The 71281-nt window shown below is 49.9% G+C and overlaps 1 protein-coding gene and 1 long non-coding RNA gene across 2 annotated transcripts; one reads left to right on the forward strand and one right to left on the reverse strand.

Annotated features, from left to right (window-relative positions):
• Positions 1-1800: 1800 nt before the first annotated feature.
• Positions 1801-37563, reverse strand: SLC7A5 (solute carrier family 7 member 5). Its single transcript, XM_090260032.1, has 10 exons — positions 36997-37563; positions 22133-22258; positions 10220-10325; positions 9495-9539; positions 8885-9008; positions 7767-7870; positions 7234-7330; positions 5626-5775; positions 3386-3563; positions 1801-2194 (listed from the first exon to the last, which is right to left on the reverse strand). Exons 1-10 carry the CDS (start codon positions 37532-37534, stop codon positions 2139-2141), a joined length of 1524 nt encoding a protein of 507 aa, XP_090116158.1. The 5' UTR covers positions 37535-37563; the 3' UTR covers positions 1801-2138.
• Positions 23549-25635, forward strand: LOC149994387 (uncharacterized). Its single transcript, XR_016507764.1, has 2 exons — positions 23549-23766; positions 24895-25635. It is a non-coding gene; the product is annotated as an uncharacterized LOC149994387 (long non-coding RNA).
• Positions 37564-71281: the final 33718 nt, after the last annotated feature.

The raw sequence follows: 71281 nt of genomic DNA on the forward strand, positions 1-71281 counted from the left end.
TGAGAAAATTGAGGCCCAGGGCGGGGGTTCTGCCTAACACAGAAAGTCTGCAGTCAGGTCTTTTGACTTCTTGCGTCAGATGTTGAGCTCCACCCCAGATAAGTGAAACATGGCCCCTAGATGAGACTTGCATAGAGGTCTGTCCTTGCGTCATAAGTCATAGGATGGCACAGGTCTCCTGGCCAACTCTACCCTCTTCTAGCAGGGGGGCAGTGGGTGGGGGAGAGAGGCAGCTGGCTGACTCCTTTTCAGCCTGAAGGCCTAACCTAGCCTGGGTCCCCAAAGCTACTGGTCAGGTTCTTCTAGGTCACTGGGCTGTGTGGGGTTCCTGAAGCCCAGGTGGGCAGCAGCTGGCTAGACGGGTCATTTGAAGCTTACATGGCTGAGCAATGAGGCCTGATGCCTGATGCCCTCCTCCTGGGGAAAGGTAAGTGGTCAGAGGCCAAGGCAGAGCCCCCAGCGCTTAAGACGGGGGCCCCAGAGGAGGACGACCTGAACTTAGCTGACGTTGCTCCTCAAGATGGCTTCCTGGACATAGTGACAGCTCAGGAAACCAGCTGGTGGCTGGACGTGTTGACCAGGCTCAGCTGCCTCCCTCGGGGAAAACACTATAAGAACCACAAGGAAAAAAGCCTGCCAGCACAGCCTCTGGAGAGGAGGGAGGCGTGCTGTGTCGGGAATCAGACTCCTGGAGAGTCACGGTGCCCTCGAGTTGGAGCAGCGAGGAAGGCTTGGCTCTGTCTTCTGCTGATTGGAGTAGAGTCTGGGACAGGCCATGCCAGTGGTGGGAGGGGACGATGGCACCTTGGCCAGCAGCTGGAAGCCAGCCCCAGACAGCCTGTTGGGGATGCCATCCAGCCACTGAAGCTAATTCTGGGGACCCTGGGAGAGGCTGTCTTGTGGGACCTGGAGAAGCCCATTAAGGGTCTCAGCGTCTGCCCTCTTTATGGCATTTGTTGCTAGATTCCAAGCCTAGGGCTTTGTCTGAGAGAACTGGACACAGAACAGATCGGGAGGGTGCACTGCCTGTAGGCCAGGCCTGTGAGCTGCCCACTGCCCGCCCACAGGAGATGCCCAAGTCTTCCTGCCTTTGTGCCTTTGCTCAGGCTGCCATGCAGGGCAGGAAGCAGAGTCAGGAGGCCCACGGCATCCTGAATGACCAGGCTCTAGCTCAGTTACCAGCCCTGCTCAGCACGCACATCCCGGTGGGAGCTCAGGATCAAACAGACAGACGCCCACGACCTCAACCGGGAGTGCCAGCAGCCCCGAACAGCAGACGCAGGGCCTGGCTCTTTCTGTGGAGCTGGGGCCGGCGTCAGCTCCAGCCCAGGTCCTCTGTTCCCCTACACAACTCTCCAAAGGCGGCCATTTCACTGAGATCGTCTTTCCTTTCTGGGGCTGAGAGAGAGATGGATCTACCTTGGGTCTTTAAGGCAGAAACATAAGCCCAGGGTTAGTTTTCCCAATGTTGCTACATCTACTAATGGGAGGGGGGGAAAAAAGGGAAGTCAAACACACACGTCTGTCAGTGCAAGTCTGCTGCCCCTGCGGCGAGGCCAGGTCTCGACAGCTCCTTGGCAGCTGCACTGTGCAGCTCACAGCAGTAGTGTTCGGCTCTCAGAGTCCCTCTCCCGTGAGACTGTGCCTGAGGCTGCCACTGGGGTCACCCCCATGGACAGCAGCTGGTCCCTGAGGCACATTATCCTGCTGGCAGTGTTAAGGGACAAAAGATTCCCCTACCTGCCCTTCCCCATTTCTTTAAAAAACAATCATCCTTGTGGTATCCACTTGACCCAAAAATTGAGTTAAAAAAATAATTCAAATAAACAAAGATGGGAAGGGACAAGGGCCCAACATGGCAAAAAGTCCACGATTGGTCGGAAGGCCCAGCCTCTTCTTAGTTCCACATTCGTGCCTTGCACTCTTGAAGAGCTATTGATAAAAGTTCGTCATCTGGGATAAATGTGTACCAGTTTTCACAGTGGCCCCGGCACCTGACCTGGTGGAGGGATGATGCGGGGCGCTCAGCTGAGCTGCCTGGATGATGGGCCGGGTCGCTCTTTAGGTGGGTGAGTTGTTTTATAATGATCTTTGTGCCCACAAACCGGCCCTGCTCTGCACATCCCGGCTCTTCTCCTCTATGTCTCCTGGGGAACCACTTGCATGAGCTTCTGGCAAAGCACTGTCGTGGAAACTGCAGGGGAGGGGAGAGCATAGTTACTTGAGTGTCAGGCGACCGTGTGCCTGACGGTCCAGGGGACACCAGTGATTGCTGTGGGCCATAGTTCACCCACACTCACGACACCATGACTTCCAAGGTTGCAAGAGAAGCCAGAAACCTAGAATGTATGTGAAACCTCCCGATCTGAAAATGTGTACGTACACTGGGCCCAGTTGCCTCCCTCCCGGTGGGCACCAGCCCACACTCCAGATTAGAGCAGAGAAATGCTGTGCCTCTTCCACTGACTCTGTAAGTCACCCTGGGGTGTGCGGCCAAGGAACTTGGCAACAGACTGAACACGGGTCCTGCCCCTCACTCAGTTTCAGAATCCTGGGATCATGGAAGCAATAAAGGGATAATAAGTCCCGATGCTGGGGGACTGTTTGATGGGCCCATCCCATTTGCCCACACCTGGGACACTGCCTGCCAGACACCCATGACCAAAAGCAAGGTCTGCCCACTGCTGGGTGACAGACACAAGTCTGTAGTCCTGCAGAGGGGGTGAAGCAGATAGATGTGTGCCAGGGGCCCAGATGAATACTCTGAGGAGTGATTTGGGGACAGAGAGCCCTGCTTTAGGGCCTGGGTATGTTCTGCAAGATGATTAATAGGGAACCTAGTTTGTCTGGAGACAAAGGTCTGCGGAAATGACCGACAGAGTCTTAGCTACCAGGCAGGTACCAATCAGAATTTCAAAACAGCCGTCCTAAGGATTTTATAAACCACCCAGGACATGGAGATTAGAGTGCAGGCTTGCTGACATCAATGACTTTTCCAGGAGCTGGTCACTAAGGCTCCTAAACCTGGCTTGTCAACTGACCCTGTGACCTCAGTGCAGAGATCCTGTTTTCTCCTTCTCTGCCTTTCTAGGTCAGCCTTTAGTTCAAGCTGGCGACAGGCAGTAGGATTTCGTTACTTGGCAAAAGCAACCTGGTTTTCTGTAATCCCTAGTTCTGAGATTAGCTGGTGCCAAGCCGAGCATCTTATCCCTGAAATACGTGGACCAGACGTCACCTCTAGACATGCCAAGTGCCTGAACCCTTGGTCAGTGCTGTGAGCTCTCCTGCGCTCTCCTCCACTCCCCCTCCATGCCCCACCCCTCTGTGGGATTAGATGAGACAGCAGACAGCCTGCTCTGGGGCAGGACACTGAGGAGATACTCACAAATGGCCTGGAGGAGCCATGTGGGCTTGTTTTTCCACCAGACCCCAAGGAAGTAGACAGGCAGGCCACTGAGGATGATGGCAAAGCCAATGCCACATTCCTTGGGGGTCTTCCAGAAGGAGACAGCAATCAGGAACAGGCAGGCCAGGATGAAGAACACAGGGAGTGCCAGGTTCACCTGGGGACAGAGGGTGGAGCCATGAGCAGTTAGCATCTATCACTCACTTCACACACCTGTCATCACAGCCCTGTCCATCCCACTGAAAGTGCTGCATCCCCACCACCCTCCTGACCTTGGTGGAGCCATCTTTCCACTCGGGCCAACGTAGCCTCTCCCATAGGACCCCCAGAGCACACCCTGTGCCCCCAGCTCCAAGCCCATTCTTCCCATTTGGTCCAAGAATGGCTCTGACTTCCCAGGGCCGTCCCTCGTGCCTGTCTCCCTCTTCCAGCATTTACCAGGGGCTGGCCTATGCCAATCTTCTCTCAGCTGGCCTCCTGAGAGGCTGGGGTCTCTGAAGAACTGAAACCTTCCCTTGTTCTCCGTTTACTCAGCACAAGGCGCCAGGCAGTAATTACCCAAAGCACAGACAGTGCCGACAGTGAACGCAAATAACCAGATTGAGTCCTCAAAGCTTCCCAAGGTCAAAAGAGGTCAACCCTACTGGTTCCCACATCACAGGGCAGAAACCCTAGCCCAGTACCCACCTACAGTCACCTAAGGTGTGGGCACTTCCGGAAAGACCTCTGCCAGACACTAATAAGTGAGGGGCGTCCACCTTCTCAGAGAGCCTTTGTGGGCAGGCAGTCTCCAGTCTGCACAGCCATGGCAGACAGGCCCAGCCATGGAGTTCACAGCAGACCAGCCACAGAGGTGCCCTTAGCCCAGCCCAGCCCAGCCCAGCCCGGCTCCACAGAACCATGTGCTACTTCTGCATCTGGGTGGGCTTGTCTACACAGACTTGGCCATCTGTCTACACACTGGCAAGAGGCCCCAGGAGATGAAGAACGATCGAGAGTCCAACCTGGTCAGCCCACCCTGTATGCCCCTCCCCAGCCCAGGTTAACAGTGAAACAAAGCCCACCGTGTGTGCCTCGGATAATATGAGGACAGAGTCCGCCACAGGCACGGGCTGACAAGGGGCCAACCCCCACCACACACCCAGGTGACACAGAGAGAGAACTAAGGTGGCCCTGGTATCCCAGGAGAACCTCTCCAAGGCAGGGAACTGGGCTCTGTTGGCCTCTGTGGCACTGCTGGGCGGGGGAGACCGGGATGAGGTCTGTGGACAGGTGTCAACGTGATGGCCAAATGCCACTGGGGACTAGACAAGGGACAAGGGCTGCCAGCCAATGGCCACCATGAGTTTCTCCCTCTAACTCCTCCGACATGAGTCACTGCCGATGTGCTCACTGAACTTCTCCAGCAGGAGCATGGACTTCACCAGTCCCTCCCTCTGGAGAAACGAGATCATCCTTGGGCAGCTGTCCCCAAGTACTAGGTTAATGAGAGGAGCTGCATTCGCCGTAGGCCAGCCTCAGCGGCACCTGAGCTTTCTCCTGGGCAGACTGAGGCTGGGGCAGGTGCAGCGGTCAACCCAATGCCAACACTATCCCATGAGGCCGAGCCAGTGTCGGCTGTGTCCATGCCTGAAGGGCTCAGATGTCACCTCCTCCCTCCCTCCCTCCTACGGTCTTCCCCTCTCATCCTAGGCAGCACCCCCTGACCACACATGACCACCCCCTCTCTGCCCACATGCTGTCCCAGTCAGCTGCTCACGGGCCAGTTAGACCCCTCTCCCTGCCCGCCCACCAGGCAGTGCAGGTGTCTTATCTATTGTTCTCCCTTCATTATAACATAAGCTCTAGGAGGACATGGATTTAGGGGGAGTCTCTTTTGTCCTTTACAAGCCCCAGCACCTGGTATCACCCTCTCGGCAGGCACTCAAAAGGTTCCCAATAAACAGTCATTGCCTGAGGGGATTACCCTCCACGTTTGAGTTTAGAAGCACGTTCACACGTTTATCTTGGTGGACGCTCACCAGAACCCTCAACGGGAGGATGGTGGCTGCCCGGGCACACGCCAGAAGGAGTGGAACCAAGAAGATGCATAGAGCAGGCTCCTAACACAGGGCCCCAAGGACACTTGGACCCTGGTTTCATCAGCGCATGACCCACTGAGCCCCCAACCAGCCCTGGGTGTGCACCAGGCCTGGGGGCCCTGATGGCCGGGCCCTCACCTTGATGGGCCGCTCCAGCTCTGGCTTCTTGTAGCGGAGCCACAGCATCCCGATGATAGCTAGGGCCACACAGAGCCAGTTGAAGAAGCTGAAGAAGTTGATGACAGAGAAGATGTCGCTGGAAAAGGCGTAGAGCAAGGTCATGATGCACTGCAAGAGGAGAGACAGGGAAGTGTAAGCCCTCCCAGGGCCTGGGCCAGAGCTGGGGACAGGATGGCCCCAGACAGCAGAGGCCACCCTGATGCTGGGATATGTCCCGGGGGGGAGGGGAGGACTGATGGCACTTGCCCACTCCTGCTTTAAAGGAAGACCTAGTGTGAGCAACATGCGAGTTCTCAGGAAGCAAAGGCCCCACTGCGAGTGGGAAGGGAACAAATGTCTAAACCTGACACTCACTGCAGCATTACTTGTAAGAGCAACAACTGGGAACGAACCTGAGTACCCATCACAGGCTCACTGAAGTCAGCCACAGACACCCGGGCCACTGGATACCACACAGGCGTTTCTAAACTGAGCTTGTGCTCTGCATGGTTTTAAACATGTCCCAGGACCATCTGGTACCTCTCCCTTCAAGAGGTGGGGCCCGGCCCTCTCTCCTTGAGTTGGGCTATACTTACTGACTCACTGCTCACAAACAGACCAAGCCAGAAAAGACAAGCGTGACTCCCAAGGCTAGGTCATAAAAACATGATAGCTTTCTCCTTGCTATTCCTCTTGGCTCCCTTGCCCTGGGTGGCAGCCAGCTACCCTGTCGTGGGGACACTCACACAGCCCAGCAGATGAGCCCACGTCCTGAGCAACTGAGGCCTCCTGCCAGTAGCCATGTGAGCGGCCATCCTGGACGTGGCTCCTCCAGCCCTGGCAGAGCCTTCAGATGGGACAGCAGCCCCAAACACCATCTTGCGGCCACCTCACAAAGGACCCTGACCCAGCACTACCCAGCCAAGCTGCCCTCAATTCCTGACTCACAGAAACCGAGAGGTCATGAATGCTTTCTGCTTAGGCCACTAAGGTTTGGGTGACTGGTTACAAAGCAATAGAGAACTAATAAAACCGTGTGTACCGGTGAGGAGGGACATAAGGCAAGCTGAAGAAAAGTGCACACAGTGTGACCTCACCAAAAACACAAACGCTGTGCACGTGTGTCGCACGTCTGTTAACACGCCCCGAGCTCCGGAGGGACACAGAGCACATGGAGCCGCCTACAAACCGTGGTTCCCTCAGGGAACGGGGCTTCTGCCTCCAGCATACTGGACTGTTTGAAGTTGTTTTTTTTATAACTACTGTGTATTATTTTTGGAATTGAAATCATAGAAAAAACAATCCAGCGCCTTTTGTTGTTCAGTGGAGCACGCAGCGAAGGGCATAATACAAGGAAACACTCTGTTAACTTATCTGCATCTTAGTCTCTGCCTTGGTCTGCTGTCTGGGTGACCCCAAGCAAAGCTGGGAGGGCGCCATGCAGATGCACCCTGCAGCCTCACCCCTTCCCCTGCCCCTGCTGAGGAGCCCTCAAGGCTGATCCCCAAGGGACACCCTGGTCTTGCACTCTAATCTGCTTGCGATCCTCTCAGAGAACAAGGGCATTGGACGGCGCTCCGGGCTCACCGTGAACAGGAGGGAGGGCATGGGCGTCAGGAGCTGCGGGTGGATCATGGAGAGTACAGAGGGCAGGTGGCCCTCCCTGGACCCCACAAAGAACAGCCTGTGGACAGAAAAACTGGTGGTCAGTCCCGTCCCCGAATAACCCAGGCAGGGTGGGGAGTAGGGGCTGTCCGTGCCACAGGGCTGGGCTCCCTGACCGACTCAGCTGGGAGTGGGGAAAGCTCGGGGCCTTGCTCCCCTGCAGTCCTCCTTCCTCCGGGTAGGGCATGTAATGGACCCATGGAAGAGTCTAGAAGGACACAGCAGTTGTGTCATCTCTGGGCCGGGGAGAGTCCCTGGATCCTTATCTGTATTACGTGAACGTTTGGACAGCTACATATCACTCAACATAACAAAACCCCCCACAACTTTCACATCTCCCGTTAAGAAGCAGCGTGCAGCACTGCCCCCACCCCCCAGAGCTCAGCCTCCCTCGAGGTCCTGCCCTGCTCCCACAGAGCCCGGGTGTGGAAGGTGGTGGTCCTGGGGGCGCTCACCTGGAAGATGTGAAGAGGGACCCATTGACAGAGCCAAAGCAGGACAGGCCCACAAAGACAGGGATGATCCAGGACATGACGCCCAGGTGATGGTTCCCAAAGTCCTAGACAGACACCAAGCATGAGTGAGCCCGTGCCCACAATGCCCAGCATGCAGCCCGGCTACCCGACCTGCACAGCACGCTGCCCTGGTGGCCCCACCGGGCCCAGCCCCGGCCCACTGTCCTCTGCTCCTCGTGAGGCTCTGCACCAGGTGACTGCTCAGGGGCCGGACTGGGGGTCTGCCCCAGGGACAGAGGGTTCTTTAGAACGGCACTGGTGCTGGACCCCTCACCGCCACATGCTGGCACCCCCTTCGGGCCCTCCCCACCCCGACATCACACCAGGCTGACCAGGCGCCTGGTCCTTCTCCCCATCTACGTGTCTGTTCCACACAGAAGCACGGCTCTGTCTCAGGCTCGGTCCCCATCTCCCAACCCAGAGCAGGGCTCAGGGGAATGGGGGGGTGCCAACCCTCACCTGCCGAAGTGGCTGCTGAGGACCCTATGGGAAGGGAGCCTACAGGATCCTTGCAGGGCATTCAAAAACTCACTGGTTCTACTTAGGGCCCCGCTGTGCTGGCTTTGGGAGGCTGTCCAGGCACTAAACTGCTGCCACTGTGGGGCCTAGGGATGCTGCGCTCCCTCTTCTGAACCCTGTGGCCAGAGCGCCCAGCAGAGGTGACTCAGGATATAGTGGGCAGTGTTGGGAGATGGCCACCCAGCCTTTTATCCCTGTACTCTGGGTGGCAGACCCCACTCATGGGGACTGGCCCATCCAAATCACCATAATGGACCCACCCATCCGTACTTGACTTTAAAATGACTGACGTCAGGATCACTGCAGACGTCCTGATTTAAAACTGGCCTAGGGTGCAGCCTGGGCGCGAGCAGCCAGGGCTGAGAACCAGTGCACTACACTTGCTGGCCGACTTGGCAGACAACAGCTCAAACCCTCCGTGCAGGAGCGCAGTTTGCAGATGAGGGGCCCGGTCTGCTCCACGTCACAGGCTCAGAGGCGGCAGGGCCGGCCCTGGGTCTCTCAGCAACCTGGGCTGACACTGGCAGGTGGCATCTTACCACGGCCACAGCCTCTGATGTCAGCATCTGCTCGGAGGACAGCGTGGTGAAGTAGGCCAGGTTGGTCAGCACGTACACCAGGGTGACGATGGGAAGGGAGATGATGATGGCCAGGGGCAGGTTTCTAAAGGGAATGAGAGGGCATATCACCCGAATGCAGCCCCTGAGGGAACCAACCCCCATGGCTAACACACAGGGGCCGGGGCCTGAGCCTGAGCCTGAGCCTCCCTGTGCCGGAAAGTGCTGAGCAGAGGGACTGGTACCAGCACCCGTCTCTGGCACTGGTCACCAGGGGCTGGGCAGCTATATGAACCTGGGCTAGGGACTCAACCTCGCCAGCCTTAGCTTCCCTTCTGTGGAATGAGCGTTCCTGTTTATTCTGGGGGGAACTTTTGTTGAAGGCCACAGAGCCACTGTGTGGCAGGTTTGAGGTCAGAAACCGGCACTCCTGCACCCCAGCATGATCCAAACGCAAAGGCCCCTCCTGAAAGGTCCTGCACTGCTTTCGTCTGAGACCAGCCGGGCCCACGGTGGGTTCTGAGGCAGCACTGGCTTCTCCCTTCTCTCACATTAAAATAGTAGAGAGAAATGTCTCCATTCACAAACATACCTGTAGGGGTTGATCATCTCCTCTGTGACAAAATTCAGGTAATTCCTAGAATTTAGAGAGCACAGTTTAATCATACATCCCCCCCACTGTCATTAGGGGAAAAGAACACAGAGTCTATGGGGAGCCCCTGCTGGCTGCTCTGGGCCAGCGGAGAGGAGATCTCCTCACCCACCACCAGGGGCCCCTCTCAGTGAGCAGCTGGGGCAGGAGCACAGTCCTGCTCCCTTGGGAAAAGCATGACCCCACCCACCTCCACCCCCACCCCACAGGCTTGACCCCTCAGCTGGCGCTGTCCTCTCTCTGACATGTCTTCCAGCACCTTCGCCACCCACCCACCTGCCACATGGCAGCCATTCTCATGCCTGGCTTGAGAGCAGTGCCGCAGCTGGGGACCCAGGAAGACAGAAAGTGTCGGGGAAAGCTGGTGAGGAAGAAACTAAGAACCAGCAGGCCCAGCCTTTTGAACTCAAATGCTTCACACCCCCTAAGCAAAGGTTTATCCACAGGGCCGCCTATAGGGGTCACAACCATGGAGAAAGGTGCCCAGGGCTGCCACAGGGTCCTCTCTGTGTTTTTTGGGGACACCTGGGACTCGAGCAGCTCTGAGAGGCTTTCCTGCCACTCTAAAACTGCCCACGTGGGGCTGAGAGATTCGGATTTCTGGGTACCTCAGGGCCTGCCCCGTGTGTTCCAAGGCCCAGGGACCCAGCCATTCTTGGACTTACCATCCACCATAGGCAAAGAGGCCACTATACAACGCCAACACGATGTTTCCCACGTCCAGGTTGGTGCCTTCAAATGAGAATTTGGGATCCAGATTGGACACATCACCTGCAAAGGGCAAATAGACAGAAAGAAATGTTGGGTTAGAGAGTGCTGCACAGAGGCCATGCAATAAGTTCCAGAATGTTCCTGGAGCAAAATATAGTAACAGACAAAAATACTGGGGTGAAATCTTTCACTGTTAACAAATTAAATGCACCTACGAAGCCAATAATGCACACATTCCTGACCTACCCTGGGGCCTGGAGCTCAGGCAAAGTGAGCATGATCCTGCCATAACCTGGAGGAATGTGCCCTTCAGGGGGCCCCTAGGCCATCTGAGAGGGGGATGGTAGCTCTGCAGACCCTTGATCATTCCAAGTGCCAACAGCCCAGGTCACCTCAGAGCATAGTCCCCACAGACCCCATGACAAAAGCCGTGGGTCAGGGGACCCAAACCAGGCTTCTTGCTTGAATGCCACCTCCTCATAGCTGCTGCAAGCATGAAGACCCAAAAGTGACTTTGACCCTGGGACATGGTAGGGACTGAGCAGAACGAGAGGATGGCACAGGCTGATGGCAGCACATTGCCAGGAAACTCTTCCCCAGAACTGTGCAACATCAGCACCTTCCAGGCAGGTGTTGGGGGGAGTGGGAGGTGAAGTGCCTTGGTTCTTAATCCAGATGAACAATGCTCTGGGCTCCTGGACATAAGAGGGTAGGGTCTGGACAGCTCAGGCCACTTCTCCGCCGATCATTTCCACCTGCCATGGGCAGGACCCCACCAACCGCAGCACTGTACTCCACTATTTCAGAGCATGCGGATAAGCAAGCCCATCTGCTCTGCACCATGGCTCAGCGAGGTCCATGAGTGAGTGCCCCAGGGCCGCCCTGACAGATGACCAGAAGGTGAGGGGCTCAGACAACAGAGGCTTCTCTTCCGGTTCTGGAGGCTAGAAGGCTGAAATCCAGGTGTCATAGGGCCACGCTCCCTCTGGAGGCTCTGGGGAGGATCCTCCCTGCCTCTTCCAGCTTCTGGGAGCTCCAGGCATCCTTGGCTCATGGCTGCATAACTCCAGTTCTGCCTCTTTCCTCACACAGTCTTCTCCCAATGTCCCCTATACTGTCTCCTGTAAGGATGCTCACTGGATTTAGGGCCCACCCTAATCCAATGATTCTTACTTTGATTAAATCTGAGACCCCTTTTCTAAATAAGAGCACATTCACAGATTCAAGTGGATGTGTATTTTGGGGGTCACCATTCAGCCCAGTACAGCAGACACTGTGAAATGTGGGTGCCTCAGAAAGGCTCCTGGCTACTAGGACAGTTTCTGGCCCTTTCTGAGGCTGTTACATCATCTGTCAAATGGTCGAGAAACATGTAGACCTGGAAAGACTCACTCCGTGAGGAGGGGCCAGTCCATCAGCCATTGCCAACAGGACACAGGCCAGGGCTCGTTCTCTTCTCTCCACTGATGAGGGTCACCCTGACCATGGGTTTTTAGTTCCTGGCTCCTCTGGCTCTGGGGTTGGGTTTGGCACAGACAAGCACCTACAAGAGGGCTTCAAACAACAGCAAAGGCACCAAGGGGAATGGAGGCACCCTGCCCACCTGACATTGGAGGAGCAAGGTGAACTCTTGGTCAGGGTAGACTGTTTGTTAGTTTGGGGACTGTTTCTAACCAAGTCCATGGGCTATACATGTGAGGGTCTGTGCCCCATCCTGCTGAGAAGCTGCTGTCCAGGTCCCACTGGACCAAGCTAGGACATAGCCCCGGGGCTGTTACATGTGTCAATATCACCACTGGCCAGTGGGTCAGCAGGCCCCTGGGGGAACAGGGGGATGAGGGACCCCATGGGGGTTCCAAGGTCCCCAAGGAAGCTTATGCCTTCCACAGAGGTGACACCTTCAGTCCTGGAAACAGGACAGGGTGACGGTATGTGAGGTTTGCAAAGGGACCTATGAAAGGAAGGTTCCCATAAAACCTGTCCTTTTATCTAACTGAAGTCCGCACTTTAAGGCAGCAGCAAATTTCCTACAGCAAACGCTACAGTGGGGGAGGCGTCCCTGTCTATCGGCCCATCTTAGCCTGGACACTGAATTCTGCCCAGGAGCTTACACAAGCTCCCTTCACCCTGCTCACGAGGCCATGATCTTGTGGTCAAAACAGGCTCCAGGGTAGTTGGCACCCCATCCCTTGAACCGCCTGCACATGATCTTCCTTGGGGGCCTGTCCCAGGGTGGTCAGCAGGCCGGGTGGGCGGGGGCAGTGCTTGGAGCCAACTCAGGATAGTGTACACTTCAAGAGCTCCTCTGTGCTCCCTCCCAGCTGCTCTCCCATGGAATTTTCTGGAATGTGCATACCTTTGTATCTGCAGAGCCTTGCCTGTCCCAGGGCCTTGCCCACATACTTGTGCTGTGGGGAGGGAGGAGTATCTGTCTTACAGTCAGGGAAACGGGGTCAGGCCACCTGCCCAGGGGTGTGAGGACCTGCTGGCATGGGGCTGGTCTGGGTCTCATCTCTCGGTACTGAATGCGTGAGCCAGAGGCCATGCCACCCCAGGATGCTACAGGTGCTCAAAGAGTCTAGAGGAGCTGCCCAGGGCTGCTCTTGCCAGCTTAGATCTCCAAAAGATCACAAGCTGCTCTCCTTCCCCAACAGGGTACTGCTGGGTCAGGTTCTTATAACTACTTCTGGAACATTAAGGTCTCTCATGCTAAAGGTTCCTTATAAGTGATGCAGGCTTGTCTTGGATTTATAATTTTCTCATTAATCTGCCCCATTTTCCTATTAGGATATACTATTTATTTATTTATTTATTTAAAGAGAGCGGGGAAGGGAGGGAGAAACATCGATGTGCGATCGGCTGCCTCCTGCACACCTCCAGCTGGGGACCTGGCCCACCATCCAAGCATGTGCCTGACTGGGAACTGAACCAGTGACCTTTCGGTTCGCAGGCCAGCACTCAATCCACTGAGCCATATGAGCCAGGGCAGGATATAGTTTTATGCCTCCCATTTATTATTCAGATTGGATTTCTTTTCCCATATGCTGGGCTACAGATTTGGTGTAGTTACGAAAACTGACTCCCGCCTCAAGCATGATCCTGAATTAGTAACACTGTGCATGCGCACACGTGTGCACATGCATGAGTTGGAGACACTGCCATACAGGGGGTTGGACGCTACACTTGCTGAAGATAAGTCAAGGCTTAAAATACAGCCTGGGGCTTTCCAGTAAGGACTGAAGGTTTCCAGCCCCAAGGCCTGGGTGGCTTCTAGGTTTTCATCAAGGGATCACCTACTCATTTGGACAGGTAAATGCAGTTATGTCCCTGAGCCAATTATGCTTGGGGACAGGAATTCCTGCTGTGGAATGGTATTTCCTAGAATTTAGAGCTCAGTTTTGCAGCCTCTGAAACCCCAGGTAAATAAATACTATTAGCTGCTCTGACCAACTCATGTGGCTGGGCTGTACCTGGGGCCTCAGCCAGGTCCCTCCCAACTAGTCCCTGATGCTTCTATTCCTAGGACAGGTGTGGCTGGGGCAACCTGCCAGGACCTTCCTCGATTGTGCAGGGCCTCACTCCCAAAGTGCCTCGGAGGGAAGCAGAGATGTGGGCACACAGGGACAGCAGTCTCTGCCACCTTGACACGGCTAGCAGACTTCCACTGCTCTCCTGGCACACACAGGGTGGGCTGAGGGAGTGCTGGCCAAGCTCAGTCAAGGACTCAGCTACTTTGGACCCAATCAACCTGCTGCGAGTTCCCCTGGGCTGTCCGGCCGCCCGGTCACCTCACTGCTTCCCACCTCACACAGGCACAGTGCAGTCCACTGAGGACCAGGGATGGAGGGATCTGGGAGAGAACTGCTGCGAGCAGCCGAGCACACACGTGCACCCGAGGCAGAGCTGGGTTTGCTCAGCCTGTCTGTGCTGAATTCTGGCCTGAATCAGAGACCCATAGCTCCCTGGGCCACCTGACCAAATGCTGGCTGCCCCTCCCCCATCCCCCCATCAGTGGGCACCACGGAGAGGGCGCCAGGCCTACTGGCTCTGCCGACACTCAGCCTGGCCTCCACAGGGCTGGCACAGGGACGACGCTCTGACTGTCTCCAGGGCAGCAAGAAGCAAGTGAGGCTGTCATACCTCCATTTAATGATGTGTATTATTAGCCCCAGCCCCGGCGGAGGAGACCCGGAAGACAGGGCTCCTTCCTAGCAGGAGGGAGGGCAGACTCTGGATTCCACACAGCGGTTCTCAACCACCCCCACCCCCACCCCATCAACCAGGGCACATGCAGCGACGTCTGGAGACACTAGCGATTGTCACGCTGGGGTGGGGGCCTGTCGTGGGAGGCTAGGTGCTGCTTGACATTTTGCAATGCACAGGGTGGCCCCACAGCAGATGGTCCCAGAAGGCAACAGTGTCAGGCTGAGGCCCCACTCTAGTCAGTGGATGACAGATGTCTGGCCAACATGCCACCACTCCCCACAGCCAGGGCAGACCCACTAACTGTTCCATGTCCTCTCCCCCATGGACCCCAAACCAGGGCACAATCCTGGTTTTAACAGTGAGCTCCAGGCACAGGCAGGCATGTGAGTGACTGCAGTTCCCCCACTCAGGCTCTAGCCTTATGCTCCCCTTCTTGCTGTGGTCCACTGGGAAGACAAGGGACAGAAGCAATACAGACCTCCTGCAAGGCCCAGGGGCAGGGGTATGGGAACCCCAGTACCCCTCAGTATGTTGCTGATGGCTCCTGTCACACTACAGAGTCCTCTGTGCCACCACTTCTTTTCTAGGGCTTTTCTGTAACCTTAAAGCTGCTTCTAACTTACATTCCCTACCCCCGAAGCCCTTGAATCTTCGTCTGCCTTCTTTGCCCAAAAATGTAGCCATTAACAGCACCTCCCGGGAGGGCCGCCAGGAATGAGAAAGTTAACACACAGCCAGATGCTGGGCCCTTTGGCAAGCTGCAATGTCACTGACTGCCTTGGGAACCAAGCAGTGCCTGCCTCCAGCCTGCCAGGATCCCCCAGAGAACCAGAGTAATTGGGGTGGGAGCATTGAAAAGGCCCTGGGGAGATGATTTCAGGGAAAACCAACCCAAATTACTGTGTCACACACACAGGCATGGAAACCATCATCGACCGAGGATGTGTGTGTGTGTGTGTGTGTGTGTGTGTGTGTGTGTGTATGGGGGGACCCTCCCACCCTCCAAGAAGCTTCCTCACCAACAGAAGCCTGCGAGGGCACCCACAGCCATGTGCGTGTGGGGGTGGGACCAGAACTGCTCCTTTTTCCCACCCGGGGGACGCACCAGCCCTCTGGTTCCTGAATCAGAGGACAAAGAGCTCCGCACAGTCCCTGCATCCTGAGACCTCAGCTGGCCTCTGTGCATTGGAGAAGGCCTGGTCAAACGCTCAGCAAAGCTTTATCTGGGCCCCAGGCCTGGGAAGCCCACCCACAGCCTGTCAACATCCCCAGTCTGGGAATGGCTGTCTTTGGAGGGCAGTTAGAGAAAATTCCAGAGCTTCAAGGCTGAGCAGGCCTCCCCTCCTGTGACAGCCTGAGGTCGAGGGCTCAGCCAGCCCAGAGGCACCCCTGCCAGGACTGGGACTCCGGGCGCTGACTGTGAGAAGCTCTCCCCCTAACTGAGGGGACATCCACTGCCGGAATCTCCAGCTTTCAGTCCCACTTTTACCCTCTGGGGTTCCGTGTGATGGTCATTTACATCATGGGGATGTGCTGAACAGGGTCCCTGCAAATCATGTCCACCTGCGACCTCAGAATGTTACCTGATCCGGAAAAAGTTCTTTGCAAATGTAATTAAAGTAAGAATTTCAAAATGAGGTCATTAATCAAGGTGGGCCCTAAATCCCATGAAAGTGTCATTAGAAGACACAGAAAAGCAGACACACGAAGAAGCCATGCGAGGACAAAGACAGAGATGAGTGATGATGCCACGAGCCAAGGAACCGCCGGCCGCTGGAAGAGATGAGGGAGGCCCCCTCGTCCACAGATTTCAGAGGGAACATGGCCCTGGATCTTCACTTCTGGCCTCCAAAATTGTGAGAGGACAAATGTCTCATTTGAAGTCTCCCTACCCACGTTTGTGTCATTTGCTACAGCAGCCCCAAGCACCCTCTGCAGACAGAGACCCACCAGGCCTTGCTCCGCTCAGGTCAGACCTCCCTGGTTGCTACTCTGTGCCTCAGGGACATGGCTGGGACATGGTGGAAAGGTCATGGCCTTGGGTCCCACTCTGCAATCATAGGCCAAGTGAGCAGGTGCCTGGCCTCAGGATCATGTTCTGTAACATGGGCTGACCACACCAGGGGGCCTTGTGTGCCCTTATAGGACTCAGAGAGAAAGCACAGAGATCCAGCACCCTCGGAGGGGCCACACCCCATGGCCAGCTCCCTGGGGATCCCATTTCCCATCTGTCTCCCCACCCTGGGCTGAGTGACTGGGTCCAGAGCATGCTCCACTGTGGCTCTGCCTGATGTCTGGGAACAGTGAGGTGGTAGGAATCTGGACGTGGGGGAGGCCGAGAGGAGGGTAGCGCTCGTTCACCACGGCCACCACCTGTCCATGGTGGAGCTGGCCCCTTGGCCTCATAATCAGCTGCAAGCCTTAAATCCCAGCAGGAAGGGACCCTCACAGCCTTCGGGAGGTCCCTGAGAACTAACTGTCAGTGCAGAGCTTTGGGGCTACACTTCCATGCTTGCCACAGCTCTGGTCCCGACTGCTCTGTTCCTCAGCTGACCGCCCATGGCACATGAGCCGAGGGCGGCGGTGGGAAAGAGCCCAGTTTCCAGGCCTTTGATTTCATCCCGGAGGGCAGCACACAAAGCATGTGACAGCTAGTCTGTTATGACTCTGGATGCTAAATTAGCACAGAGCCGTGCAGGCCCGATGGAAGGACTCAATTACAAATGATCAAAGAACACCCACAGGACAGGCATCCAACCTTCCCTCAACTGTGGCTTTGTTGCCACAAGTTCTTCCATGGCGGCCAGGGTCTCCCGTGTTTGACATGTGACCGCCTCTGTAGGCAAGGCAGTTTAGAGGGGCAGACTGGCTCGTGGTGCAGGAGAGGGGCCTGAGGCTCCGTCCCTGTCTTCTGGGCACAGGTGACCACGGTACAGAGAAGGGAACCCCAGCCCTCAGCCCCCGTTACAGTGTCCTGCAGTCACTGTGATCCCCCTTTGAGACATTCTGTCTCCAGTGCCCTCGAGTCCTCCCTAAGGGGGAGGTGGAGCCTGGGAGCACGTGATATGCGGATGCCCTCTCTGCAAAGGAGGACAGCCCGTTTCACCACCAGCTGGGATGCCAGGGATGCCTGGCAACATTTCACAACAGCGGGAGATGGCCCTGGGGCTGCTGTTGCGAGTGTAGCCATTTCACAGACTAGGAAACTAAGGCTCCAGTAAACAGAGAGACCTGCCCAAGGAGAGCTGTACTCAAGACGCAGGCCCTCCTAGGCCCAGGGTCTCTTCTTTGCCTCTGCCTGGCTATTCCAGGCCTGCTGGTCTCTCTGCAATGGGCCTTTTCCACCACCTCCCCTATAAAGCCTGACACTACGCCCTTGGGTAGGACAAGAGGGGGACCTTCTGCTGAGGGAGCTCACGACCCTGCGCACGGTACCCAATATCACAAGCCATGTGGGGTTGTTGACACTGCTATGTGGGACTAGACAGGCCACGGCTTCTCTGAGTCCTAACCTAAGAACCAAATGCAAACTGTAAAATGACTCAAAGACCAGTCTCTAGTCCTAGGATCACGTGGCCATTCACAGGCCTGCCTGGGCCTTCCCCATGGCAAGGCTGTTCCTTTTAGCCAGCAGCATCTCCTATGCTTTTTGGATACCCAGTCCTCCCAGTAACTTTGGGACAGTACTGGACACAGGAGATAATCAAGTCAGAGTCTAAGTGCCACCATTCCCAATGCTACACCAGGTCTCCCAGCACTTGAGGACAACGTCCTAGTGGCTTGGCAAGCTCATGTGAGCGGCCAGGGAGGCCAGGGGGCCAGGCCCTGGAGTAGGGAACATGTCCTCTGACCTCCAAGGGAAGGGCATTCTGAGAACGCAACGTGGGAGGGAAAGAAAGCGTTTTTGTGGAATCTTTTATCTGCCCAGTTATGCAATCCGCTGTGTAACTGCTCAAGGAGACACGAGCTGTTCTCCCACCGGATGCCGTAGCCCAAGCAAAACCACAAGGGTCCTATTGTGTATCCTCCGGAAGGGACCTGGGCGTAAGGGATAAGTCTTCCGCACCCACTGTCACCCTAGCCTTGGAAAAGCTGCTCAACTCTGGGAACAGCCTGACCTTGAGGCTGTGGACCTTGCATGATGTGGCAGATAAGAGGCAACAGGCAAAAGAAAAACAGCAAAAGTAGGTGGAGGTGGCTGGCAGGTATGTCCTGAGCCATAAGGTGCCCTCTGCCCAGCATGTCCACCTGCTTCTCTGTGGTTTCCCCACACCAAGTCACCCCTACCCATACTTTCTGAGGTGGCTACTTCAGCTACCCAGATCTGAAATGCCCACCTGAGCTCAGTTTCTCCTTCTTTAAGGCTGGGAACGAATCCAGACACCTTAGATGACGTCAGTTCCCACCCCCAGCCACAGGGGTAAGCCTGAGCTCTTCCCACACCCGATCTCAGCCCTGGAGTCCTGCAAAGCAGTCCTCTCTGGGCCTTCATGTGGCCACACCCTCCTGCCCTCAGAAGGGCATTTCAGGCTGGGATGGAGCCCCCATCACCCCATCTGCAATATTCCTGTTCTTGTGTGCCTGACTGCACTTACCGAGCCTCAGAAAGTTCTGGTGAAGGAAGAGGGCAAGAGTGCTCAGTCTCATGGCGATGAGGGAACGAGGCCAACGGAGGCCTGGGGCTAACAACCAGCCAGCTGGCCTCGAACCTGGGTTGGCTTGGGCCTCACGCCCAAGCACCTTCTGCAGCCCTGGGTGCCAGGCAAGCCAGGGGGGAAGACTGTTTTAATGCTGAATGGAGTGACGGAGAGAGTGCCTCGGCCAGTGGTTCTCAACCTTCCTAATGCCGCAACCCTTTAATACAGTTCCTCATGTTGGGGTGACGCCCAACCATAACTAAAGCATAGTGATTAATCGCAGAAACAATATGTAATTATGTATGTGTTTTCCGATGGTCTTAGGTGACCCCTGTTAAAGGGTCGTTCACCCCCAAAGGGGTCGCGACCCACAGGTTGAGAACCGCTGGCCTAGGCCAATCTGCCAGACACTAGGTCACGTTCACCAAACACAGGATGGCCGGTGACTGATCTGAGCCTCTGCCAGAAGGATCAGGCCTTTTCCCATCAGCACCAGAGACCCACGGGTTTGGGCAGGCTGCCCAAGGGGGAAACAGAGTCAGACAATGTCGTGGGAGAAAGGGGTCAACATTTTCAACAATGTGTCCTCTAGAAAGGAAGGCATTCATCTGGGAACAAAGTAAATCTCTTAAAAACAGGAGACAGGAATTTTGCAGACGGCTGCACTGTATCCCGAGTTCAGAAAGAAACTGCTTGGGGCGGGAGGTGGGGTGAGGAGTGCTTTCAACAGCAACAGAATTATAAACACATTATGTATTCAAGCTGAACAAAAGCTCTTTGCTATTTCTACTGAAATTTGTTTTTATAAAAGTCAGGTTTCCCCCCCTACATTCCTCATCTGTCTGTATCTAATCATACCAGCCAAGTAAAAGCCTTCACAAGCAAGGCTTCTATCCAACGACCCATCTCCTAGCTGGGCAAAGAGGTGGCTGCGGGATGGATTTTTTCTTCCACCCATCAGCCCTGGCTCTCCATGAGGCCAGGGAGTTAACTCAGCCCTGACTAGTGTCCTTGAGACCTGAGAAATAAAGAGGAAGATAAGATCTTGTCTTCAGAAAGATGCTGGAACCTGAAGTCCCAGGAAGGCTCTCAGCAGGGTGGGAGCGCCCAGAGCAGCAGTAGCAGGGATTAAAGGCGAGTTCTGGTTCATCTCAGTCCTGCCTGGTGGGCTTGCCTACAGATAGTGTTTCAAGGACTTCCTGGGGACCTGGATATCACTGTTCAGATGCACACTCCCAAAAGGTCCAGCTCCTGAAATGATGACCTAGGCTACCTTCCATAGAGCAACTGCAAATCAGGTGGAATTTTCCCTTCAATGATGATAATGATTGTAGCAATGGGTGCTGGTTCTTATAGGTACCAGCCACCATGCTAAAAGCCTCACGTATATTAATGTATTTAATAAAGATGGTCTGCTTGAATGATCTGCAGTCTTACTTCAACAGCACTAGATCCACGTACACCAGAACTGTGGACTTCCCGGCGAGGACAGGCAATGTGGCAGCCATTGGAGCCCCGCGTACACCCAATTCTCCTGAATCTTGAGTATGCCCATGGCCTCTGGACACCAGATCCCCATACAGTACGGCACCTCATGTGGCCAGTAGGGGGCGGGGAGTTAGGAATCAGGGAAATCCAGAATTGCAAGGATGTATTTCTAGGTGTCACAGGCAGAAGCCCTGAGGTCACAACAGAGGTGTGAGGCCTTTAGAGGTTTTCCAAGCACACAATTCACAGCTAGTCAGCTCCAAAGTTTGAGAAAGGACAGGATATGACAGGAAGGCAGCCACTGGACTTCACCCTGGAGGAGAGCAATCTGAGGGGCCTGCGGCCCTTGTACCTACATGGGATTTTAGAAGTGACCCAAATTCTGGTTCTGCCTGTGACAGAGCTCTGAGCTGCTGCCAGGACCAGCTGCATCAGGCCAGCAGTGCCCCTGGTGAGCGAAGGGACAAAGGGGCTGGTCTCTGTAGCCCCTGCTTTGTAACAGCACTCAGACGTAGAGTGAGGCCCCATGCCCACCTGCCCCCCCGATACACAGGGCTGTGGGGGCTTGCCATGTGTGTCCTCATGATGACCACCTCCAAAGGGGCTCTCACAGCCTGACTTGGACCAGCCACTGTGGGATTGCTCATCTGGGGAATCCAAGCCAGTGCCCAGCCAGGGCCTGCTGTGCACCCAAGCCAGGAGAAACCAGTATTTCTGTTCACCAAGAGACACCTACAAAAATGTTTTTGACAGTATTTTCTATAGTGGCCAGAAATGGGGGGACCACCCCATCCTTGCCCATAGAACAATAAGCAAATCGGCACATTCACAAGGAACAAGGCCCTATAGTGAGAGGAGGCACTGTCACCAAGTGCCATGCCGTAGGCGACCCAGACATGACGGGACAAAGCACTGATTACAGGGGAGAGCCAACATGGCAGATGCTGGCGTGTGGGGGCATCCACGGGCACGAGGGCCCTGCTGGGGCTGGCTGTCCCACATCCTCCCCTGGGGAGCAGTTATAATTTACCTATAGGGCACGTACAATCTGTGTAGCTTCCTGTGTGCAACATTTACCTCAAGAGACAAAAAACTAGCAACAGCTCACAATGTGCAGGCACAGATCTAAGCTTCCTCCAAAAGTTCCCGTGCCCCATCCTACCCCTCCCCAGTCCCCACTGAGGGTAGGAGAACTGAGTTCAGGACAGGGTGAATCTATATCTCCCTGTTGCTCTGGGACTGATGTAACTTGTTGGGCGATGAACTCAATGCCAGTGCCTCTCCTGGGACGTTGCGACCTGGCACACAGTGCCCCAATTCAAAGGACACCCTTCACGCTGGCATGCCAGACCTGAGGGCTAGGGCCAGTCAGAGAGGGAGATCTCCTATTAAGGGTGAGGGTACAAAGCAGGTGAAGTGATGTGTCTGAGAACCTGGTGGATCTGGGGGCTGGGGACATGCAGAGGTGGGGATCCCTCCACCCTGGCACAGCAGAGCCTCACAAGACAGCTGTGAAGGTCCAGAGGCCGTACTCACCCTTCCCGATCTGGATGAAGCCCAGCAGAATGATCAAGGCCAGTGCCAGGAGTTTGGCAGCAGCGAAGGCATCCTGGACCCGGGTAGCAGCCTTCACGCTGTAACAGTTGATGGCCGTGAGCAACACTGTGGAGACAGGGCAGTGAGTGAGTCCCATTGGACAGATGGTCAGCATGAGACAGGGGCAGGCTGAGAAGAAACCAGCCCCTTTGGCAGGGTCTCATCCCCTGGGACTTGCTTTGGTGAACTTGACAGCAATCCGGGCTCAAGGTCAAAGGTGGAGAACCTCGGGCTCCTCCTGAGCTGCGATCCTAGGTGCCCCTGGGCTGTCACAAAGGATTTTTTTCTAAATGAAGAAATTTCAATCTCTCAAGGAACCAACAATCAAAATAGCTACCTTCCTTTTCCCCCCACCCTCCACACACCTGAGCTGAGTCATTGAGTTGAGTGCTATCTGAAGGGCATAGGTTAAATGGCTAACCTGCCATTTGGAGGGGGGCTGCATTCACCCTTTTGCACCCATGCAACATTTAGCATCATTTACTGGATTCATGCAAGCCTATAAAACTTTTTATTTTTTATTTTTTTAGATTTTATTTATTTATTTATTGTCAGAGAGATGGGAAGGGACAGAGAAAGAGGGAGAAACATCAATGTGTGGTTGCCTCTCGTGTGCCCCCAACTGGGGACCTGGCCCGCAACCCAGGCATGTGCCCCGACTGGGAATCGAACCGGCGACCCCTTGGTTCACAGGCCGGCACTCAATCCACTGAGCCACAGCAGCCAGGGCAAGCCTACCAAACTTCTTGAAGGTGGGGAAACCCTTTCTTCAGAGAGAATCTTTTAGAATCCCACAAAGTTAACAGGTGAGTGAGGTATCCTGCTACCCCAAACCCATGTGAAAGCCAAACGGTAGAACCACGAGGGCAATTTAGACATCTGCAATGGGGGCTGAAGGTAAATGCCCCAGCCCCGGGGTCAACGAGCAGCCACACCAGGTGCCCCAGCTGGTACAGGAACCACAGCACTTCACTGCTGTTCTGACAGCATACCTTGGAACTGAAAATTGCACCAGTCTCAGGTGGTTTCCCCCTGACCTGGATGGGAACAGAGATGCAGACCGGGTGACAACTAAACCAGGCTCAACGAGTGCACCCAGACAGAAGAAGGTGCTGCCTGGGGCCCTGTAAGAAGGCCCCTCCCCTGCACAAAGGGATGGATGGGGGAGGGTTGAGATACACACATGCTCAGGAGCTGCCACTGTTTAGGGATCTTGAGAGCTGGCAATTAACAAAGCCACCCCATAAACTTATAGTGAAAGAAAATTATATAAGACAAAGGCAAAGGAACACTCAACACAGATTCCTGCCCATCTCATTATTGCTAATTCACCCACGCATTCAGATCTCTAGGCTGCAGAGCCGCCGTGCTCTGTCCCAGCTCCCCACCCACATGTGCCAAAAACCAGGCACCCAGGGAGCATTTATACCAGGCATTGACAGGTACACAGATGGGGCTTTTTTTTCATGGAGGGCTGGCCATTAAACATTAACCAGTGTGGCCAGGGCCCATGGGAAGGGCCTCTCTCCACCTTTCCCCACATACCCATCTCTTCCTCGGACGGCTTCAGTAAGGTAAGAACGTCTATAAAGGCCTTTTGCTCTCCTTTCTCTTTTCCAGACAGAATAACCTGGGGCTGGGGAACCCCAGGTGGCATCTTTCCCCAGTTAGAGAAATTACCTGTAATTTTACTATTTGAGGACTAGGCCCCAAAGAGATAAATCCATGCTAATGAACTGGATTAGACCCACCAGTTCAGGGAGAAGGAAAACAGGGAATCTTCCCAGGGTGCTCTGAACAGGATTCAGGGCCTCACTGCTCTGTCTGCCTATTTCTCTTGGAAATTAACTGACACCTTAATAGCACCTCCCACCTCATTTTTCCTTCACTGCTCTCAACTCTGGCTGATGCAATAGTTGACAGAGACTGTATGTTATGCACTGAGAAAGTTCAGGCTGAAAAAATGTTTTTAAAGTATTTGCTTTAGGCTGTTATTCCAAAAATGAAATACTCAGAATTTCCCCCAAGGGCTGTGACATGCAGTCCTGGCTTGGCCCTTACGTGTGGGGGACCCTCGCGGGGCCCCCTGGCTCCTAGGCTGTGGTTCTGTACCTTCGGAGGCTCACATTGAGGTGAGCTGCCTCGAGGTGGTAGGGGGTTTAAATGAGGCCACGAGAACATGGGGCTCACGCGACAAAGTGTAGGTGTCACAGTACTGAAGCAATTTCTTGCAGCAGGAGCTGAAAGGCTCAGAGGGGGTGCGATGTGTGCACAAGGCAAGCAGCACCCGTGGCTTTCGTTGTGTGGCTCCCGGATGGACACATGCTTGATCCTGGCTCTCAGGACCCATGGGGAGGCAGCTGTCCTGTATTAAGCATGTCAGCACTGCCATTCCCAGCACAGAATATGAAACAGAAGTTCAGAGGAATCCCCTGTTCAAGGTGGTAGGGGCAGACCCAGCTGAGACCAAGGTCCCTGGGGCCCTCTGACATCCCCCCATAGGACTGACAGTGCAGGGTAGGGAGAGGAAGGTAACAGTGGAATTGCCTTTTACTGGGCTTCCAGGGAAGTGCTTCCGGTTTAGTGATCTCAGGTCCAACCTGCCCAGTGGCGGGTTCCCTCCTGCCACTAGGTCTCAGGAAGCCCCTGCAGGGAGAGGGCGTGTCTGTTGGCTTTTCTGAGTCAGCCTCTCATATTCTCAGGGGTGACTGACAACCTGGAAGCAAGTGTCCCGCCCCTCCTCTCAAGGCACAGCCTTCCGGATACAGCAAGAGGCCTGAAGATTGCATCACTCCACGAGGCCAGGGAGGCGGGGCCGATGGGAAAGGCGTGGCCGCGCCAGGCGGCAGCTCCGCCTGCCACCAGCTCTGCAGCAGCCACCAGCCCCAGGGCAGGCTGCTCCTCTCCTCACAATGGGCCCTGGCTTCTGAAACCAGAGCAGCTCTGGCTGTCACCCCACGCGGGGCCTCTGCATTCGCGTGGTGAGCAGGGGCAGAGCAGGACTCCTAAGCTCCAGGAAGGGGGAGATAGCTTGTCCAGAGCCCCCAGACTCTGGGCTGTCCTGCGGTGGTCACTGACAACCTGGAGGTGGGTCTTAGTTGTCACTTGGGTGGGAAAGCGGCCCCTCCTCTGACACTCCAACACCCCTGCATAGGCCCCTCCATAGATAACAAAGGGTGCCCACCCTGCCCATTCCAAGATCCAAACCAGCCATTTGTGCCGACAAGTGCTGAGCCCTGGCCACAGGTGTCAGAGCCCCCGGCAGGGAGGCGCTCTCTCCCCGAACACAGAGCCATCTCAAGACATTAAGTGTCCAGATTGTGGACAGGCCATGGGCTGGTGGACACGGTCTGAAAGGGGAAGGGACCAGATCACAGAACAAGGGGGACTTTGTAATATTTGTTTCTTTATAAAGAGAACCAAAACAAATGATGAAATTTTAATTTTCATTGAGTTTGGCTGATGAGTAAACAAGTACTTTATTGTTCTCTAGTGTTCCTTTGTTAAAAATTTCAAAATAAAATATAATCTTAAGTAAACAGGCAAATCCATCAGGACCCAGTGTCTTTTAGCCTTAACAAAAGCTGTCTTGGAAGGGGTTGGTGGGCTGGATTTGCAGGCCCACTTCCCTGCTTTATGCTCCACCACCTGGACAAGATGCCCAACTCCTCTGAGCCTTCATTCCCACACCTGCAGGATGGGGGCCGATGGGCATATGGGGCAGTTCTGGGTACACAGAAATGTAAGGAGGGTCTACTGCTGTTGTCACCCGTGACTAACTCACAGCCCCTCCAGGAAAGGAGATCAGGAGAAAGTATTGGTACTTGTGCTGCACGTCGTTGGAGAGATAATGGAGCTCACCAGTAGGCTGATAAAGATGGGTGACTATCAGGAGGGCACCCTGGCTAGAAGCCAGCCCTCTCCAGGGCTCCCTGAGCCAGCACCCCCAGATAAGCATGGCTGCACTAGCAAAGGGTGACAGCTGGGGCGAAGGAGATAAAGCCCAGTGCCCCTGCAAGGAGGCGGCTAGGGCTGTGTGCATGTGGACGGCTCATTCCACAGTCCTTCAAGTCTGTCCCCTTCTTTGTCCTGCTGTAACATAACCCGTCTAGCTGGCTGGCAAGGGCATCCAGCTCAACATCAGCTAAGGAGTCAGGGTCCCAGGGCTGCACTGCAAAGTCACCATCCCTCTGCTAAGGGGGTCCTGCCCTCCTCCTTCCATGGTGGCTCTACTCGTACCCCATCCCCATATCTGGTGTGCCTCAAGGGCCCAAAGTGGCTGGGCCTCCTGCTCTCATTCCCTGGCCTCAGGGGACACCCGGTTAGTCAGAGCCCAGTGGTGAGGTCCAACTCCAGCGTTGGCCTCACTGGGTGACTGGGTTCAGTTTAGTCATCTGCAAACTGTAAGGGCAGATCATCCCCAGCGGGCCGAGGACTAAGGTCACTAGCTGGGCACAAACTCAATGACACACAACGGCTCCTCCCCTCAATCTTCTATTTCTCTGGACCCTGTTGGGTAGCGCCTCTGAGACCCTTTCCTGTCCTGAGCATGGTGGTTTCGGGTATCTCCAACCACTGGTGTGGCTTAAGACATCCCACTCTCTCTGCTTCCCCATCAGATGGTGCTTTCTACATGAGGTTTTAGGGTCCTTGATTAAAAAAAGGGCCCATTCTTGGGAAAAAGACCTGTGAGCAATGCTGCTTCAACACAAGCAGGGTCTGGCTGCGGGAACCAGCCGGGAGGGGCCCAGGTGCCAGACGAATGAGCATCATTTGCCCCAGAGCTCTGCAGCAGGCTCCAAGATGAGAAAAAGAAGTGGTCAGCAGGCCACACCAGCTTCAGGAAGCTTGGCCAGCCTGGTCTTTAGGAGCAGCAGTGGGTGCCAGGCCAGAGAGCAGTGCCTGTTGACCACTGTGGCTGAGGCCAGTAGGAGGCCTGAGCTCAGCCAGCCAGCCAGCATGCTGACTTGGAGCCAGGACCCCACCTGTCAGACATCTTGGCACTCAATGGGCATCTGGACTCTGAGCCCTGGCTACAGGTGGGCTTGCTCCTAGGATGACGGCCAGTGACCACGAGTGGGATGGTGTGACCCAGGTGGCTGGGAGAGCTGACACCAACAGGGCCGACCACTGAAGGGGCGTCCAGTCACTCTGGGTTCTTGTTCTGCCTTTGCCTTCTTCACCCAAATCTACCTGGCACACATGGGTACCCAGGGTTTGGTGGATGCTCAGAGAACAAGTGGCTTGTTAATCAGCACCCTCCTCCCTAGACCCTGGAAACCCAGATGTCCTCTGGACTCTGTGCAAACGCCCCCACCCCCTGGCATTTCTTCATTTCTTGCCTTACCACTCTAATCCCTCCTGATGAAAGACGGGGCCTCACACTCCAAGGTGCCAGTCCCCTGGAGGCTTGAGCACCTGCCCTTCTGAGCCAGGGGTGCTCAGGTTGCTAGTCTGGGGACCCTGCTTGGAGAAGCAGGGGTTGCCTTCCCAATGCATTTATCACCTCTGCTGCGCCCCAAGAAGATGCACATGTGTGACCTGACAACCCAAACCACGTGAGAAGGCCGCCAACCTCACTGCCTGGATGTGCTAGAACCCTGAGCCACTCAGGCCGATGGGGGCTCCAGACCTCACCCCTACTGCTGGCCACTGCAGGACAAGGAAACAATTCCCAGGAGCATGGAGTTGTTCAGATGCAACCCCAATCTACCGAGGAGCAAAGGGAAGTGCTCCGATCCAAGAGACTCCCACCCATGGGAGAGGCAGGACATGAGATCTGGAGTCCCAGGGGGCACACCTGGCTCCTCCAGGCTCCATTCATTAATTTCCACTAAAAGATATTACTACCAGGCCCTGGCTGGTATGGCTCAGTATATTGAGTGTCATCCCACAAACCAAAAGGTCGCTGGTTTGATTCCCAGTCAGGGCACATGGCTGGGTTGCCGGCCAGGTCCCCAGTTGGGCCATGCAAGTGGCTGCCAATCAAGGTACTTCGCACATCAATGTTTCCCTCCCTCTCTTTCTCCTTCCCTTCCCCTCTCTCTAAAAATAAATAAAATCTTTCAAAAAAAGAAAAAAAGATATTACTAACAGGACAGCATCACATTTTCAAATTCCCTGTGATCAGCCCAAGAACACATATTTTCATAATTTTTCAATTTTTAACCACGGCTGGGTTGTGTCTGACCACACAGAGTTCATTCCATCCCAGCAAAAAGTGTCAGCAAGCATCTGGAACAAGGTGACACATCCACATCCAGTTTAATCAACTCTGAACTCTGCCGACACCCTGAGTCCTAGGGTAAGCAGAAAACCCCGCAAACAGCAACTTCTTTTACTGGGCTCTTTGGAAACAAGAGTCCTAGAGAAAAGAGAGGTTCCCAAAGGACCCCTAACCCAAGAAACAGCCAGAACTGACAGGAGAGAGGCCCATCCCCTGGCTCTGAAGTCTGAGACAGTTCTGATATGCTGTGTGACCTTGGCCAGGTTACTTAGCATGCCTGAACCTGTTTCCTCATCCAATAAATAGGAATACTGCAGCCTGCTTTGTGGGTGAGTTATGCAAACACTGTCTGGCACTCCATCAAGGATTAGTATTACATAATCTGATTGGTCACTGCTGAGTGTGAAGATGTGTTAAGAACAGATGAAGCTGTGTGTGCAGGGGTCTCAGTGGCTAGGTGTCTCCACACTGGCTAAATGCAGACATACACACATATATCTGTGGACAGAAGCCCCCAGCCCCCTCCCCAAATCCTCTGTTGCTCCCTCAGTTATGCTAATAAAGAAAAAGAAGAGAAAACGTTCCACAGTCGCTGTATCTGAGGGGTGAGAGGACATGTGTAGCATTCAATTCTCATTTGACAGTTGGGGTAAAGAGAGCTCAGAGAGGTTGTCCAACATGCTGAAAGTCACACAGCACTCATCAGGAGAGCAGAGTGAGTATGCCCAGGTCTCCTAAGTCCCACTCCCATCTGTGGCCACTCAACCAGGGGCTTCAACCCCGGCTGCCCACGAGAAGCTCCGCCACAGCTCCGTGACCTGCACTGTGTTTCACTTTGCTAGGTCTCAAGGAGATCTGAGCATCAGTCCTAACTAGGTACTCCAAGGTGCAGCCCAGGCTGAGACCCACTGATAGGGGTAAACCCCGTATGGTCCCATCCAACAAGAGCATGCCTGAGATAAGTCTACTGGGCACCCTCAAAGGGGAGGGGAGGGGTGAGTGGGAGACTGTGGCCCATATATCTGAACCAGGATGCTGTTATGAAATCGGATCTTGGACAGGTGTCTGCTGCTCTCTGGGCTGAGGGTTTCCCATGTGGGGCCTGCAGGGATCAGGGACCATGAGTGCCTGGCGCAAGCGCCCTGGGCTGCAGGACGGGCCCCGCCAGCTGCCCTGCCTGCATTCCCCTTTTAGGCACAGGGCCTGAACTGAGCTACAGAACATGTGTTCACACGTATCTCCCTCCTACTGGGTAAGACCTCCCCAGGACAGAGCCATTGGGCTTCACAGACCCTGGTCCAACACTCCAGTTTAGGGTCTTCATATGGACCCGCCAGCACTGGACTTCACAGAGCCCTGCCACCTGGGAAAACAGTGAAGGCTGAGAGCCCCACCCCCCACCATTACAGGGCACTCATGACGCCCCCATTTACCTGTGACCAGGCCAGACACATTCCCTCACAGTCCCTCTGTGCCTCAGCAGTGACGAGCTGAACTGTCCCCGCCGATCCATCAAAACAAAATGCTCCTTAACCAAACTCTGGTTCAGCTCCTCTCCTTCCCCAGACTCCTGAGCTTGGCCCCCTCGGGCCCAGCCAGCAGATAGCCCCTCCTGGGACAGGCTGGTCTGGGGGAAAACCTTCCCCACCCTCCCAGCTGCCCCCACTCCACACAACTCGTCCTTTCCCTCAGCTTTTAGGGGGGGCTCAACACCCTCAGACCCATAACATACAGGTGCAAGTGCATAGGGCACCTGGACCCATCAGAAGTGGCTCCAGCCAGGTCCCACCATCTCCTGTCACTGCACCTGAAGTACCTGCAGCCTCCTCTCTGCACCTGGAGGAGTCGTAGCTCCTGGTCTCCCAGGGTGTTCACTGTCCCCATCACTAGGCACACCTGCTCTTTCATGTTTAATTCCTGGACAGTCCCTCTGACACCTGACCCTTGCCGGGATGGGACGGCCGACTCACTCATTCTCTGCAGGCACAACCCACCCACCCACCCCTGCCCTGGGCTCTGAAACACAGGCCCAGAGAAGCCAAGCACCCAGCCCATGTCCCACAGCCCAAGGACTCAAAGAGCTTGAGGGACAGAGCCAGAGCTCTGCTCAGGCTTTCTGCAGTGGCCCCGCCCATCCAGCTGATCAGGCTTACAGGGTCCTCCAGAAGGGAACCAGGTAAAGACACAGCCCGTGTGAGTGCTGAGGGCTGAATCCTGTGCTGGTCTTAGGCAACTCACACAGACCTGGATAAAGTGCTGGGCTGGTCATGGGGCGCAAGTCTATGGGGTGGCCTTGGTTCTGCATTGGCTACCCTTTGAGCAACTTAAAGATGATCAAGTCTCAGCAGTGACAGATGTCAGCCAGCAACCACAGTCACAGTGACTCAGAGCACAGATCAGGTTGCACGTATCATGCTCCCAGAGCCCTGATGGGAAGTCAGTGCTAAATCTTCACATAGCAGGCAAAACCCACTGCGGGGAGGAGTGGGCTCCACCCTGAGATATGCCCTGCCCGGGATAGGCCACTCTCTAGAGTAAGAGCAAGAATTCAGCATCCTGCCAGGATTGAGGAAAGACTTGGGTGGGATCCTCCTACCATGATGTAGATGGGACCCCAACCATCAGTGCCAAAAAGGTGCTGGACTGGGCAGCAGTTCTTTTGGTGCGGACAGAGCAGGGCTAAGCCCAGGGGTGGGAACAGGGGCACTCTGGGCCACTCCCCAGCCACAATCCTGACAAGGGCCTGGAAGATGACACCGACTGGGGATATAGAATCACATGGCCCTATAGTCCCCAGCACCTGCTACAAGACACGGAAGGAGGGGACAGGCACTGGAGGCCAGTGTGGCCACAGGACAGGGCCTATGGCACTGGGCTGCTGGAACCCACAGGGTGGCTATCAGCCTGCCCTGCTCTGGAAGCTTGTTTGCAATGTGATTTCAGGAGAAAGATGAAAATGTATGAGGAGTCTGGTGCCACACAGACAGCGGGAGAAGCACTTCCCAGGAATCCAGGATATGGATGAACCTCAGATCTGTGTCCTTGTTCTGGCCCACCAGATGCCTGGATGTGGGAACTGACACCATTCCAGACCCCTGGCACCCAGCACCCTTGTGGTAGGCTCGGTCATGTGTCCCCACACCGCTGAGGACTAATGGCAGTTTAGTGTAGAGGAGGGTGCACAACCTGCACTCCCAGCCCACCTCTGCCTCAGTTTCCCCAGTCATAAAATGGGAATGACAACACTAATTTCACAGGCTGAGGCACAGAGCATGTGGGAAGGGGAACTCAAGTGTACCAGCTAGAAAACATTAGATCTGTTTCTGCCCCAATCAGGACCCCTCTTAGGGGTCAGTGTCTTAGGGGGCCTGAACACCCTATGACCATACAGTTTGGAGTGAATGTGCCTGGTACACATTTCTGGGCAGAGCCCAGACAATCTGCATATTCTGTGGGATTGTCAAAGGGAGCTGTGACCCAGGGGAAAAGGGTTAGAACTCTTTGCCTGCATCCACCACCTCCTGAGGGGGTAGGAGTGGGGGAGGGTCAAATGCCTCTGTGAAGGACCAGATAGGATTCAGCCCCAGTCCCATGACTTGGCCTGACTCCTTCTAGCGGCTGAACCACTTTCATGTCTGGCAGGCAAGTTGGACTTCAGTGCTAATTACTGGGGCATTGTCTGCATTGAGCTCAGTTTGTGATTCTGGGTTTGCCAGCTCCTTGGAAACACCCAGAAGCCTTTGCTTTATGTATCATGGGGCTCAGCCCTGGTGGCTGGCAAGCCGCCTGACACCTGGAACCAGGCCTCACTGTGACAGGTCTGACTGGAGTCATGAGGACACAGTGGTGGACACATTGTTTGGGAACCCACACCCCCCAGAAGTGGGATCACTGCCTGGCGCTGATGGAAATGGGCCAGGTGGCTAGAGGACTTAGGGATTGGGGAGTGCTGTTATGGTCTCTCCTTCCCCCTCTGGTTATCACCCCAAGTGACCAACTTATCTGCAAGTTAGTGGCTACGGCTCAGACACCAAACCCACACCTCATCTATGCCCGAGGAGCTGACAGCAGGCCGGCACCGCCCCCAGCCCCCACCACTAGCACCGCCCCGAGGCGAGCGGGGCTGACACATGTGCGACGGGCATCTCATATGCCCACTCAGACTCCAGCCGGACACACTGGCACCAACCTCTGGCTTTTTCCCTCCTCTCTCCACCCTCTCTCTTCTTCCTTCTCTTTAAGCCAAAATAGAGCAAGTTCTAGGGCAGCTGGAGATGTTACAAGTAAATATCAGACAGAGGGCCGTGTGAAGAGTAAGTCACAGCCACCGTGTGACTGGGCCCCTATGTGCCATCATTAAGTCCACCATGGCCTAGAGTCCCCACGAACGCCCAGGCAGGGCTGTGTCAAATTCCCATTTCATATACATGTAAACTGAGGCTTAGAGGTCCCAGTGAATTTCTCAAAACAGAACCCAGGTCTTCCCAGGTGCACAGGGAAGGCTCTTTACCTGGCACTAGGTGGAAAGTATTTCAGGTCATGGGACCCCAAAAGAACAACAGCTAAGGATCCCCCCACTCCTACGCCATGCGTATCCAGTCCTACCCTCCACCCAACCAGGATGGGGAAAGAGGATGGCGGTCACTCAACGATCTGCTGCTGCCACTTCCCTGACACCTACACGTCCTGGGTAGAAGTGACCATGACTTAGACAGGCCCCAAGTCTTTGCCACAGCTCAACAAAGTGAGAGGTGGACCCACTCAGATCCCTTCTGAGAGCTTCTCCCTTGAGATAAAGGACCACTGAGGCCACAGCTGTTTCTGAACCATAGCTGCTCTCACATGGAAGACATTGCCCTGGGCGGCCCTCGTCTGTGCCCCCAGCCCAGGCCCCCAGCAGGGTCCTCTCCAGACATTTTACAGAGAAAGGGGCCCTGGAAGGAAGGATAAACTGATTTCAGCAACTACTAGCAAGTTTTCATTAAGCAATAAATAATCCATGTAAACCTAGCCATAAATCAAATTCCAGATGGCCACCAGGAAAAGTGACGAGCCAGCTTTTCACCTTTCTGACTCATTAAAAAGATGAAAACACCAGAGCCATGCTATGAGTGGGCCCATGTCATCATTTCTGTCAGACCTACAAGAAAAATGATTCTTTTTCCCCACTTACACTGTCCCTAGAATGATTCTAAGCACCAAAGCCATTTCAAGCAGTTATTTTTAAGAGTTTTACAGACTTGGTTAATTATAGAATTGTAAGTTTTTAGATCTGAAACTGACTTTTTAAAATCCTCACTTGAGAATGTATTTATTGATTTTAGAGGGAGAGGAAAGGAGGGAGGGAGGGGGGTGGAGAGGGGGAAAGAGTAGGGGAGGGAGAGGGAGGGAGAGGGAGAAAGAGAGAGAAACATCTATTGCCTCCCGGATGTGCCCTCATTGGGGATCGAACCAGGCACCTTTTAGTGCATGGGATGACGCTCCAACCAACTAAGCAACCCAGCCAGGGCTCACAGCACAATTTTTTTAAAAGACTTTATTTATTTTCAGAGAGAGATGAAGGGAGAAAGAATGAGAGGAAGAGAAACATCAATGTGTGGTTGCCTCTCACATCACCCCTACCCAGGACCTGGCCCCACAACCCAGGCATGTGCCCTGACTAGGAATTGAACCAGCAATCTTTGGTTCACAGGCTGGCACTCAATCCACTGAGCCACACCAGCCAGGGCTCACAGCATAACTTTTTAACAAGCATTAAGAAACTGTTGTGGGATGTGCCCAGGGGACTGAAAAGATCAACCAGCAAAATGAGAACTGTGCTTCAGAACACACTGCTGGCAAGAGCGGCCCTTTCCTGAAGCCCCTGGGCTGAAAGCCACCCTGGGGCACATGCCTGCAGGGATGGGCTCCAGGTAGAAAGAGGTGCAGAGCACCCTTTCTCTTCTCAAGGAAAAATTCTAGAACCTGGCTTGGTACAATAATTAAAGAACACTTGGGAACTTTCTGTGGCTTTTCTGTGAAAACCTTCACAGCCTTCTCAGAAGTCCGCTCCTTGGACAACCACCACCTTTCACTGTGCTGGATGAGAGCAGCCACGCCAGCCCAGCCGGCTGAGGCCCGCCAGCCTTGGACAAGCCCATGGCCCTCTCCAGACCCAGTGAGGCTCTAGACTAGTGCTTGCTCTTGCAGACGGGCACATCCCTCTGTGTTACTGAAAATCCTCTTTCCATCAGAAAAAGTCACACACATACATGCATGTGTATCACACATTCACACAGGTGGTTCAAAGGAGAGCTATGAAATCGATCCAACATGTGGAAATGCCACCTTCACCCCTACCAAAAGCGGTGCTATTGGCATGACCAGCACAACAGGGTGGGCAATACCAGAAGTGACCTACAGTGTATCCACTGCGGCCCTCTAGAATCTATCTGAGGATTTACCTATGTAAACCCAAAAGTTTAAAAAAGTAAGGGATCCATTTTAAAGACTAGAGAGGAGGTCCTTTAAAGATATTACCTATTTCATTACACACTGGGCTCAAACATTATATCGTATCTCGCAATGATGAAAATTGGGCAATTAAAATTCTCCTAATGCCAAAACAACCCAACAAAGTCGTTTTGCCTTTAGAGGCACTTTTCCTCAGTCAGTCCAATGCATCATCCCATAAAACCCTCATGTGAAAGCCCACCAGAAGCCAGAGGTTTTCCTATTCTCAGGCACATCAACTACTTTTCCTAGCTTTGGACCAAAGGTGTTTGTTTGTTTTTTACAGCAGAGAAATATTGGCTAGTTTATTATGAACGGCAACACCCAGGAGAATGGGAAGCTAATGTTCAAAAACTTGAACTCCCTGATGGATGCCATGTAGGTTACTGGACCAAAGTTTTAAAAGCTGAAATTCACATCACTGAGATCCCCCACGAAAGGCAAATACTGTCCCTTCTCCTGGCATGACTGCCTGTCAGGGTCTCAGGAAAGTGATTTCAGCAGCCAAACAGCTGTGTGGAGTTCTGCCTCCTGGATATGCCACTTTCTGGAGCATGCCTTAGAGATCTAAAACATCTGCCCCCAGTCCTGATTGGTGTGGCTCAGTTAATTAAGCGGCTTACTGCAAAGCGAAGGGTCACTGGTTGAATCCTGGTCAGGGCACATTCCTAGGTTGCGTGTTTGGTCCCGGTCGAGAAGCGTGTGAGAAGGCAACCGATTGATGTTTCTCTCCCTCTCTTTCTCCCTCCCTCTCCCTCTCTCCAAAGGATAAATATATTTTATAAATAAATAAATAAATAAAACACCTGCCCCCATTGCATAGTGAGACTGATTCAGAAAGCTAGGTCCACATGCTCCACAAGCCCAACAGAGCCAGCAGGCAGGGCCAGGCAGGAGCCACACCTCAGGTAACTACACAGTATCTGAGTTTCATGGCTAGGACCTGAAACTATGAATGTACCCTGCTATTTCTGTACTTAAACGCATAATTGGGCAAATCTTCAAATTAGGTGGCAGCTCTGAAAGCAGGACGCTTCTATCTTTTTTTAAAATTAATTAATTAATTTGTTTGTTTATTTATTTATTTTTTTAGAGGGGAAAGGAGAGAAACATCACTGTGTGGTTGCCTCTCACTCGCGCCCCCAATTGGGGACCTGATGTGCAACCTAGTCATGTGCCCTGACTGGAAATCGAACCAGCAACACTTGGTTCACAGGAGGACACTTCTCTCTTGCAAGTCTCCCTAAAGGCTGCCCAAGGGGTAGGCGGGAAAACTGCCCACAGCCAAAAAGAAAATCACATGGCATTTGGTACAAATGACTTTTTCCCTGAAATCCCACAAGAAAACTGTTTCGCAGAGCAGCAATCTCCCCCAGTAGGTCTAATTCACTCTTAGGTGAAGAACATACCAGGTCCATGCCCATCAACATACTAACACTGTAGTTTGGAGGAGAAACCCATTGCAGAGAAGGGAAACTCAGCCTGACTGCTGCTGGGCCTTCATGCTATATTCAGGACAAAACAAAGATTACTTCCTGTAACTCCCCTCAGAGACTGGCTGACCCCTTCCCTACGCCCCAGATGTGCTTGTTCCTGGAACAGGCCCTTGCCCTGCTCTGGGCAAGTATATAAGGTGTTTTCCTCTTATCCTGGGTGGGCCACACCCAGGTTCCCACACCTCAAAATCTCAAAAATTTTGGGGACCTCAAACAGGAAATTCAAGTTTCACCCCACGTGGGTGCCTTGCCAAAGAAAAGGGATATTGCTCAGCTCTAACGGACCGCAGGAACACCCACGAGAAGCTGAGGGACAGGAACCCTGTTGTGTCGCTGCAGATTTTCCTATGTGATATGTGAATGAATGAATAAATGAATGACCGCATGTGGGTTCTGGGACCAGAGACCTAAGCCTAGAACCGCATGCGGAGTGGCCTGGGGATTCAAAATAGCCCTGGTGCGGAGATGGACAAGATACGAAGACGGCGGCGGGTTCCGGGATGGTCTGGGGATGGGGGATGGCCCGGGGATCTGATCTCCCCATCCCTCCACCTCCCGCCACCCAGGCCGGGCCCCGTGCCGATACTCACGCACGCAGAGGCAGGCCACGAGCTTAGCTGCCTCCTCGGGCACCGGGCAAGTAGGGAAGACCGGCTTGAGCAGGTAGGTGGCAAAGACTAGCGCCACGATGTACTGCGAGGAGGGCCGGATGATAAGCAGCTCGATCCAGAGCTTGAGGAAGGCGGGCAGCGAGCCGTAGACCTCGAGCATGTAGGCATAGTCACCGCCTGATTTGGAGATGGTGGTGCCCAGTTCCGCGTAGCAGAGGGCGCCCACGATAGAGAAGACACCACACACGGCCCACACCACCAGCGACAGTCCGGGTGAGCCCGCCTCCTTAAGCACACCGGTAGGTGTCACGAAGATGCCCGAGCCGATGATGGTGCCCACGATGATGGCCACGCCGTTGAGCAGCGTGATGTTGCGCTGCAGGGTCACACCCTCGCTCTGCGCGCCGTCAGTGCCTTCTGTGCGCCCCGCCGCCAGCATCTGTTCTCGTGCCTGCACCTCCTCCTCGGCAGCCGCAGGGGCCGCCGACGCGCGCCGCTTCGGGCCCGCGCCCGCCATGCTGCCGCGGCGCGCTTCAGACACGAGGTGCGCGCCCAACAAGACCCTCCTTCTGCGTTTCCTCGGCTTTTGTAAACCCCAGACCCCGCCCACCCCCGGGCCCCGCCCTGGCCCCGCCCCAAGCGTCAGGCCTGCCCCAGCCAGTCTCCAGGCCCCGCGAAGTCTCCTTTTTTTAAAAACTTGCCTGAGTCAAGCCCGGCTCAGCTAGCCGCAGGCACCGCTCAGCCGGCACACCAGGCCCCGCCTCCCAGCCTCGCGTGGGTGCAATCCTGTGACCTGCACCGCTCATCCCTTAAGATCAGTCGGCCACACGTGGTTTCATCATACTGTAGCTGTGGCTCCGAACGCGCCACCAGGGCCTTTGCTGCCCTTACTGGTTCTGACCGCTACTCGGCGGTTGGTCGCCCCACCTTGGTCCCAGACTGGCAGCAGGCGGTGTAGCAGGGCCGACCTGGGGCCACAGCACAGGAAGGGTGGAAGGCCTGCCTCTTCCCAGGGCTTCTTTCTGAGGTGTTGTGGTAATAGAGTCCCCCACAGTCTCCTGGGAGGTATGAAGAGGTTCAAAACGACCCCTCCTAGGGGAAACTCGTGATTCAGCTGGGCCTGGGATACAGAATTACAGGGCTGAGTGAGCAAGATTTCTGAGAAGGGGAAGCTCTGAAGCTATATGCTGAACTCACTCCTGGGCTCCGAAGTTCCCATTTTATCCCAAGGGGAATCTCCTTGCCAAAGAGCAGCATTCAGAGCAGCTTTCAGGGACACACAGCTTTGAAAAAGCAGTGACACAGGCTTTTTGGAAGTCAGAAATTTGCATAAACTCCGTAAAATTGACAAAGGAGCACCCTGAATGCTCCACCCCCAAATCTAGCTTGGAAACTCACGGAATTTTAAAGGCAGGCTGCCCATGAAGGGGCTTTAGCTGGTTATTCTTGAAGAATGTGGGAGGCACCTTAGGTAAGAAGGGCGGCCAGGTAGTCAGAGAGGGAGTGCAGGATGACCAGTCACTCCAAGCCTGCAATATGTTGGGATAATAAAACACAATCTCTCCAGTCTTGTTCTTCCCACTGGCTTGGAGGCTGGACTGCAATGGCCAAGCAAACTTACAGAGCCCTTATTGGGTACCAGGCACTGTCCTGAGCCCTCCTAGTGCAAATTCTTAATAGAGTAGGTGCTATTGTTAGTCATTTTGTAGAGGAGGAAAATGAGGCTAGTGGAGCGATGTAACTTTGACCAGTAAGTGAGCTGGGACCCCATCCTTCTAATGACTCCCAAACCTATGTGTACTTTTAGTCATTCTGCCATCCTCTTCTTGTGGTTTATTCACCTCCAGACTGTTAAGATTTTGTCATTCATAGCAGCTAAGACTTGAAAATCTCAGGATGGATTTGGGTTTCTCAAGGAAGGGCATCATTTGGCAAAGTTCTAAGGGTAGGTCCCCAACGCCTCTGCTTGGGTTCACGCAGCCAACACCTGCAGGGTGTGTGCCCCGTGCCGGCCACTGCACTAGGATCCAGGTACACAACAGTGAATGCCACCTCCAGCAATAGAGAAGGACCATCAATAATCACACACAGACGTGTAAAATTACAGCCGTGATAAGCTAAGGGTACTACAAGGGCCCAGACCAGAGAGTCCATCAGAGGGAACCAGGCCAGCCCAATACTGCTTTCCTGGAGTGAGAATTAACAAGGGAGATAGAACACATGTGCACTTGGAGTGTTGGTGCCTCCCCTGTGGGACTCTTGGGAAATTGCAGATCTTAATACTGGAAAGGTGACATCCCGGAGTAATTTCAAGATCCCACTGTTTCGCCACCACTGTCTAGTGGTTTTCATATCATGTCCTAGATTTCCTCCTGCAAATTTGCTTTGATACGTAAGACGCCCTGAAAAGACCAGATATTGAAGACTCTAAAATCTTAGCAACGAGCGCCATCTGCTGGTGATCATACGCAGATTCTCAGCACTAGCGAGTCATTTATTAGAAGTCGTGTCATTTATTCTCACCAAGGCTGGAGAGAACATCGTGAACGTTTCTGTAGGGAAAAGTTTGGGAGTTTCTGTCAAAAGCCTTAAAACCATGTGTCCCATCTAGCCAGTAATTTTTACTTTTAGGAATTCCTCTAAGGAAATAAGAAGTGTGCTGTGGTTTGGCTATGCACATGGTTGCTTATTATAACTTTAAAATGTAATAGCCAATATTGGATATAAACCAAATGTCCAACAGATTTACTTTGGTAAATGTTGCTATACCCACATGGCAGAGTACAGTATATTCATTAAAAATCAAGATGTAAAATAATCTTTGCTGGAAAAATATGTTCATGATATATGAGTGAAACAATGAGGTATAACACTCCGAGGCCCCACTTGGTGGATTCTTGGGGTGCTTTGGCTGACCTAGGACCCCATGTTCACTTTTTGAGATCTAAGAACCTGCCATTTTGTGGCAGCAAGCAATACTGCTCAGGTGAGGGTGTAACTCGGCCTTGGGGTAGGGGTGGGGAGCCTGTTTCATCCTGGAACAGAAAGGACTGGCCTGGAAGAAGCGAAGCCACCCTGGAGGAAAACGTCCATGGCACTTTAGTCAGGCAGAGCTGCATCTGTTGGAGGCATTGTTGGTTAGACCCCCTTTTAGGAAGCCTCTTCTCCTGTGTGGAGTCCCAGAGGCTCTGGGTCCATCTGAGGAGGGAAGAACCTACTACGGGCCCTCCAGCTGCTGAAAGCCAGGTTGGAGGTTGGGCTTTTCCTGCTCACTTTCTGAACTCTCATCAGTTATCTCCAAACCTTCAATAGTCTTCAGATTCCTGATGGCAAAATGTGCGCTATAGAAAACAGGGAGTGGGGAAAATGGTGAAGGTGGTCAAAGGGTACGGACTCCCAGTTACAAGTAAGTCCTGGGGACATAACACATAGCTTGGTGACTATACTGTTAACAATACTGTAGTGTATATTTGAAAGTTACGAAGAGGGTATATCTTAAAAGTCCTCATCACAAGAAAGAAAATGGTAACTATGTGAAGTGATAAATGTTAACTAGACTTATTGTGATGACATTTTGCAATATACTGTAAACAAATAGGAAATCATTATTTTAAACTAACACAATTTTATATGTCAATTATATCTTAATATAACAGGGGTGGAATGCAGAGGGAGATTTTATGGCAGCAGTATAAACCATGTGTTACAGAGTGGGGTCCCCAAGGAGATGGGAGGGACTTTGACCGCAGAATGGGGACAAAAAGCTTACAGGGCCTGCGTCACAGGCCACTGTCAGGCATTTAAAAATAAGGTGGCAGCCGTTAACGAGGGGATGGAACCTGGGGGGTGGGGTATGAACAACAGTCCATTGGAAAGCAAGAGTTCAGGGTGGTGGCGGTTTCTTATTGGCTTGGCTGTTCCGAAGCAAGGAGAAAATCTTCCTCTTCCCTGCATATGTGAAGTAAGCTTCTTTCTGTCCCAGTTCATAAAGTGAGTTCTGAGGGGTGGTACAAAACATGTGTGAGAGCTTCCTCTTCAGGGGACTCCACTTTGAATGAGGTATTCGTGTATTTATTTCCACATATTCCTCAGCAACCTTGCATTTACAGCTGACTTAGAACTGCACTTACTTAAATGCATGCAGAGTAGCTAGTCACCTGACTTTCAGAAGGAAGCTCTAGCAGTGTGAGCATGTGTCGGCCTATGCTTCAGCTCCCACATCTGTACAATGGGAAGTAATAGTTTAAATGAGATGAGGCAGATACAATATCTCACAGTGTCAGAGCAGAGAGGGTCATAGCTTGCCCTCTCTAACGAGATTAAACCTGTGTCATCGTTCTGTCCCTCGTAAGCAGCCACCATAGAGCAGCAAGGTGGTAGAGCTGGAAAGGGAGGAAAGTAGACAATGCTTTGTTTGTTTTTGCAGTATCATTTTCTTGATACTCAAGGTTGTGGTTTTAATCACCCCACAAAATTCAAGAGTGATGGCCTGAGTATTTATGACCCTCTTAGATCCCTGCTCTTCTTTTGAACTCATTATTTTTCCCAGAAAATATGTACATGGTAAATTATTGATGTGGAAGCTTGCCCCCATAATGTGCTGCCCTGCTACATTTATTCTCAGCCATATGGGAGAAATGTTCATGTTCTTTTCACATAACAAGTGTCCTTTTTTTCTTCTGGAAATTTGTTTTAAAAAGCCACACTTTTATTGTGCTCAGCTGTTAGTTTTTCCTGTCTGCATGCTTGAAAAGGGGGGACCGCCCTTAACAATGTCTGAACTTAGGTTCTGTTTCCCAGCAGGTGTGGGTGCATAGTGTGAGGGTCGGAAACAAATGTTCCCGGATGTGCCGCCCTGGCATATGGATTATTTCAAACTGAAATCCACTAAAGCCCAACAAACTCAAGAGCATTTTTTTACTTCCTCTTGTTTTTAAAGGGATTCAGATAGGAAAACCGGCTTCAGGAAGGGAGACTTGGTATCATCGATCACCTTAAGCATTTTCACCCTCCTGTTAGGAAGACTCCAAGCACGTTTACTAGATCACCCCATCTCTCTGTGTCAGAGTTGCCTAGCAAAAATTCACGTGCTATAGGTGTTCAGCTTTTCCTCAAGTAGCTGTATATCGCCCATTCTCACTTGTGAAATCTGAGATCCCTTTCCTCCCTTTTCTCCATTGTCCAAAACGTCCTGTATACCCAATGTTGCCTCGCTGTCTTTGGAATTTTCATGCTTATGTGAATTTCCTGTGTGCACATATTAAAGATTTGATTTTCTCCTGTTAATCTGCTGTGTGTTGTTTGAATTATTCAACCAGCCAGAAAAGGGGTAAGGGGAAAGTTTCCTCAGCCATGCCCATTGGCCAAGCCAGCATGACTGGCTGGGACCCTGGTCACTTTGGGGACTGCTGCCGTGAGAGATCATGGACCTCTGCCAGCAGACGTGAGCATTATCTTTTTTTTCCCTGCCACTCACTCTTTTCAGGTTGTTTTTTTCCTTTCCTTTTTCCATCTTGTTCTATGTCCTAAGACCTTGGCTTAGTGACCAGTGAAAATGTTTTCTCTGGTCTTCACTATCCAGAAGGCATACTTACAGGGTGTACCTGGTGGCCAGTGGAACACAGTGGGATACCAAGTGTCTCTTTGTCCAGCTATGCCAGCTCTCAGAGGAGTTTTTCATAAGGGATCCCAGGCCATAAGGGGGCTGTGTTGTCTAAACCATTGTTAATTGTTAGTGCTGGAAAAATTTCATTCCAATAGTGTCTGCCTGGTGCCACATGTTAGCGGGCTTGTGGCTGGAGGCATCTCACATTTTGTGGGAGACCCTACACCATCTTGGCTGCCTATGTAACAAAGGTCTGTGCTTTCTCTGACTTTCTTTGGGAGTAAATTTTTAGATCATGAGGTTACCTATAAGCCCACTCCAGGGATGCTTTTATTGCCCATGGTAAAAATTTACTCTAAGCCTGGGAAGTTAACCTTGAGTCTTTCCATGAAAAGGCTTATTGGAATGAGTCGCTATTGGAATTAAATATACTGATGAGGTCCTATCTGTCAATGACCAGAAGACAGATTTTTGAATTACAGAAACTTCTATATTTAAAACAAATTTTAGAAAGTTCTCATAATAAGCAGCTGCCTTGTTGGTATTTATGGGAAGATCAAATTAAAAAGAGAACACAAAGAAGCGTTACACCCAGTTTAAAAGAGTCCCTTAATAAAATAAAAGAATGGAAGTTAAAGCAAAAAAATTTACTAACAAATCTGATGTTAATTCTCTTCCTCCTACATATACTATACTCCCTTTACCCACAACTCCCTGTCCCTGACTGTCCAGAAGATCTTCTGGTCTAAATGACCAAATCCTAACTTCAGCTCCCCAGCCAGATCTCTTAAATCCTAAATCTCCTCCAGCCTCCCCCAGAAGACCCCTTAAATGACCAGCTGCCTGTTTTAACCACCCCCCCCCCCACTTTTTTTACAAGACTTACAGAAGGTATTCAAGCTAAGAGGTGGCCAGGTAATTTGCATAAATGCTGAAAGTCAGGAGGGACAGAAAGACTCACTTTGCTGTCTCCTTTGATTTCTCCTGTTTTCTAGGACTTCATAAACCTGCCTTCAGCTATTCATACGCAATGTCCCTTGTGGAAGTATCCTGTCATCCCCCCTCCACCACCAACAATACATGTCTTCTGGACAGCAGCCGATTTTGTAAATTATGAAGCCCTCTTACCCTCTCTCTCAGAAGATCCAACCAAGTTTAGAGAGGAATTAGAAAGATTAATAGCTATTTATAACTCCACACACAGGGGCCTGGATTGGCTGCTAAGGGAAGTCTTGCAGCCCATGGTTGTGGAGTAATTATCAGACAGGCCAGACGGAAACCAGGGAAGTTAACGTGCGTGCTGCCTGTCACCACCAGAACCAACAAGTGAAGACAAGGATTGAATCTTTATGGGCACTTTATTCAGATTGCCAGTGATCTGAGAAGACGGCGACTTACAGTCTAAAAGACTCTTACGTTTCATTTCAAGTCGAACTTTTTTTTTAAGAAGAAAAAAAGTGTATTTAAGGGGTTTGGAATTCAGGGAAAAAGTAAGTAAGGGGTTTGGAATTCAGAGAAAAGGTTAATCAGATAAAAGCTGCAAATAAAAGCTGCAAATGGCGATTTTCTTAGCATCCTTTCATCTGCTGACTCGTGATTCTTTATCTGTGTTCTGGGCAGCAGAAGTCTTTCCCTGGAGCACAATGACTCAGGTACCATCTTGATGGCTTGCAGTCCTCGCGGGGCACAAAGGGATAATTGCTCTGGTCTCCTGGAGTCAGGGTGGGGCATACCTTCAGTTTCTGAAACAATAGCTTTTTACATGTATCAGTTACTAAACTTACTCATTACAACTTAAAACTAAAAAGTATTCCAACTCTTGAGTTCCCTCATTAAGATGACCACCTGGAGAACAGCCCCCCCCCCGCCCCCCCCTAGAGGAAACTGATGGTCAGACCCTCTCCCTGGCCCTCCTATAAATGAGCAGGAGATGGCTTAACTAGAGGCTAATATTCAAGTGTTAATAGAATGCTAACGGAGGTCTTTCCTCCTAAAGTGAACTGGTCAAAAGTTGAATTACGTACTCAAAAAGGGGAACATCCAAATGCATTAGTTGAACACTTTGTAGAGCCTTTCAGAGACACAGCTCGAAATTCTTTTCAGCATTTAAGGTCTTATGCCTAAACTGTGGAGATTATGAATTGGAAAAAGCAACCTTAAACCTCTTCATGGTAATGAAACAAGAGTTTGATACACACTGTATGAACTCTGAAGATACTCCAGAGGTTAACCACGGGGGTTAACAGTTTAACTTCTGTGGTTCCCCCAAATCCTTGTGTCCTGCAAGGAGCTTGTACAACCATCAGTGAAGAGTGTTGCTCCTGTGTAAACCAAACAGGACAGGGAGTGTGTAACTTAAATCTGTTAAAAGAAAAGATTAATACTTCCCATCAGATAAATAAAACAAAGATGTTATATTGGACTGATGTATTCTCAGGAATGGGGGACTGGTGTCATGGGGTGTGGGAAATGTGCTCCCATTGGTTGTTTCCTGTTTTTTTACCCTCCTGTTAATTTATGTTCTTTTCTCTCTTTGCAGCTCCCTGGCCCCTCAACTACTAACTCCTCTCCACAGCCACCAGCTGATTTTGATTTGGGATGTCCCTAGGGAAGTTTCAAAGGTGGGAACTGTGGGGGTCCCAACAAACTCAGGAAGAGATTTGTACTTCCCCTTTTTCTCAAAGAGATTTAGATATGAAAGGGGGCTTCAGGAAAGGTACATTTGCATAATCACCTTAAGCATTTTCACCTTAGCATTAGTTAGGAAGGATGCTTACTACGTTACTCCCTGGGTCCCCTTGTCCCTGAGTTGCCTGGCAAAAAAACTACTTACCCTGTGTGTTCAGTTTTTTCCAGCAGCCATAAATCACCTGTTCTCATTTCTGAAATCTAAGACCCCAGTTTCCCCCTTTTTCTGTCATCCACAATGTCATCTACTGATACCCAATGCTGCCTCACCGTCTTTGGAATTTTCACACATATGTGAATTCCCCATGGGCACATATAAAAATTTTCATTTTCTCCTGTTATCAAAAAACTTCATCTGTGTATGTTGTTTGAATTATTTGACCATCCAGGAGAACTAAAGGGATAAGGGGAAAGTCTCCCAAGCCCCTACAATGGCAACCGCGCATTACTGAGTGTTGAGCCAAACCAGGATTTATAGATATTTTTTGTCATTTAATAGTTGCATCAACTGTAGTTAGACCCTATTAGTGGTGTGTATTTGTGCTGGAGAAATAAGGTAGTTAGTAATTTAGTAAGTGGCCAAGCCAGCTTCGAACCTAGTATGAGCCTTAAATCATAGCTACAATGCTGTGGTCACACTGTGCCTCTTACACAAGCAGCCAGGCCACCTGTCCTCCGGGAGCAGGCCTGTGAGTATGTGGACTCTTTTGGTTAAGAGAAAGCTTGATTTCAGCTACTCCTGGTGGCTTCTTGAAGCTTCATTGCCCTTCATTGGAATAATAATCCCCTATTCTTGTGAGAAAAGAACTCTGTGACCTTCCTTCACAGAATCTTTCTGGCTGCATTCAAATGCTCAGCAAGGTCATGCAACTTTCTGAAGTTCACAGGGTAGACATGGTAATAGCATCTATAACTCCAGGTGGAACTCAAAGCTCTGGGCATTTCTGAGTAATGGTGATGATGGGGAACTCAAATGCCGGAAAATTTTAGTTTCAGGTAACAGCTAATAAGCTTAGTAATCAATGTATGAAAAAGCTACTGTTTCAGGAGCTGGACGTACGACCCACCTTGATTCCAAGAAACCATAAGCAGTGTCACCTTTGTGCCTCAGGAGGCCTGCAGGCAATCAGGATGGTATCTGAGCTATTCCACTCCCGGGTGACCACCGCCCAGGACACAAAGACCACCACCCAGGGCACAAGGACCACCTCCCAGGACACAGATGAAAGAACACTGCAGCTTTGATCTGATTAACATTTTCCCTGAATTCCAAACCCCTTACCTACTCTCATTATAAAAAGGGCCCATTTATACTGGAATTTAAGACTGTCTGTTAGGGTACAAACCCGCTGTCTGCTCAGATCACTGACCATCTGAATAAAGTGCCCATAAAGATTCAATTCCTGTCTTTGCTTATTGGGTCTGGTAGATGACAAGCAGCATGAACATTGGCTTTTCTGCTTTCATATTTTGGCAACTCTGTGGGGACAGACTTTGGGACTCTCTGGTAAGTCTGAGTATTTGACAGGGAGTCCCATTGGCTGCTTGGACTGGGGGGCCCCAGGGTGCCAATTTGGAGATTCCCTGGCAGCTGCTAAGTGATTTCACTTGGGGACTCTCCTCCTCCGACTCTCGGCACCTGCCATCATCTTCATCTTTGATTGACTTTGATTGAATCACTGCACTTTCTGGTTCAGGTTACAATTCCAGGTCATGACTAAGATTGTTAGGTAAAAAGATGTCTTCTGATTTTAGGTGCCATGAGGTGCCGTCTGGTTTGGAGATCTCCATCTATTTAAAAGGCCTCTTTTGGTGCTGTGAGGTGCTGTCTGGCTTGTGATATTGTAGAGCTCTGTCTAATAGAATGAGGGGTAAAGCCTCTGTTCCAGGAAGCAGCCCTTTGGGGCAAATTTTGGCTGATTGGTCAACCTATACTTATAAACCTATGACTAAAAAGAAAATGCTTTTTTATTGTAACACTGATTGACTTACACATAATCTAGACTCAGGAGAGCGCTGGCCACTGAATGGGTCTTTAAATTACTGTATTATACTGTAACTAGAGTTGTTTTGTCAAATATCAGGGAAGTTGGACAAAATATCTTACCTAGAAACTTTCATGAGTTTACCTAATAAAGATGCAGGATTAAAGGAAAATAAGTTAATGGCACAGAGAAAAAGGAATTTACCTGTAACAGTTAGCTGAAACTCAGAGGAAAGGGACCAGGAAGATCTAAATATTGTGGCCATGAAATCATGGTCAGAATTCCAATGGTCCCTCCAGCCTTGGGGGATCTTCTTCCTTACCCGACTAAGGGAAATGGGGAAAGTAAACCAGTAAAACTGGTCTTGAACCCTTCAGGGAACTGAATGCAGTTGAAGAAAAGCCCCTACCAGGGCAGAGCAATACCCTTTGCTAAAACTTCCAATGGGAGAAGGGCCAGAGGGCAGTCTGCTGGATATTATTAGGCATATACTCCATTTTGTAAATCAGATCTGTTAAACTGGAAAACCTCTGAAAAGACCAGAGTGTTATCCCTTTAGAATGGATGAAGGTGTGTACCCAGGCTTTGGAGTCCCTGAAGGTGCACCTGGCTTCTACAACAGCCTTGGGGCTTCCAAACCTACTAAAGCCTTCTCAGTTATACCTTCATGAAAGGCAGGGCATTGCCTTAGGGGTTCTCACCCAAATACTTAGTGACATTTCGCAAACCATCACTTACTTATCAAGGAAACTAGATCACACTGTCCAGGGATGACCAGCCGGCTTGAGACCTGTGACAACCACCTGCAAGCTCTTACAGGAAGCTGAAAATCTTCTTTGGGACAGCCTATCACCATTTATGCACCAAGCCTGCTGGAGAGAAAGGGAAATTTGTGGCTCACTGCTGGAAGAGTGGGCAGGTACCAAACCATTCTTCTCAAACATCACAATGTCTCCCTGAAAACAGTAAGTAAGTTAAATCCTGCCTCTCTTCTGGAACCTGACTTGGCTGCACTAATAAATGACTGTGCTGAGATAATTGGTGAAGTTTATTCTAGCAGAATTGACTTACAGCACCATCCTCTAGAAGTGGCAGACTGGACTCTATATGCAGCTGGAAACAGTTACATGGGTGAAGGAAACAAAAAGTCTGGGTATGCAGTTGTGACTCTTGAAGGAGTAGTAGAAGCCAAGGCCTTGCCACTGGGAACCTCTGTTCAGAAAGCTGAACTGATTGCGTTGATGAGTGCATTGGAATTGTCCCATGAAAGAAAGTAGATGTGTATACTGACTCAAGGTAAGCTTTCCTAATTTTACAATCACATGGTTCCATCTAGAAGGAAAAAGAACTGTCAACCTCCAATAAAAAGGAGATTATGCATACAGCAGAAAATTTAAAATTATTAGAAGCTGTTCAGGTACCTTTATAGGTGGCAGTTAATACACTGCCCCAGGCATCAGAAAGAAGACACTGAAGTGGCTAGGAAAAACAATCTGGCTGGTCAAGCAGCAAAAGAGGCTGCTATAGGAATGTTTAAAATGCCTTTGGTACCTGTTCTAGACTTGATATAATTTGACCCTGAATATTTGACTGCAGACTTAGAGAAAGCTGAGAGTGTGGGTTTTGATGAAGAAGGAGCTGATGGTGGATGAAGAAGGAATAATAAAGGAGTTATACTGCTTCCGGAACACTTAGTAGAGCCAGTCATGAAGCATTTGCATGAGGCCACTCACTATGTAAGGGACTCATTAACCATGTATATTAAACTGTGGCTCACAAGTCCTGAAATTTCTAATGCCATACGAAAAACAACTGCTAGATCCTTTGTGTGCCAGAAGAACAACACCAAGAAAGAGCCCCATCAAAACAAAAAAAGGGGAACAATACCAAGTCAGTGTCCACTTGCAGACGGGCAAATAAACTTTACCCAGCTGCCAAGGGTCCAAGGATGGAAATATTTGCTAGCCTTTGTCGACACGTTTTCAGAATGGGTAGAAGCTTATCCTACTAGAACTGAGAAATCCTTGGAGGTACTGAAAGCCTTGGAGGTTCTGAAAGCCTATCATCCTCAGCTGATTCCTTACTGAAGGAAATAATCCCTCACTTTGGCCTCCCCGGCAGCATACAGAGTGGTAATGGACCTGCTTTTGTTTCAGAAATTACATGGAAGGTTAGTAAATTTTTAGAAATCAAGTGGAGACTCCACATGGCACGGAGACCTCAGGCTTCTCAGAAGGTAGAGAAGATGAATCACACCTTGAAGGAAAATATAGCCAAGCTGTGCCAAGAAACTCATCTCCATTGGGATCAAGCTTTACCTACTGCCTTGCTCAGGATAAGGGTGGCTCCTCGAAGTGGGACTGTATTGGGTTCTTATGAAATTGTATATGATTGGTGACCATTTCAGGCTATGATTGGGGTGAGAGATATGCATATAGATCAAGAAATGAAGATAATGAAAATGTACAACATTTAAGTCAGACCTTAGCTGTAATTAATGACCTTGCTTGTTTTAGAGGCCTCTCCCCTACAGGTTCACTACATATCTTTGGGCCTGGAGATAAGGTGCTACTCAAGATCTGGAAGATAGGATTTCCAGAGAGCCATCTAGAAGAAAAGTGGACTGGACCTTGGGACATGCTCCTCACCACTCCCAGCATGGAGAAGTTGGAAGAAATAAAACCCTGAGGAACTGTATGCACAACTAATGGACATAATCTAAAAGGGGGGGACAACTGGAGGGAGGGGGGCCACCGGGTGGAGGGGAGCAGAGGGAAGGGAAATTGGCACAAATGTAATATTTTAATCAATAAAACACATTAAATCTGAAAAAAAAAAAAAAAAAAAAAAAGAAATAAAACCCTGGATTCATCACACCAGAGTAAAAAAAGCACCAGAGGGACCTTCCAGCCAAGATGGAGGCCTAGACAGACATGCTGCATCTCCCTCCACAACTAAGAAGAAATACAACTACCTCAAGACTAGAGACAACCAGAAGTTCCAGAACATTGAGCTACAAGGAAGTCCAACAAACAAAGATATAAAGAAGAAATACTCATCCAGACAGGTAGGAGGGGTGGAGCCGGCGCAGAAAGAACACGGTGTGGTGGTGGTGGCAGTAGCAGGTCAGCAGAAAGCGCAGTCAAACATTTAAAAAAGTGGAGAGGGACACCTGGTGAGCACTCCCAGCACCAGACCAGACTTCACAGCTCACAGTCCCAGCACCAGGGAAAATAAAGCCTCATTGCCTCTGACTATGCAAACCAGTGGGGGTTGGGGTGGAGGCAGAAACTGCTAGTCTCTCAGCAGAGTCTGTTTGTTTAAAGGGCCCTCACAGTCCTAGAACATCTGCAGACCCACCCACTCTGGGAACAACGGCAAGGGCAACAGCTAGAGAGGCGCCAGGCCCATATGGGAAGTGGGAGAAGTGCCTGGAAAAGGGGCACATGCTGAGCAAGAAGCATTGTTCCCTCTCAGACTCCTGCCCCACCCACAGTGCCACAATGTGGTGAAATGGATCGCCTTGTACTGAGGAATACCTAAGGCTCCGCTCCTTACAACATAACAGGTGCGACAGTTCTACCTAAGATACAGAGGCAAACAAACATAGGAGCCTGTCAAGATGAGGAGATAGATAAGGATGGCCTAAAAGAGGAAACACATCAAGGTCCCAGTGATAGAACTAAGCGATGTGGAGATAGCCAACCTAACAGATGAGGGGATAGCCAACCTAACAATTGAAGAGTTCAAAACACTGGTGATAAAGATGACCACACACTTGACAGATATGCTTAAGTATAGCAAACACATAAGGGAATAAGTGAAGGCTATGCTAAATGAAATGAAGGAAAATCCACAAAAAAAAAACAATGGGAAAGAGAAGGAAACCGGGGTTCAAATCAATGATTTGGAATATAGGGGAGAAAAAAAGTCAACCAGTACAAAAGGAGGAAACAAGAACTGGAAAAAGTGAGAGGAGGCTTAGGAAACTCTGGGACAACTTTAAACATGCCAACATCTGAATCATAGGGGTGCCAGAAGGAGAAGAGGAAGAGCAAGAAATTGAAAACTTATGTGAGAAAATAATGAATAAAAACTACCCAAATTTGGCAAAGGAAATAGACCTACAAGTCCAGGAAGCACAGAGAGTCCCGAACAAGCTAGACCCAAAGAGGAACACACCAAGACACATCATAATTAAAATGCAAAAGGTTAAAGATAAAGAGAGAATCTTAAAAACAGCAAGAGAAAAGCAGACACTTATCTACAAAGGGATGTCTATAAGACTATTGGCTGATTTCTCAAAGGAAACTTTGCAGGCAAGAAGGGACTGGCAAGAAGTCTTCCATGTGATGAAAAGCAAGGACCTACAACCAAGATTACTCCACCTAACAAAGCTATCATTTAGCATGGAAGGGCAGATAAAGTGCTTCCCAGAAAGGTAAAGCTAATGGAGTTCATCATCACCAAGCCCTTATAATATGAAATGTTAAAGGGACATATTTAAGAAAAAGAAGATCAAAACTATGAACATTAAAATGACAACAAACTTGCAACTATCAACAACTGAATCTAAAAAATAAAAACAAAATCCAACTAAGCAAACCAGAATAGGAACAGAATCATAGGTATGGGGACCATATGGAGGGTTATCAGCTGGGAGAGGGAGGGGAAGAAATAGGGAAATGGTGCAGGGACTAAGAAGTATAATTGGTTGGTACAAAATAGACAGGGGGAAGTTAAGAATAATATAGGAAAGGGTGAAGTCAAAGAACTTATATGCAGGACCCATGGACATGAATTAAGGGGGCTGGGACTGATGGAGGGAAGTGGGGTACTGGGAAGAGGGAAAAGAAATTGGGACAACTATAACAACATAATCAATAAAAAATACTTTAAAAAAAGAAAAGAAAAGAAAAAGCACCGGAGGAGGAACAATGGACCACCGAGCCTCAAGAAGACCTGGAGTCATCTTTCAAAAACAATGACTTACATTCTTTTTATTATTTTTTGTTTAACCCCTTGTTATAGAGAACTTGTTCCTTTCAAATAAGTTGAAAATACTTAGGTATTTTTAGCAAAATTATTCTAAACATCTCTGAATTTTGTCTTGCAGGGGGAACTTATATTGAACAGACTTTCACTACATGTCTTTTAGGCGTTTTTACTCCCTTGGAAAGTCTTCAAAATTATACTTCATTTGCTTAAATAACCTACTCCAATATTTATCATTGGGAATCTGTGGTAAGTGTAAAAGATAGGGCACTGTTTTTCTTAAAAGTTGTTAATGTAGCCCTGGATGGAAAGTGTGCACCTTTTGTCAAATGTGCTAAAAACTGTTTTCAGCTTTATCATATTGTGTTGTCACATACAATGTGACCCCTTATGTGGATCTGCTATTCAATGTATTCCTAATGCTCAGAAAATGGAATTTGTGCTTCAGGAACTGGGCCACCATGAGGGGTATGCCCAGTTTCTCAGCTTTGTCCCCACACTTGGCCTTGTCAGTGTGCTCAAAAAGGGTGCTCTTGTTTCTGAAGATCACGAAGAAGCAATAGTAGGAAACAGATGAAGAGTATCAGCAGATAGCTAGATAAGTAAAATGTATCACAACCATACAATGGATTATTATTCAAACATAAAAAGGAATGAAGCACTAACACATCAACAACAAAATGAGTACTTGCAAATGAAACTGATATTATAGAAATTAGACAGTTTAAACTAACAGTTGGGGAATGATGGGGGACTCAAATGCTAGAAAAGTTTAGTTTCAGGTAACAGCTAATAAGCTTAGCAATCAACGTATGTAAAAAGCGATTGTTTCAGGAACTGGACTTGCGACCCACCTTGACTCCAGGAAACCATAAGCAGTGTCACCTTTGTGCCTCAGGAGGCCTGCAGGCAATCAGGATGGTATCTGAGTCACTGAACTCCCGGGTGACCACCGCCCAGGACACAGATGAAGGAATGCTGCAGCTTTTATCTGATTAACCTTTTCCCTGATGTTGAAGGAACTCAGATCTCTGGGTAGGGGCATGTTTACATGCTCCTCCGTCCAGGTGTCCTCTGGCTCAGGAGATAAGCTGGCCTTGTCTCCGCCTGCAGCTTTAGGCTGTACAGGCCACTGAGTCATGGAATCCTGAGAACAAAGAAGTCTGTTAAGTACTCCATCTACCTCCTTGTAAATAAAGTCTTAATTGGAGCCGGCCTTGAGGACTAGCCAGTCTGTTTTGTATCCTTGATAGGTGCTATCTAAGCCATGAGTTACCCTAGCTGTGTTTCACACGCTAATGATACTGTTACAGAACCCCTGGGCTACTCCAGTTGAAAACAAACCCACGGGCTCTTTAGTTAGGGGCCCGATTGCCCGCCGCCAAAATTATAACTCTCAATACCAGAGTTTAGTGAAAAGAAAAAGAATAGTTTATTTAACAGTTATATAGATTTAGTTATTTGCAGATTTCTGTTGTTAAGTCTTATGCTCTTTAAAATACCCACAAACACATATCCTTGCCTCCCCCACTTCCAAACCAGGCTAGTTTTAGAAAAGTTAGAGAAACCGCTTCCCTACTTTCCAAACACAGTTCAGCTTTACCAGCAGCTGCCAATCACTCAATTCTGATTGGGGAGGTCCTTTCTGTGCTGTGGTGCCCTCCAGCTCTCAATGCAGGACCGCCTGGATTCTCAGCCTCCTTGCAAACTGCCTTCTTCCTGCAAATCGCATGGATCTCCTCTCCTCAAAACCGCATGGCAAGAGCCTCTTAAAGCAGCCTGGAGACCCCTTCTCCGAGTCACATGGAGAAGGCCTCTTTACCAAGCCACGTGGAGGGAGCACACAAGAGAGCGAGAGAGCGAGAGCCCCAGACCGAGCGCGTGAGCAAGAAAAAAAAGAGCTAAAAATGTCCACAGCTGCTTATATATCCCTGACTGCGTCATCTGACGCAGTGGGCGTTGCAAACCGTTCTGACCATTCACAGACCCTTACGTAGGCTCTGTGTGCTTTCCATACCGTCCCCCGGTTCAAGACTCCTCCCATCTACCTGAGGCTTTGGATGCATTAAAGCCATTTTGCATAAAAAAAGACACTAGCCACTGGCCTCAGGCATGCGGAGGCATTCTGAAAAGCTGCTTCCTTCTCCCCATCCCCCAGCTGCAAACTCTGGGGTTTTTTTTTTTTGTTTTTGTTTTTTTTTTTTTTTTTGGAACACCCCTGTTTCTGTAACAGTTTCCCCCCTCTTCAGACTTAGACCCTTTATAATCTTATAAAGGACAATGGGCGAAGGTCTCATGCTCCTCTAACTGCTTCCTGCTGGACGTGGTCGTTGTCCTGCCTACCCTAGGGTCTAGAAATCCCTAATAAGAGTGGGGATGTAGGGGAGGGTGGCCTTCCCACATGGGGAAGGATCTTGCAGAGTCCAGGTCAGTTGGCTGTTCCTGGGTAGCAGCATGCTCAGTTTCCAAGGGCTGGCACTGCTGGACAAGCTGGCATCCTTGTCGTATTCTGAGGGCAACAGATTTGGCAACAGGGTTAAAAACACAATTCAACCTACAACCACTATATACAAAAGACAGGAGTTAATTTTTCAATGTCCCACATTAGAAAAAAGAAATGGCTTCTTTGGAGGAAGGTGTGCAGGGCATGTCACACCTGTCCAAAGCCCTTTTTGCCCACTATACTTAGCTTGGGCTGAGGGGTATAAATTTTGGATTTCCCCCCTCTCAGACCTCTGGGCCCTTTCTGTCCAAGCCATTAGGACAGAAAAGAAAGACCAGTTTTAAAGTGAAGCCAGCAGACCACCCCATACTTCACCAATTCAACCACTTAGTTCAGCCAAACCGTTGAGTCTCAGGAGGTGGCGATGCAGATGGGCTTCTTAAGTGAGGCCTATATGTACAGATAATCACTCAGGTAGAGATCATAGGCTTACGCCCTATGAAAACAGAAAGAACATGCATGTTAAATCACACAACACAATTGACAAACCAGTCTTCAAACCTGAGAGACTGTCTTATGGGGAAGACATCCAGTTGCAAGGCACTTGACATTCTTCTTGCCTGTAAATTAAACATCCTTTATAATGTCACAGACCTGGTTTAACTTTCAAATGAAAAACAAACTTTATAGACAGCTGCACTGAGCATTGTGATTTTCCTTGAGTCACAATTTTTCTCCTTAAGATTACCCTCCTTGCCAGTAAAGGGACTACATTAAGTCCATTTATAATTTAGCCTGTTCATTTGCATAAACACAACAAGAGCAGTGATTGATCACATATGATCCTTAAGTCTACTTTGCTGGAACTTATACAAGGAAACTTCATGTTGACTTTAGTCTGCCCATCAGGGCACAGAAGCTGAGCCACACACCTGCCATTCAGCCTTGCCTGCAAACACCTGCTTTCCCAAGTCCTTTGGGTTTTCCATTGTGCCTTAGGTTCTTTCTAGCCATCCTTCAGGAAAGCAACCTTCGTTCCTTCCCTGGAAAGACTGCCATGAACCACACAACCAACCAAGGTGTCAGGCCTTTTTCCTTCTGGGCTTTCCTTAGCTTCAAAAGTCAAGTCCAGTTCCTCAGGGCTTTCTGGTAACAACCAGAGCCTAAGCATGCCTCCTTCAGGCATGTCATTCCAGTCAAAGTCTTGGTTAACAATACCTTTATTAACAACTGGTCTTTTTAGTTTTATGCAAAGAAACCTAATGTAATTACTTACTCCTTTAAATTTGCCAAATTCTGGAGGGATCAGGTAGGGAGAAAAATATACAGTGTGAAGGAAAATCCTTGTCCTTCTAATATTCCCTAAAATTGCATTTCCATGCCTTATACTTTCTTTTGTTCACTTTTCTACATGTGAAGTTTTTTTTAACTTTCTCTGGGAAACCTCAATTTTCCTTTCAGATTACATAGCCAGTACCAATACAGAGAATTCCAGACCTTCCTTAGGTCCCCAAGAATTCTAGACCTTACATAGGTCTCCAATGGCTAATGCCAAACCAGAGAATTCCAGACCTTCCTAGGTCTCAGAGAATTCTAGACCTTACATAGGTCCCCAATGGCTAATGCCAATCCAACACAGGGAATTCCAAATGACCTTTCATAGGTCCCCAAAGGCTAGATGCCAATCCAGGGAATTCCAGATGACCTTTCCTAGGTCACCAATGGCTAATGCCAATCCCAACACAGGGAATTCCAAATGACCTTTCATAGGTCCCAAGGCTAAATGCCAATACAGAGGTACAGTAACCATACAATTAGACCACAAGTAGTTGAGGTTTCCCTTTTCCCAGGTTTAAAAACTTTCACAACCTTTCTATATATTTACCCATTCAGATTTAACCATAACCCATTTCCAGTTCTTTTCCACACTGTAAAGGACTCTACCCAAACGCAGTATTTGGCAGCTAAAATTCCCTAGATTTGCAAGCACATGCCTAAAGCAAAAGAAAACACTTTTAATCTGTGTTTCAGTTCACTGTCCTTTTTTTCGAAAGAGTAATTTCAAATCTTCTTCCGGAGTGCAGGTCCAACTTTCCCTTTCGGTGTCAGTCACAGCAGCAGGGTCTGTGTCCTCTTCAGGCGGTGCTCGTTTTACCCGTGTGTGGTGTATCCAGGACTTGATTCCTACCAGCTTCAGCGAAGAATGTGTTGTTAGCAAAACATCATAGGGACAGTCCATTGTTCAGCCAGCTGCTGTTCGGGACCTTGCGTCTTCCAAGTCTTCAGTAAGACTCTGTCCCCAGGTCCGAATGGGTGCAAGGGTTTTCATTTCTACTTCCCTTCTTACGATTTGGACACTCATTTTTCCAATGGCCCTTCTTTCTGCAATAGGCACACTGGTCCTTGCCCAATGGCTCTTTCCTCCTCTCTTTAGGGTCCTGTTTCTTCCTTTGGCCTCTCCAGCCTGTTTTAACGAACATTAAGTTCTGTCTTCTCTTTTCTACTCCCCTTGCATGGTAAACTCTAAATGCGATGTCCACTAACTGAGAGGGGCTCATTCCTAATACTCTATCTATACGCTGGAGTTTCCGTCTAATATCTGGGGCACTCTGCCCAATAAATGTCATGTTCACCATTCTTATGTTCTCTTGTGCCTCTGGATCAACATCAGTGTACTTTCTATAGGCTTGATAGATCCTCTCTAAGAACTCAGAAGGATCCTCATCTGGTTTTTGCTGAATAGTCTGTACCATATTCAGGCTTTTTGGCTTGGGTACCCCTTTTCTAAGTCCTTCCAATATACACTTCCTGTAGTGTTTCAAAGGGACTAGGCCTCCACCATTTGGGTCCCAGTTAGGCTCTGCCCAAGGAATTGCCACAGTTGGGTCGGGTGTCCCATGGGGATCCTCTCCATGGAGCCGCTGAGCCTCTTCATTAGCCTTACTTGTAACCAGTCGCCTCTCATCCCCAGTTAGAAGAATATTTAGGAGAGCCTGTACATCTGCCCAGTTCGGGTTATGAGTGGCAAAAATGGAGGCAACAAGCTCTGCCATTTTTTGAGGATCTTCCCTATATGAGGGGTTAGAATTTTTCCAATTTAGCAAATCTGAAGTGGAAAACGGAGTATGGGCCCAATAGTAGCCAGAGGGCTGGCCTTGCTGATTTATTCCACCTATTGGGTACTGCCGTAGAGGGAATTGGCCTGCTCCGAATTGGGAGGTCCCCTGACTATACTGAGTTCCTTGGCGGGTTCTGGCAGGGGAGACCCACTCCTCCTCCTGTAAGGATGGAGTTATTGACCTTGCAGTCACTTCAGAGGCTGGCACCAAAAAGGGTGGTGCAAGAGAAGTCCCTTGAGCTTGCAAAGGGGCGGGCGCCCCGGAAGGCATTTCCACCTGTGAAGGTGGTACAGCAAGAGCTGCGGCCACCTGCAAAAGGCGCTAAGCCTCAGTAGCCACCGTCTCTGAAACCCTGGGAGCTGCCGCTGGCGCCACAGTCGCGGAAGCCTGGGCCCCCTGCAGAGGGGGTGGAGCCACTGCTGCGGAAGCTCCGGCCTCCCGAACCGCCGCCACCTGTGCCTGGCTTGGCGCCAAATTAGGGCCTTTGTCTCCCAGATTTAGAGAGTTAAAGAGGGCTACCTCCTCATTTTCCCTTTCTTCCGGCGTTTGACTCTCAGGAAAAGGCTTTTTGGCCTCTTCTTCCCTCTGCACCATTATTTGGCCCTCTATTTTTGCTAAGGTCTTATTATGCAACTCTACAAATGCATCTAGATAATAAACATCTTCCCAATTTCCCGATTGCAAACAGTACCTCTTTAATTGATTAATCACATGGTAATTCAGAGAACCATTCACAGGCCACCTTTTCTTACCATCCAGAATGTACTCAGGCCAAACAGTGTTACAATAATAAATTAACATTTTCTTAGTCATAGGATAACGACAGTACATATCCCAATTTTCCAAAATTCTCTTCAGTGGACTGCACTCAGGGGCTTGCCCAGAACTGCATTTATTGACCCAGACATACATGACAATGGCTATAACCAGAAAAACCCCAAAGACCAGAAAGCATATATACCACTCAGGCATCCATAGTTCTATTACTTCCAGGAATTCTCCTAATCGGACAAACAAATCTAGTATCCACAATGCCATTATTTCAGAAATACTTCAGAAATAAGTTTTAGCAAACAATCTTACTTCTCTAATCCCTTCTCAGTTCTATTTTCTTTTCACCACACTGGCGTGCTTAGGCGGTCGGCGTCCTCAGAGGGTGTCTCTCAAGGGGGTCGACCTGCCACGGGCAATTATTAACGTCCCATCTGGGTCGCCAAATTGTTACAGAACCCCTGGGCTACTCCAGTTGAAAACAAACCCACGGGCTCTTTAGTTAGGGGCCCGATTGCCCGCCGCCAAAATTATAACTCTCAATACCAGAGTTTAGTGAAAAGAAAAAGAATAGTTTATTTAACAGTTATATAGATTTAGTTATTTGCAGATTTCTGTTGTTAAGTCTTATGCTCTTTAAAATACCCACAAACACATATCCTTGCCTCCCCCACTTCCAAACCAGGCTAGTTTTAGAAAAGTTAGAGAAACCGCTTCCCTACTTTCCAAACACAGTTCAGCTTTACCAGCAGCTGCCAATCACTCAATTCTGATTGGGGAGGTCCTTTCTGTGCTGTGGTGCCCTCCAGCTCTCAATGCAGGACCGCCTGGATTCTCAGCCTCCTTGCAAACTGCCTTCTTCCTGCAAATCGCATGGATCTCCTCTCCTCAAAACCGCATGGCAAGAGCCTCTTAAAGCAGCCTGGAGACCCCTTCTCCGAGTCACATGGAGAAGGCCTCTTTACCAAGCCACGTGGAGGGAGCACACAAGAGAGCGAGAGAGCGAGAGCCCCAGACCGAGCGCGTGAGCAAGAAAAAAAGAGCTAAAAATGTCCACAGCTGCTTATATATCCCTGACTGCGTCATCTGACGCAGTGGGCGTTGCAAACCGTTCTGACCATTCACAGACCCTTACGTAGGCTCTGTGTGCTTTCCATACCGTCCCCCGGTTCAAGACTCCTCCCATCTACCTGAGGCTTTGGATGCATTAAAGCCATTTTGCATAAAAAAAGACACTAGCCACTGGCCTCAGGCATGCGGAGGCATTCTGAAAAGCTGCTTCCTTCTCCCCATCCCCCAGCTGCAAACTCTGGGGTTTTTTTTTTTTTTTTTTTTTTTTTTTTTGGAACACCCCTGTTTCTGTAACAATACATTGTAAGAATTCTTTCACTATTGGCTGTAGAGCTCTCCCCCTCTGTTCTATTTTCGTAACTTTTGAAATCCTAATAAAAGGACTTGGGGTCTCATGCTCGCTGCTGACTTGCCAGAGCGTGCAGCGGCCCCCCGATCGTCTCCATTCTGCTTGCTGGAATTACTCGCATGTCCGGGATCACAATTAAATCTATACCCTGAATTTCAAACCCCTTACCTACTCTTCTCCTTATAAAACGAGCTGATTTATACTGGAATTTAAGACAGTCTATTAGGGTACAAACCTGCTGTCTTCTCAGATCGCCAACCATCTGAATAAAGTGCCTATAAAGATTCAATCCCCGTCTCTGCTTATTGGGTCTGGTAGATGACGGGTTGCATGGACAGTGGCTTTTCTGGTTTCACTGAGAAGCAAAGTTGGAGATTATAGAGCTAGACTTTTCACTTAGGGCGCAGCTAAGTTATACAAAAATGGAATTTGTGTTTCAGGCACTGGGCCACCGTGAGGGGTATGCCCAGTTTCTCAGCTTTGTCCCCAAGCTTGGCCTTGTCAGTGTGCTCAAAAAGAGTGCTCTTGTTTCTGAAGATCATGAAGAAGCAACAGTAGGAAACAGATGAAGAGTATCAGCAGATAGCTAGATAAATAAAATGTATCACAACCATACAATGGATTATTATTCAAACATAAAAAGGAATGAAGCACTAACACATCTACAGCGTGGATGAACTGTGAAAACATTCTGTTCAGTGAAAGAAGCCAGACACGTGGTACTGTACAGTACTGTTTATATGAAATGTCCAGAAGTGGTAAACCTAGTGAGACAGAAAGTACATTGGTAGTTGCCAGGGACTGCGGGAGGCAGATGGGGAGTGATCGAGTTTCTCATTGAGGTGATGAATTGTCTTGAAACTAGACAGTGGTGATGGTTGCTCAATACTGTGCCTGTGCAGGTGCCTCTGAAGAGAGTTATGCAAAGTGTCCGTGCAGTCGGCCTGTGGCTGGAAGGAGGGACAGGACAGACATGATGCTGCCCTGCAGAGGAGCCGAGGACCCCCCCGGGTAGCTTCCACAAGGGGGTCCTGCCGACACTGATAGAAGCTTACACATCGTCGGGACCCAGGATTTGCTCCCTCCCCGGGCTGGCCGTCACCAGGACATTTGGCACCTTGTCTTTTCCTGGATCAAGGAGTGAAGGGCGGGGTAGGGGTGATGAGCTGGCTCCAAGCGGTCAGTCAGCTCCTGGTGGCCAGCGCAGGTCAGCGGGAAGGAAGTCGCAAGGACTGGGTGAGGGGCCTCCGGTATCGTTTGTCCTGTCCCTGTTGACAATTCCGTGCCAAGAGGGCATGGCCATTGCCAGAGGGTCTTGGCTGCCTCTGCTCTCAACCCCACGTGACTGGAGAGCTTCCTTAGGAGAAACCAGATGAGACCCTGTGCACTGTGCCTGGAAGCTTCTGAGCACTCCAGTCTGGGGGTGCTACACATGTCACCCCAACGGCACCCAGGTTCCCCCGAGGCCCACAGGGCTACGCCTGCCTGCTGCGGTCCAACGCCAACCATTTCCATCTTCCTCCACTCAGCCATACATTTGTCCTTTAAAAAAAAAAACTGCATTTTGCCCTTTCTAGGTTCCAAAAATGAGTGGGAAATGGGAAAACAAGCTATGACTCAACAAAAGTGTAGCTCCCACAACTTCAAATGACAAGTCAGAGTTGCAGGAAATGGAAGATCTCTCGTCTTGATCGAATTTCTCCACTCCCCCCGTCCGCCTCTACCCCAGCCTTCCAGGTCCACCGAGGGCAACTCCGTCCTCTAAACTGTTGGCCCCGAACACCTTGGCTTTACCCTTGACACCTCACTTCCTCTCCTATCCCACAGCCAGCTGGGCTGGGTCACCATACAAATGACTCCAGCATCCTATGTCCTCTCAGCACCGCAGCTGCACCCCTGCTGCCCCGCTGCCGCTGGGGCAGTTAGCAGGTTGCTTGCATCTCCCTTCTATGAGAACGTGCGTGAGAAGCGCCTGCTCGGGAGTGTCCTCGCCTCGAGTGGAGCCCCACCTCTAGTCCCCAAGGCCCCTCTGGACCGGTCCCCTCTGATTCCTCCTCTCTTGACACTGCTTCCACCTCACTCCATCCTGGCCACACTGGTCTCTCTGCTGCTCTGGAACTTTCCAGAAACCACTCCCAGTTTCTGCTCAGTTCACCACCTCACGCCCCTGCAAGTCTCTGCTCAGATGTCAGCTTCTCAGTGAGGTCACCCTGACCTGGTACCTGGCTCCCGGCCTCCGGTCTGCTTTTTCGGGAGCCCTGGTCACCTCTAGCATGCTCCACACTTGCTTGCTACACCCACCATGGTGGTACTGTCTGTCCTGAGGATACAAGCTTCACCAGGCCAGGGCCTGGGTGCTTTTCCAGTGATGTAGCCCACTCATTTTGCACACTAACTGGTACGTACTGGTGGGACTTTAAATTGAAATGATGCTGTGTGTTTCATCATGAAATACTGAAAAACATCAAGGAATATGTAAGGTGTATATATATGAAAAGCCTATTGTTTGATGTCTCCACCTTTGATTTGTGTTTATGTGTTCAGCGACCCCTATAGGGTGGGCCCCTCTGAATTTCCAGAATTTAGTAAAAAGGATCAGAAGATTTTACTTTGCTTAAAAATAATCCCCTTATTTCATTGTTACTAAAAAAAAAATCCAAACTGACACAGGAAATTTTGATAAAGAGAATACTCTTGACATTAACAAAATACACAGCTTTAATCTTCAATGCGACAGTTGGTGAAGTGTGGCGGAAACAGAAGATTCTATTTTTCCTGTTGACATACATGTGAACATCTCCATAGACACAGGAGCCAGGCATTCCGACTGTTCAGCCTCAGAAGTGTAACTGGGCCTGTACATTAGTAGGTGTGAAGACAAGTTGACTCTCACAATGACCTTGCCTTGGACTGCAAGGAGCGCTCATCCCATGTGCCACATCCCAGCACTGAGCAGTGCTAAGGTAGATGTGTGTGCACTGGGAAGCCGCTCTTGTGATTCTCTAGAGTCTGGAGAGAACTGCACTCTTTGCAGACAAGGTTTTCAGAGTTGGTCACTCAGGTTCCTTGGTCTTTCTCTCAGTTTTGGACACAAGGCCACAGGGCAAATGCCACACATACCAGATCAGGGACAGGAAGGCAGATTTGGGGCTGAGAGTTTAATTTTGTACTTTAGAAATGTGCACCACCCACAATACCTCCCACTGTGAGGGTCCATAAGCTGTGGCTGCTCCATGCTACTCCATGTTATTCCATGCTGCTCCATGCCTGCTCCATGTGTGTTCCATGCTGCTCCATGCTGCTTCATGTTACTCCATGCTGATCCACACTGATCCATGCCTGCCTCTCCTCACTCGCTTCGCACACGTCAGTAGGGTGTGCAGCAAGCAGCACACAGGGAGGGTGACTTCTCCTAGGCTGGTGCTGTAAGGGGTAAAGAAGTCAGTGACTCTCAAACCAGTAGGAGATAATTAAAAGATGAATCATGGAAAAGGGGTGAGGAAATGACATTCCGCAGCTCCTCACACATATCTCTGGGATCAAAGGGAGAAAGATTGTCATCACCAAACACAGAGAAGTGGGAAGATGTAGCTAGATAACTTGCAAATAAGTTGGAGATAGACTTATAACACAGTGGAACAATTTTTAGCATAATTCCTGTTGAGTTCAATTTTTCAGCTGTTTTAGACTTAAATAGGCATGCTGATTTCAAAACTGCAGTTAGTTTTCTTCTAAAACGTCAAGTTTTTTCTGTACAGTTTATCATTTTTAAGGATATTTTATTGATTATGTTGTTACAGTATCGCAATTTTTTCCCTTTTGCTCCCCTCTGCCCAGTAACCCCCCTGCCCTCCAGCAATCCACCCCTCTTAGTTAATGTCCATGAGTTGTGCATATAAGTTCTTTGGCTTCACCCTTTCCTATATTATTCTTAACTTCCCTATGTCTATTTTGTACCAACCAATTATGCTTCTTAGTCCCTGCAGTATTTCGCCATTTCTCCCCATTCCCACTCCCAGCTGATAACCCTACAAGTGATTTTCATACCTATGATTCTGTTCCAATTCTGGTTTGCCTAGCTGGATTTTGTTTTTATTTTTTAGATTCAGTTGTTGATGGTTGCGAGTTTGTTGTCATTTTAATGTTCATAATTTTGACCTTTTTTTTCTTAACTAAGTCCCTTTGATATTTCATATAATAATAGTTTGGTGATGATGAACTCCTTAAGCTTTACCTTGTCTGGGAAGCACTTCATCTGCCTTTCCATTCCAAATGATAGCTTTGCTGGGTGGAGTAATCTTGGTTGCAGGTCCTTGCTTTTCATCACATGGAAGACTTCTTGCCAGTCCCTTCTTGCCTGCAAAGTTTCTTTTGAGAAATCAGCTGAAAGTCTTATAGACACCCCTTTGTAGGTAACTGTCTGCTTTTCTCTTGCTGCTTTTAAGATTCTCTTTTTATCTTTAACCTTTTGCATTTTAATTATGATGTGTCTTGGTGTGTTCTTTTTTGGGTCTAGCTTGTTCAGGACTCTCTGTGCTTCCTGGACATGTAGGTCTATTTCCTTTGCCAAATTTGGGTAGTTTTTCTTCATTATTTTCTCACATAAGTTTTCAATTTCTTACTCTTCCTCTTCTCCTTCTGGCATCCCTATGATTCGGATGTTGGCACGTTTAAAGCTGTCCCAGAGTTTCCTAAGCTTCTTCCCATTTTTTTCAATTCTTGTTTCTTCATTCTGTAATGGTTGACTGTTTTTTTTCTTCCTTATGTTCCAAATCATTGATGTGAACCCCAATTTCCTTCCTTTCATCACTGTTTTTTTTGTGGATTTTCCTTCATTCCATTTAGCATAGCTTTCACTTCTTCTCTTATGCATTTGCCATACTTAAGGATATCTGTCAAGTGTGTGATCATCTTTATCACCAGTGTTTTGAACTCTGCATCTGTTGGATTGGTTATCTCCTCATTTGTTAGGTTGGCTGTCTCCTTGTTACTTAGTTCTCCCACTGGAACCTTGATCCGTTCCCCCTTTTGGGCCATATTTTCTGTCTCCTGAACTTGACAAGGTTCTGTGTTTTTTTGCCTCTGTGTCTTAGGTAGAGCTGTCACACCTGTTACATTGTAAGGGGTGGAGCCTTAGGTATTCGTTAGTACAGGGCGGTCCATTTCACCACGTTGTGGTACTGTATGTGGGGGAGGGGTCTGAGAGGGAATAATGCCACTTGCTCAGTCCTCGCTCCTTTTCTAGGCACTTCTCCCACTTTTGTATGGGACTGGTGCCTCTCTAGTTGTTGCCCTGGTCATTGTTCCAAGAGTGGGTGGTTCTGAGGGCATTCTAGGGTCGTGGGGGCCATTTAAACAAGCGGACTCTGCTGAGAGACTGGCAGTTTCTGCCTCTGCCCCAACCCTCACTGATTTGCACAGTCAGAAGCAATGAGGCTTGATTTTCCCTGGTGCTGGGACCGTGAGCTGCTAGGTCTGGTGAGGAGCTGGGAATGCTCCCCAGGTATTTCTTCCAACTTTTTAAAATGTGTGACTACACTTTGCGCCAGCCTGCTGCTACCGTCACCGCTGATGCCACCACATCGCATCTTCTCTGCCCAGGCTCCACCCCTCCTACCTGTCTGGATGAGTATTTCTTATTTATATCTTTGTTTGTTGGACTTCCATGCAGCTTGATTTTCTGGAACGTCTGGTTGTCTCTAGTTTTGAGGTAGTTGTATTCCTTCTTAGTTGTGGAAGGAGATGCAGCATGTCTGTCTATGCCTCCATCTTGGCTGAAAGTCTCCTGCACAGCTTATCTTAATGCAACCACTCTAGGCTGGATCAAGCCTGGATCGAGGGAAGCACTAGTGCTCTCCTATTGACTGAGAGCAAACCTCCCTCGAGTGGAGAGGGATGTGGGATGACCTTGGAGACCAGCGACAGGTTCATACTTGTCTAGGCTATTCAGTTACACATGAGACAGTGTGGTGAGTGGTTGTGTGCTGCTCTATATATTGAATCGTTTTCCGAAGTTTAGTCCAAGTTCTTGCCTGTATACAAGGAGTTAGCAGAATTCATTATTTTATTTACATATGTACTTATTTCCTTTTCTTCAGATCATGTCTGCCTCTGCTATTTCTCATCGTAAGTGCCTAAACAATCCTGATTCATTTTGTTATATCTGTGGCAGTTTCACTAATCCCAGTCAAAGGACAAACATCAGCACATTTGTCAGGCAAGCCTATTTTGCATATTTAAAGTAAAACTTGGTGATCAAGATAAGTCTTGGGCCCCTCACAAGGTGTGCAAACAGTGTGTTGAGAGTTTACAGATGTGGATGAAGGGAACATGTGATAAATTGCCATTCGGTATACCTGTCGTTTGGAGAGAGGCCAGAGATCATTCAAGTGACTGTTACTTTTGTATAGTGAAAACGTCAGGATAGAACAAGAAAAATAAATGTAAATTAGAGTATCCTAGTTTACCATCAGCTATACACCCAGTGCCTCATTCAGCTGAAATCTCAGTACTAGTTTTCATTGAACTACCCTCTTTTGAAAAACAGGAGTATGGTGAAGAACTAAGTGACAGCAATGATGAAGATTTTGAAATTGAAGATGACTCAGTTCATAAGGGATTTGATCAGCATGAGTTGAAATATTTGGCACAAAATTTGGGACTATCCAAAAAGGCTTCAGAACTCCTAGCATCAAGACTGCACAAGAAAAACTTACTTGAAAAAGGAGCAAAGGTATCCTACTTTCGATCAAGAGAAAGTGCATTTTTGCAGTACTTTCAAAGTGACAGTGGCTTTGTGTATTGCCATAACATACATGGTTTAATGGAGTAATTGGGAATTCTAATCTATAATGCAACTGAATAGCAACTGTGCATCGATAGCTCAAAGCGGAGCTTGAAGTGTGTCCTCCACGATGGCGATTTATTTGGTGCAGTCCCAATTGGCCATTCAGTTTGTTTTCATGAAGAATATGAAGATGCAAAGAGAGTCATTGATCTGTTGCAATATCACAAGCACATGGATCATCTGTGTTGATCTTAAAATGATCTGCTTCCTTCTTGATCAGCAACCCAGATACACCAAGTATCCCTGCTTTCTGTGTATGTGGGAAGCAGAGCTCATGAGAAGCATTGGGTGGAGTCAATTAGCCTCCAAGATCTGACCTCAAACGTGGTGATCCAAACATTGTACATGAGCCACTTGTTGACAGAAAGAACATTATATTCCCACCTCTGCACATAAAACTGGGTCTTGTGAAGCAATTTGTTAAAGCTTTGCCAGCTGAAGGAGACTGTTTCAAGTATCTCATTTTGGCATTTCCTAGTCTGTCGTTTGAAAAGATAATATATCTTAATATGTATGTTTGGTAGCAGAACTTTACTACTTGTACACAATTTGACATATAGTACCAATATATAGCCTTTATATGAATAAAATAACTAAATAAACAGTATATTCAGATAATTTTTCTTTATTTTCCTTTGTATGTACATTTTATATGATATTTGGGACAAAGGGAGGGTATCCTGTACCTTAAAAAGTTGACGTGATAGAGAAAAACTGGGGTCATTTTGGATTTAGATTCCAAAAGTTAGTCAAAACAAGTTTCAGATCTAACTCAACAAATATTGTGTCCACCAGTGTAACTAGATCACACCCTTAGTTAAGTAGTTAATCGTGTTAGATTGTGAACCCGGATTAACCAGTAATGGAGAAATGGGAGAGAAGGGGAGGGGAGGAGGAGCTAATTGCATTAGGGAAGGGGAGCTAATCGCGTTAGTATAAAACCAGTTTACTTTGTTTACTTCATGCATGCATGCCTCTGGCTGGTTGTGCGCCTGACTCTGCAGACTCATGAATAAACGCCTCGCTTTACTGCTGAAATCCTGTGTCCCAGTGTTTTATTGTGAGCGTTTCTCACAGTATCAAGGAAAATATCACAAAACAGATGGCACTTGAGCTGAGCCTGAATGATTAAAAAAAAAAAAAAGTTTACAAGCCTAGCCTGGAGGGAAAGGGCATTCCCAGGAAAGAGAACAGCATGACCTCAGGTATGGAGGCAAGAGTGCACACCACTGATAGGGGACGTTAAGGATCACTGAGCTTTACAAGTTGGAGCACTTCATTCAGTTTCTACCGAGTGAATGTTTATTTGGTACTGTGAGTAGGTGAGTAAGTGAGGACACCACTTTCATAGGGCTCACCTCCCAGAGTGAGAAACCACCAGTGAACAGCTAACAAGCATGATAACGAGCTAACTGTGGACAGAGATGAGTCTGGATCCAAGTAGTGGGAGCAGAGAATGGCAAGGAGGCCTATGGCCAGGACACATGCTGAGGAGGAGATTGAAGTTGTGAGTGACATGCAAACAGCTATGGGGACAGCAAGCCAAGAGGAGAGCCCCACGCTCAGAGGTCGACATGAGAGAGGCTTGTGCTCAACTCCAAGTGTAATAGGAAGCCTTGGTTTTGAACAGGGAAGCAGACAGTCAAGCTAACATTTCCCCTTCCAAAATTTTGGCACTGTTAAGAGAAGTATGGATTTGGTGGCAATGGAGATGCTGGAAAGAAGTGGCAAAATCAGGAGGCTAGCAATATAATTCTAGCTAGGGATGGGGCTACCTCATGACAGTAGCAGAGAAAATGGAGAACAGTGAGTGAATCTGGAATATGCAATGGGGTGAAGGTGCAGCCAACAGGACCTGCCCATGCCTGGGATGTGGGAATAGGGGGCAGGGAGCCATGAGGGGTTTCCCCTAAGCTGGCCTGAGTGCTGGGTGGATGGAGGTGCCATTACTGAGATGGGGTCAGTGAGTACCTTCAGCAGGAGTGCCAAGCCCTAAGGGACAAGGTACCCCTTTATCGCTGGGGTGCAGCTATGCACCTGGTGTCTGGGGGCTTCTGTGAGGAGTGGGTGTTGCAGTGGAGAGTGGAAGGAGGAGCAGCTGTTGGTGGGAGAGGGGATGTCCAGGCGGGCCAGGACCAGCGGCGGGGAGAGGGGATGTCCAGGCGGGCCAGGACCAGCGGCGGGGAGAGGGGATGCCCAGGCGGGCCAGAACCAGCGGTGAGGAGTGGCTGGATTCCTGGATGGCCCAGAATGGGCAACCCGGAGGGAAGTGGGAAGTGGGTAGAGGTCATCTCCTAAGAACTATGGATTTTGTCCCAAGGGGGACAGTAAGGAAGGGATTTAGTCAGGCTGTAGCCCACTTCTACTCAATTATCCAAGAATGTGTGGGAGAAGGGAAGGGGAGGGAGGGAGGGAGGGACAGCAGTTTGCCACGAACCTGCAAGCTTCTCACACATTTATATTTTTACAAAATGAGAAAATAACATAAAAGCAAAGGGAGGAAGCCTTGAACTTTAAAAGTCGAGCCAGAAGTTCTACAATACAATCCTAAATCACAATGGTGTCACAGTGAGAGCCATCCCGCAAGCCCACAGACCTTGACTTCCGCGCCTGGCCCCCACTCCGGTCTCCGGACAGGGAGTGGAAGCGCCTGTGTTTGTTTATTGTGCTGCTGCTTTGAGGGCCGAGATCAACGTCTTTCCTCCCAGTGCCATGTGTCAGGCTCTGCGTGCTTACCGGGAAAATCTGTGTCTCAAGGCTAACGCTGGCTTTTAAAAAATAACTGACAACAGAGAACATCCACCAGGGGACAAAGACATTTGTGCATTCAGAGGAAAGACCTACATCAACATGGAAAATGAAGAGAGAAGTACCCCACCTGTTCTTGGAATTCTTGTTCTTGGAATTCTTGTTGGGACATGGTGTTACCATATGATGAGTGGAACTGAGCTCAAGATGCTGTGGTCCTTTCTCTCTCCTGCAAGGCTACTCGGACACCCAGGGCTTTTCTCTGTCCCAAAGTCCCTGTTGAAATGGCCCACGGAGAACTGACACATGGCTGCTTGCCTGCATGCTCCAACTCAAAGACCCCACCCTCCCATTACTTTGACTCCTTCCCTATCTGAGAGTGCCGCACTCAGAAGCTGCAGGAGGTCTGAGCAGGTGCCTTTTTTGTATGGAGTTTGGAAATTCAACTGCAGCTTATTATAGAGTACAATTTCTCACTAAAATGTAAAGTTCAGGACTTGGTGTTTTTTCTGTAAGGCTGCATTTCTTCTTATATATAACAGCACACATCAGAGAGGGCAAAAGCAAAACGCTGCAAGGGCCCTGGAAGCCTGCCGACAGATAATTCAGAGATTGCAAGAGTCTCAACCCCTCAAGTGAGCTTCAGTTTCCCCATGCAGACAACTTTATAGAATTTTTATAGACCATGTTATAACAACTGAATAAGATTGCCATGGTCTCATCCTTGGCCACACAATCCGGTCACTTGGAGAGTTTTGTGAACACCATTCCTCAGACCCAGGGTAGCACAAGCTTTGAGGGTGTGGTTCAGATGCACAGTGGGGTCAAGGATTGCTGAATATGCATGCACGAACTCAGACCTTTTCTGTCTGGGAGCACAGCCAGAGCTGTGTGAGCCATTACTGCTGTTGGGTAAACTCTTCATTATCAATTATAAGTAAGCAGGGACATCAGCGTAGACATTGAACAAAAACATGTCTGTTTTGGTCACGTACCTTTTTCAACATTTATTTTGATTCCTTCAAGCCAATCCTCTTTTACCCAGCATCATCACCAAACTCAATCCTTTTAAGAGCCAAATGTGTTTTATTTTAAACCATTTTTGTTGATAATGGATTACCTGGGTCTGCCTCAATAAACAGAGTCGACTTCTCTTGGTGGCGCTGGTTACTTGGTGGCAGTGTGTTTCCTGGTGCACTTTGTAGGTAGCTAAGGAACGAGGGCCTGCCTGCCTGGCCTGCCTGCCTGGGTACGCTAAGCAACTTCCGTGACATCCTGGTTCTGCAGCCCCTGAACCCCGGTCAGTGTATCCCGAGGCTCCTGATCTCCTGCCTGCTTCACTTACCCCTGGAAGTGCTTGAGCCAACATCCCGGGTAGCCTCGTGTCCTCTCCACAGAAACGTAGAAAGTTTCTCTGAAGTATTTCTTTAAATCAAGGTATAACATACACCTTATGAAGTGTGTAAAGTGCATGAATATTGAGTGTTCCCCTCAATGGTGTTTTACATACAAACAAAGCCACGTAACAAAAGCCCAGGTTAAGAGAGAGAGCTGCACCACCCAACAAGGTAGCCACTGGCTGGCCATATGTGGCATTTAAATTTTAACTAATTAAAATTATGTATAATTAAAACTCAGCCCCT

Source organism: Furipterus horrens, unplaced genomic scaffold (assembly GCF_987537825.1).
Source record: "Furipterus horrens unplaced genomic scaffold, mFurHor1.1.pri manual_scaffold_13, whole genome shotgun sequence".
Classification (NCBI taxonomy): domain Eukaryota; kingdom Metazoa; phylum Chordata; class Mammalia; order Chiroptera; family Furipteridae; genus Furipterus; species Furipterus horrens.

Excerpts from the sequence above, each read along its gene's own strand:
- SLC7A5 (XM_090260032.1), bottom strand. The coding sequence starts at position 37,534 with ATGGCGGGCGCGGGCCCGAAGCGGCGCGCGTCGGCGGCCCCTGCGGCT. Across the intron at positions 9,540-10,219 it reads CTCTTTGCCTATGGTGGATG|GAATTACCTGAATTTTGTCA; the intron begins GTAAGTCCAAGA and ends TCTAAATTCTAG. Across the intron at positions 9,009-9,494 it reads GAGATGATCAACCCCTACAG|AAACCTGCCCCTGGCCATCA; the intron begins GTATGTTTGTGA and ends CATTCCCTTTAG.